Genomic DNA, 58,793 nt, shown 5'->3' on the forward strand with positions numbered 1-58,793 from the left:
GTGTCCTGTGAACACCTACACCCGGAAAACATCATACCCGAGATGCTGGTATGCTACTGAATCTGCTCCGCTTTTGGAGCAGCATCACTTCTTTGCAGTTCCCTCTCCACTGATAACTGCTGTTACATGGCAGTGTAACTTGTTTTTCTGACAGAGAGGGATTTGTTCTTAGAATCTAGCCTGCAGCCTCTTACAACAATAGTAGTGATACTGCTGCTTAGATATGCCATCTCATTCAAGCAGACCTGCAATACCTGTAGAATGGTATAAAAGTAGGTACAGTACATGTAGGGCCTGCATGTTTTAAAGACAGACAATGGACAGTTTAACATTCATGCAGAAAAATGTTTTATTGTAGTGGAGTTACACATGAGAAAAACAAAAGTCTCCCTACTCCTGGTTCAAGGCTATGCTGAGCCATAAAAGGGGAGGTAAGTGCTAACCAAAACAAGTTCCTACATGTAAAACACATTGCACTTCCAGTCATTTTTACAAGGTTATAAGGACACCACCTGATATTTTCTGTCTTTTCCTTTCCTTTTTTTTTTTTTTTTTAAATGAGCTGCAGCTTTAACAATTATTTAAAGCAGGTATCCAGAATGTTTCATTACAGGAGTTTTTGTTGTTTGGGTTTTTTTCCCCTCGTAAAAGCAAACCTGAAGATTTTCTTTCTGCTTAGCCTGTCCAGTTTATTTAGATGAAAAGCACCTCAGGCCACATGAGGTTTATTTGATACATTCCTATAATGACCTTGTAGGGCTTCAGCGGCTCTAAACCCAGCTTGGTATACAACACTAGTGCTGGTTAGTGGTCAGATCATTCTCATCACCAGCAAACAGGAGGAGGGAATGGCAGCAGGTGCAGGGCATTTATGGAAGAGTGCTGGAGTGGCCTCGATGACAGAACAGCTCTTCCCCAATTAGGGCAACTGCCAGCCCACTTTTTAATGCAGAAAAGCAGCAAAGCATTGCACCAGCCTGGTGCAGACACACGTAACAGATGGCATGGAGTCTGTGACCATGCAGAAAAGGAAAGGAAGGTGGGACAGGTTTTGGACCTGCCAACCTTTTAATTGTCCTTTCAGGGATACAAATACAACACTTTGTCAATTACTAACTAGTTTTCCCACAACAGGTTATGTACAGCATATTCACTTACATTTTTTACATAATACACAGGTCTTCCCCACGACCACCTCTTGTGGTGAAAGAATGTGACATATCATGCTGACAGACACTTCAGGAGAGCCTCAAGGAAAGAAAAGTTCATGCAGAACTAGCTTATTCTTGATCTCTTGAAAGTAAAATCTTACAAAGGATGAGCAAGATGTCTATTTTTACAATATTTACTTTGTACAGTGCAAAGAGGAGGGACAGGCTTTTTAAACATAGGATTCCTTAGCATACTGGATCTGGTCTACCTCAAAAACTGGCTGGCTGCACCTCCGAGCTACATACTCAAGTTTCTTCTTTTGACAGGATTCAGACATGGCTCTCAATCGGTAAACTCCTGGGGTCACAGGTAAACTCACACGGGAGTTTATTCCCACACTGACACTGAGGGTTTCAGTTTTCACATCAGAATCCTTTGCTGCAGAAACTCTGCCACTGGGTAGGTCCATTAGAGCTGTATATGCTGCGTCCTGTGCACAGCTGCTGCATGGATGAGGCAGCAAAGCATCTTGGTTTGACATCTTTAATCTCATAGCTTGAACTGTGAGATTGTGGGAGTGAACTTGAGTGGCCAAGCAGTTTTTAGTAGCTTCTTCATAAGAGGGTGGTCTTCCAGGATTCTTCTGGTCTACCTCTCTGAACACTTCATCAGCTGACCTGAGACGGGGCCTTTGCTGATATGCCGCAGGCAATGGTTTGTCATTGTCAGGGCTGTTCTCCTGGACAACTCTGCAGGAGAACTGATCTTCCTTTGTGAAACTGTCTCTCTGAAAACCCATATTTTTTCCAGGCCCCCAACTCTGGGTTTTTATTAGTGTTTTCCTGCGGTTTGCAAAAGAGAATGACAAGGAATGCTTTTTGATCTCTCTGCTTGGCGTACTGCAGTCTTCGGTGGCCTTGGTGGAAAAGGACTGGGGCCTATTTAAAAAGGTTTTTTTGGGACTAGAGGGTGAAACTACTGGGGAGCTGGTGAAGACTGAGCCATCAGAGCTCTCCAGTGAGCAACTGGAAGATGTTTTGGGTAGAGAGTCTGTTGATAACTGTGAAGGTAAGATTGCAAGCCGTTTCTCCAGTGCCTCCAACCCTAGCTGTTTCTGCTGAATTGGAAAATTGTCCTCGCTTTTGTTTAGCTTCTGTTTCCTTATCCTGCCTTCAAGGCAGTTCTGGAAGGACAGGTCTGGCTCTGAGTACCTCCTGTCCATCGTACTGATGTCATTTCTGGTATTAGTCAGTGAAGGGGCAGAGATGCATGTTGGATATCTCCTGCTCACACTAGTGCTCCTCCCTTTGGGCTGCTCCATCTGAGAGGTATGGAGGCTGCCTTCAGCTTCAGGATCTGCACTGTCATAGGCAGAGTCAGTCTGTTGAGCAGCACATAGGTGTTCTGTGGGGAGAAAAGACCTATTAGTTTTCATTGATCTGAGGATGAAAGGAAAGAGAGCACTGCAACAGTGTGTTAAGCCCCTTACAACTCTCTGTGTTTCCACAGATGTATTCCCATATCAGATTAAAGAATTTAGCCCAGCAGCCCCAGTCTGTGACATCCCCAGTCTGTTCTCATACCTGTGGAGCCGTCTGTGTGCTCCAGTGACTCCTCAGCCAAGGCACAGACAGGCAAGGCAATGTCCTCCCCAAATATTTCTGAACAGTTCTTTATGAGGAACTCAACCAACACTGTCACCTGCACACAGAACACAGAAAAGAGTTTATTTCAGTCAAAAGGGCTGAAAACTTATCAAACAATCTTTCCTGCCCCTGCCTGCTGTCTTTGTATGAAGGGCAGCACAGAGCAGGGTGGCTTCTGCCAATATCCTAGCCTAAAGTCAGAGGGTGAGTCAGTCCACTCTGGAGGATGAGGCCTGATGCTGCAGTCAAATTCATCTGCCCTCATATGGACAAAACACCATCAGCCACAGCTTTGGCCTCGCTGTCCAGAGGGCCTGTGGGTGGCAATGCCCACCAGGTGCCCCTTGCCCTCTGCGTGCATGTATTGCGGGGCTGCGCTACGACGTAGGGGGCTGCAGGACAACTGCTACTTTTGCTCAGAGGAGGCGAGACGAGGGGCAGCCTTGTCCATCACACTGCCGGCACCTGAGCTGTGGGGCACCCCCGGTATGGAGGGGTGCTGTTCAGCTTTTGCAATGGCAGTGGGATCCCTATGGATGGCGCTGAGGTGCCCTGAAGCGAGTGGCTGCTTGATGAGTTCAACACACCTTGTCATTCATCTCCTTCTGCACTTCCAGTGGGAGCGTGCTGTCCGTCTCTGGGCTCAGCATATTTGGGCCGACGCAGATGGCCAGGTTGCTGGAGTCCATCCTGTTGGTCTCTGCGTTTTGGCCGATGTGGTGGAGCAGAGAAAGCAAGTGCTTGAGCAGGACAAGGTTCGGTCTAGGCAGTTTGTCAGCCACCCTGAATGAACACAAACAAAATGTGACGTTAACTCATAGTGCATCAGCCCCTGCTTCTTTGTCTGAGCAAGTCTTAATTACACTCAGACAGATGACCCTTCCTTCAGAAAGAGCCATGCGTGTGCTTTTTTCACTGCTTAGCAGAAGTATCATTCAGAGATCCCCAATGGCAGCTGAGCGTGTGGTTAATTATAAGATCGTGAATGATGAGTTCTTGACTGAATGATGAGGTCTTGACTGGAAGGCAAGCATGAAAGCAGTCGATGTCCTTGAGTAGATGGAATGCCATCAGAAGATGTCACTGGAGGCTTCACAAAGGCACATGAAAGCCTGTGGTTGTGCTGCGGAGCTTTCAAAGCACTCCCAGTCAGCATCTGCATCTGCTCTTTCTAAAGAGCAAAACATGGCAGTGGTCCCCACGTGCCCGTCTTCACTGACAGGGTATGTGAAGGTTCCCTGGCAGTGCCTGTCCCACAGCACCGTGACTACATTAGCTGAGACACTGCAGCCTCTCTCCTCTTCATACGCTAGCCATTTCGTAGCTCAATCTCAAATAACTTCAGGAAGAGCTAATGCTAGAGCCCTCTAAACCAAGCCCCATGAAGCAATAGCAAGCTGTTATAAATGACAGGCTTCTAAATGAGACTCAATTTTGAAATACATCATTGGCCTCTACCAGCCACTCTATCTCACTGGGACTAGTTGCAAAACTTCCTTGTTGCAACACTTACTCTTTCAATTCTTCAATTTTTTCCTGCTTGCTTGACTTCTCCAGAGCTTGCATCCACTTTTCATAGAGGTCGGCTGACAGGAGTTTGGAGGGAATATTTCGTAGGAAGTCCTGCAAGGCCAAGAGATTTAAATGAGGCTTTGGACACTACTCCTGAACGCAGAGGGAACATCACTGTGACATGGGCTCACTAGGAGACAGGTTGGCTTGAGCTACCTGACCATCAGCACTGGCAAAGCAGTGCAGTGCAAAAGTACATGCCAAGTACGCTTGCACTGGGGTAACAACAGGACCCAGCTCTCAGCTGCTTTTCATTCACCCATAAATCTCAGTATTCCTCCCTGGGAGGAAGCTGAGGAGAAGGATGAAGTGAGTTTCCTGTGGGCATGCAGGAAATCAGCAGCACAACAAGTGGGACTGAAAATCAGGTGGAAAAGGAAAATGCCAAACTTTTGTAAGCCTGAAACATTTAGTTTGGCTTTGCTCTGGCTTTAGCTTGGAGTTCCACCTAGGTCAGCTCTGAGCACTGAAGTGGGCCTGTGTAGATTAGCGGTATCCTCTCACCACTGCAGGTCAGGGGAGCTCACCTTCAAGACCACTGCCAGCAGGTGCACAGATTTGCTTTTCAAATCAACATTCCTGCCTTTGTTTAGGTCCTCCTTCAACTCCTTTCGTGCTTTCTCATTGGCAGCTTTTCTGAATATCCCTTCGGTAGAAGGTCCTTTCATATACAGTATAGCTAGGAGATCCTGCAGGAAAAAAAAGACAGGAATGGAAGAAGAGTTAATTGGCTGAAGGAAGGTCCTTCATTTATTTAGAAACAGAAGAAAAATTTTCTGGAGGTACACTGTGCTCTAATTAGGTGAGTATCTAGTTCTTGCTCCATGTAGATTACATGGGCAATAACCTGATTTTCCCCCAACCCACCCTCTTTTTGAGTTGCTGAGTTCCACTAACTTCAGTGGAGTCATCCCTGCTTCCTTCCAGAAGGAAACAAGGAATGACTTAAGTCTTAGTTCAAATCCCTTGCCTCCCAAGCCAGGCAAATATTGCTTAGAAGATACAAAAGCCTGTCTATTGGAAAAGCCGGCTCAGTGGGAGAACTGTCACAAGACCATTTTTATCCAGAAGATAGCATTTAGGTATTTGTCAGTGGCAGTCCATAGCTGAACACTTTTTTCAGGGAAATACAGAAATCCTTGGAAGTTTATGCTGCTGAAAGATTCACTTAAATGACTTCTGTAGAAGTTTATACTTATGTTTATACTAAAGAGCCGATCTTCTCATCCTATTCCTGGTTCTGGGTTGTCTCCACTCAAGGTAACTTCCAGCAAACATTGGGTGCACTGGACAAGACCTGCAGACCTGACCCTTTCTACATCTGGGATGGGCCCTGAGCTTATCAGAAGTATGTGTGGAGGGAAAACACCAAAATCACTCATCTCCTGGTTGCTGCAGCACAAGTAACAAGGATCCTGCCTCATGTTGGAAGCCAGAGGTATAACTGTATCGCCAGGCTTGCTTACCTGGACTGGTTGGGGCAGTGTGTCATCTTCCCCACAGATAATTGCCAGAGGCTGGCCAAACAGAGAGATTTTGGCACCGGAGTCTAGCTGCCCTGGGGAATTCCCATTGGTAGAGCTTCGTCTCAGAGTAAATGACTGCGATATCACCTTCTTTCTTTTCTTTGTTCCATCTGCTGCAAGCAAAAAGAAAGCAAAAAATCAATTTTTAAAAAAAAACAGTGCTACGCAGCATTTCATCTGTGTGCAGGGCAGAGATGTATGTTGAAACAACTCTAACCGAAGAAGCTGAAAAACAACTAAGTGGTTACTAAGGAAACAACTGACTAAACTGTAAAACTCTGACCATCCCTCTAAGGACGCCACCTTTCCTGTTTTGGGTTTGGTTTTTTTTTACATTCTAGTCACTGTTTCTTCTTAGAGAGTGGGAACATACAGGGCACAGAAATAACAGCATTTATAGAGATTTCTGATATTGCAGCGGTTTTTGTGATAACTATCTAAGGCAGATATGTCACTTGGGCAGCTGGCAATGACAACAGTTTTCACTACACAGCCTGGTTGTGCCCCAGCCTTAGGGCAAGAGTGGAACTAGGGGCTAGGGGCTCCTGATTTTCAGACTCTTTTACAGACTGAAATGAAAACACACTGCTCCAGCTCTGCCAGTTTTGGAGTCCTGCTAGAACTAGTGCTTGCCCCTGCCAGCCAGCCAGTGGAAGGTGATACTTGCTCCAGAGGATGGGAGCATTACAGTAGGGCCTCATTGGCTTCAGGCTCAGAAATCTCTTAGCACGGGTTTTTCATCTGCATATCTTAAAGAGGAGGGTGTGTTAGAAATTTGGAGATGATGGTTCTATTGTATGAAGTGTGGGGTTTTTTCCCTTTCAGAAATGCTGAGAGAAGGATCCTTTTGCTAAAAGGCTTTATAAAGGAGTTGTTTTCTGCATATTTCCTATAAAGGACTTGCCTTCTACTCCACAATGAAGTTGTCTTACACAGATGAAAAGTTCTCAGGATATATATTTGTGGCTTAGCACAAGTCCTTTGTAGGGAGGGATTAAAAACTATGAGAAAATAACCTAACATTATAGTGTCATATAAAATGTTAGCTTCTGTTACTCCTGAAAAATGGTCTGATATGATGGTCTGCTCCAAATCTGACCCTGACTTGCTAATGGTCTCCCGTGGGTTGTTTACAGGTGCTGAGGTTTTGCATAGCGAGTGAAAACAAGTGCTGTTGCTGCTGCTGAGAGGGTTTATTTGCTCTGGCATGAAACCGCTGGTAGTGGTACTTGGTACTCGCTTGCGGTGCCACACCTCAGTGGTGATGCTCGAGTGAGAAAGAAGCACATTTACTTCCCATTGCTGCCTGGGAACCCAATGAAACGTGGCTCTGAGGACAAGGAAACAGGGATGCAAAACCTCTGGCACTCAGCACTGTCACCTCTGCCACTGAGCATAAGAGAAAGAAGTCATTAGCGCGTGGTCTCCTGGGTGGGGCTGAGGACTATGGATTGTTCTCAGGGAGGTGAAGTGGGCAGTTTTGGGTGGTTTTGCAGAAGTGCCAACTTGCAAGCGTTACATAAGAAGTCAGTTCCACAGTTTGCTTTTAAAACTCACCAGCTGAGTGGCAAAGTCCATCTGCAGTATCTGACGGGGCCAGTGCTGAGCGTTTCTTGGCATCAGCCTGCAAGAAGCGTTACAGAGAAGAAGACTTACAGAGCTGCCACCAGCAGCAAGAGCCACAAGCAGCAAGGGCCACCAGCAGCAAGGGCCACCAGCGAGTCGTTGCAGCTGCTCAGAAATCTGTAGGAGGCTCTGGGGAATAACCAGAACAAGTCCAACACCTGCTGAAGAGGTGCCTTGGTCCAGGAGTGACACTGCCTCACTGCCCAATAGAGGGGTTTGTGGTAAAGCCTGCAGCCATCACCCCAAACCTGCCTGGCAGGTCACAACCCCTTTTAGGCTGCTCTTTTGACCCAGAGAAGCCACAGCTGGACACAGCCTGCTCTTCTGGGCCTTCCCCCAGCACTGGAGATTTCCTCCCAAACTCCTCTGGGGAGCCTTGACGGCTTCGGAGCCTGCCAGATTCCTGAGCAAAGCTGCCCAGGAGCTTGGGAAATGTGCTGTTGCTCACAGCGATGCCCAGCTCCTTCTGCACGGTGCTGCACAGAGTTGCCTTCGAAGGGTTCTGCCCATTCGTGGGTAATGGTAGGCAGCCGGCAGCTCCTACAGGGTCCACCCCCACTTTGCTAAAATATCTCACATCAGTACCCAAGAAGGATGGGGGGAAATGTAGCAGCTGCTTACCTCCGACTGGCACTCAATCAGACTCTCCATGTTCCCAGCATTTAGTGTCTTTGACTAGACAAGAAAACAAAGACACTACGTAAATAATTGAATGCTATGGTTTAGAAATCAGAGCTTTTCAAAATCACTCTGTTGACAGAGCTGAAACAATAAAAATACTCACGGTATTACAGCTGCTTAACACTTTCATTAGGAGTTTGATCGGGAGAGCTCTGGACACTCTGGTTTCCTTTGGTCCTTTTGTTTGCCTGTTTATTGAACAGGGAACAGACAAAGAAAAGAGCTTTGTAAAACTGCGCCCTTCTTGCCTTCCTCCCCTGCAAGCCAGTCTGACATTTAAATACAATTCTGAAAGAGCAAGATATCCCACACAAGTCAATCATAAAGCCCTTCTCTGGAAGGCACTCAGTCCTGCTGCCCTATCTACCTCTTGATTAAAACAGAAAAAAAGCAGCTTTCTATTTTTAATCCATGCGAAAAATGAGCAAGTGGTGACAGCAACGTATGGTTGTTAATCTGCAACAGAAGGCTAAGCAAGTCAGTCAGCTCTGCCCACGAGCTACAATTAGTAGTGGGCGCACCTCTCCCCCATCTGTATTTTTGTGCATCTCTGTACAGCTGCTTCTGGAGCACTCCACCAACTTCAACCACAACGCCATAGATTTTATCCCGGGCAGTACTTACCCAAGGAGTGAGTCCAGCCAGAGGTCCTTCACCTCCCGCGAACTGCAGAGGAAAGGAGAAACAGCATCACTGCCCACTGCTACTAATCCTTTGGACGGAGGCAGGCGACTAAACAGTTCTACCCCACGTGTGCTGCCTTATATATGCAGAAGGGGCAGGTGGAAATTCACAGACAGGAAGAAGCATCATGGGGCAGGACTGAGATGCTACGAAATTTCTGGCTTCCTCTTTCCTTTTAGAGGAGCTATTTTTTTTTCCCTTAAAGAAAAAAAAAAAAAAAAAAAAAAAAAAGCAAGCCCTTGTAGCTGTTACGGATGGAAAAGATGAGACACTTGCCAGGTAAAGGTTCCATCTAACATCACCAGCATGAGGTGGGATGTGCAGAGGGGACTGCAGTGTGGGCAGCTTCTCCTTACCGTTAAAGGGCAGTGGGTACAGTCTGTCCTTTGACTGCTCGGAGACCTTAGATTTTGCAGTTTAAAGATGTACTACCAGATCAAGTTACACTAAGAACAGTTAAAAAGTTGGGGAGTGGAATAGCCAAGATTCAGAAAAATGTTTTTGTATGTTTTTTTAAAAACTAATGACAACAGTTTACTCTCTGCAAGCAGATGTAGACACTTTGCCAGTGCCAACTAGTTCTTGAGAATCTAAGCACCAGACTCCTATAGGAGTGGTGTTATGTAATAATTTAATAATGTATGACTATATAATAAAACATCTTGCTTAAATACATCTTAGTAAGAATTATTTGTCCAAGTAATAAAGTTTAATTCAGCTGAGGAGATAAAAAAAATCCCAGAAAAATCTACCTCTTCTCTCCCTGTACCCCTTCAGGGTCTGTTGCTGACTCCCCCACAACCTGGGCACATCAGAAGCAGAGGGACAACGGTACTCACTCTACCAGGCCATTATGAAAATTCATCAATGTTTGATGTTAAATTCATGATATTAGTTCAACTGATTCAGTAACAGAGGCAAATTACAACCCAATATTCTGGCTACCAGTCTTTTGATCTAGTGAAAAAGAGGAGCAAAGGCTGAGAGTCAAAGGGTTAGGAATATTTCAGCAGTGGATTTAGGTGGAAAGCATACTTGTAAAACTGGTCTCTCTGATGCCTCCCCGAAAGGATGATTGTTTCACATGTGCAGGGGACGAGGCTGTGTCATAGCACAGCTCTTTGCAGATGCATGTTATAGCTACATCCGCTGCTGAATTCACCCTGAATGCCATTCTTTGCTTGACCACATCAGATCTGGCCCATGTAGTATGACCCTGGGTTGTCGTGTGGAACAGACAGGCGGTCTCATCTTGACTGGCAGGAATCCAAAGTGCCAAATTCACTTTTGGTTAGACAGAGATGTGTCCAGAAGGGCAAAAGGAGAGCTGCCCTGCTTTTGTGGGGGGTGATGCTGTAGATAACCATTCAAATCCTCCTGAGGGCCATCATTTCCATGGTTCTGTAGAGACACCAGTCTGTAGACTTGTTCAGGACTGAAACTGACAGGAACCTCAGTCAATTACCCTGCAGCCCTGTGTACTTACCACTGATCTACTCACTGCCATAAATGATTTTTTGTTAATTAGCAGTCCCTTGACATCTGTCATTTCCCTACTAAATTCCATGGGATGATGCACGTTCTTGCAGAAATACTGTCATCCTGCATCATGTTCTCCTGAGAATTCCTTCTGAGGCTCCCTGGCAGCTGATAGTCCCAGCAGGATTCCTGGGAACAAGGGGCATCTATTTTTCAGTACATCTGTTAAAAGTGTATCTAAACATATCTGTCTCTTAAGTATCTCAGAGGCTTAAGGGACCTATGCAGTTCAGTTCTGCCTGTCCCTCACCTCCAGCACTGTACACAGATGTATTTCTGAGCTCAGTCTGTTACATGATTACGACATGGGGTTTGATCTGGAAAATGCACAACTCGTTGAAGAAAATGAGAGTTTAATGGGTGGTGATTAGCCAGGCCAGAAGCTTAGATTACAAATAGGGCACAGCTGTACACATGGCATAATACTTTGAATTTCCCAGGAGGAAAAGATACAGTAATGGGTGGTATATTGATAGCACATCGCCAGACTGTCCACTGGCACATACTGCTGTATCTCTGTCTAATTAGTTCCCATCTATTAACAGCTGTGGGGATATAATGGCCATTGTACATGATAGGTATGTGTATAGGCCTTCCTGCACATAGGGAAAACAATTTGATTTTTTTTTACCCTCCTGATACAGTTCTTTTTTTTTACAGCTCTTTTATGGTGTGTATCACAAACAATTTATGTCAAAATTACTTTAAAGTATCTTATTGAATTACAAACAAACATGCCCCATCTGAGTAGCAGGCCTTCTATAAAGCTATGGCTTGGCGGAGTAATTGTATGGCCACACAGAATAAAGCTTGGCTATATTTGTGAAAAGCAGTAAATGAGCATGGGCTGGCTCATGCTGAGCACTGCAGAGCTGCGGGCAGGGTCCCAAGGTCAGAAGAGCTCCTGTGCCAGGTGGGTGAAGACAGGAGGACCAGCACATCATGAGCTGCCCTCACCTACCAGCCAGAGCAGCTTCACAGCTTCCTCCACCAGTGTGTTAAGGGTAACATAGATGTAGCCCCCAAAGCCAATCTCTGCACTGAATATTAGCAGAAAGGGCCTGTCATATGGGAAGTTTACAAATGAAGGTACCTTACGTGAACAGCTTCTTCTTTCCCCAAAGCGACCCATTTCCTCTGCACCACCCAACTCTGCTCCACAGACTCAGAGCCTTTGCTATGGTCTGCCCCTCAGTTTCATACAGATCTTATAGAGCAATGTGTTTGTTGTACCACAGTGGTTGCCCTAGGATGAGCAGAATAGATGGCAGATGGCTTGGGCAGTGGAGCTGCTTGCAGGTGATGTGTTTCTCCCAGGCCATCCCTGACTAAGTGAATACACTCCTTCAAAGACATAGGGACATTTACAAAGATCAGGGCATGGGAGATGGGCTGGATTTACAAGGGGTTTGTAGGACTAGCCTGTTACGAGTTCTTCCCCTCCTGTACATCAGGTTGTTCCCCTCAGTTCTGTTGAAGTGCTTTACAATCACTGGAGGGAAAGCAGGACCGGGAAGGTCCCACAGAGCAGCTGACCCTAGGTAGATCCAGAACTCTCAGGACTGGGTTTGCTCCTCGAGATGTGAAGAATTTTTCTTATAGAAGCCAGAACATCAGATTGATGCCTCTGCTTCCCCCTGGGCCCAGGTATCCCTTTCCCTTCCCAAGCCATGACTGCTTTTGTGGTCCACTCCCAAGCACTTTGCCCAGCCAGTTTTTGGAGAAAAGGCTTATATAGCCTTTGCTGCCAACACAAACCATATAGTGATTTTCCCCTTTCTGTGAGCTACAGTCAAGCTAGGTGATTTCTCCTATTTTCTCCTTTCTCCTCTTACACTGGGGCTCAGCAAAGGACTTCAGACCATAGCAAGGAAGGGGCAGCATCAGTTGAGAAGAAAGGAATTGGGAGCTGATAGTAAACAAAAGAAAAAATCTGTTGTGGCTGGAAAGCATTTCTTTTCTTCTCTCCATATCAAACCACAAATGGGAAAATCCCAGCCACAGCTCACTTTTGTTTATTTCTACCACTTTCACAACTGTTTGACATGATGGCTCTTAGAAATGAGGGAGTGTGTGAATGAATCCTGAAACCCGCCTTCACCCTGTTGTCATACCAGCAAGGATGCGGCAGGAGCGAAGCTGTGAGAAGGGTACAGCAGGACGTGCCTGGAGCAGTGACTCTTTCAAGCCATATAGAGCAGAAAGAGTGCCTCTCTGTGTTCAAGAGGGATTGTATTCCAGTTTTGTCTTTACTGGCACAACTGCAGTCTCCCTGGAGGACAAAAGGAATGTTTACCAAAATAAGGAAAGCAGTTCTGCCAAAGTCAGAGAGTTGTTAGATTGTGTTGTTGGTTTTTTTTTTTTTTTTTTAAAGGAAAGCTCTGTGCAATCTGTTCATGGACTCAAAGAACAGGGTGGCGTGTGTGTTGCTGGGAACAACAGGTCACATTTCTACACATCCTTCAGAAAGGCAGCTATAATTTCCTACCACTCTCCAGAGTGTGTTGTGGGTTGCATAGCCACAGTTCAGGGTTTCATTGCAGAAAAGAGGGCAGCCTGAGCTTTGTTCAGACCAGTCCCTACCTCTACCTGTAACAGTTCAGAAGATCCATCAACCCAACTGGTACTGAACTCCTGCAGTTTTAGTCAGGTGAGACCTGCTGACCCTGCCTTTGAAAAGTGTCAGTTTTTCCCAGCTCTGTTCAGCTTATTGCAATGTGGGTTAAATTGCACCACCTTTCTACACACTGGGTTAGTACTGCATAGGAAAAAGCTGCAAATCAAAAATAATACCATAAATACAGCCCAAGGAGTATTCTGTGCCCTTCCAATGACACCCTTTTAGTTGCATTTGCTTTGCAGGACAGTTTGTTTCTTCTTTCATGGATGCTCCCTCCAAGAGGGAGTTGCCATTAAGTTGGCAACTCTAAAGTTTTTTACTTGTCATCGAGTGACTAGTTCCAATGAGTGTTTTTTTAGCTGTGGAGGGCAGGCACATATAGGCCATTTTTCCAAAGTGTCTGTGCTGGTGTTCAGCTGTGTCTGAATTTAGCTTGGTGTTGTATCTCGGCAGCGCTTGGGCATCACTCATTCCTTGGGCTCCAAGGTGGCCAGCACAAAGGCATTGGGGAATTGAAGTTGCCCATAATTTCTGACTGAGTGACTGGAACATCTAAATCTTTGCTTGCTTACAATAAAAACCAAGATAATATGGGAATGCAGGTAATTGAGTCTGAATTCTATTCTTTTCAAGATTTCTGGTTGAAGGTACTCAAGAAGTACTGAAAAGTGAGATGCTACTCACTTTTTTTTGTTACTCCAGTAGGTTTCTCACTTATTTTGCTTCTTTATGTTGTCCATTTGCAAATCAGAAACTGAAATGGTGCTTTTCTGCCAAATTAATTTGCTCTTAGGGACAGATTATATTTAGTACTGAATCCAGAGAGGTGTGAATCTTGATTTTGCTTTTCAGGATTAATACAAATGTTTTAGATTTTGATTGAGGTAGACTTATATTTCTGCTTCTTCTGCAGCTTGTGTTTTGTTTTGAATTTCAGCATCAAAATGATCTCAGATCTCAAAATGTGTTATCAGTGGAAAGCAGAGATAACCTGGATTTCACACTGAATTCTAACTTGCATGTGATTTTCAGGCATAAGTCATCTCACTTTCATACAAAACTTGATCTGCAAACTACCAGTGACCTAGGAGCAATCTGGAATAAAACCAAGAAAACTTGGCCCGAGTGTTGTTTCGGGTTTCATTGTGTATGTGTCCCATTGATACAAAAACTAGAAAAGAAAGCCAGGCTCAAGAGTAGTAAGACCTTACAACTCCCCTGGTAGAGCCTGAGCTGCTCCAGGCATAGCAAGCACCCATGGCTGTGAACATGGCTGTCACTGCAGACACCCAGGAGGAACAACCAGGAGTAGCTGAAATTTCCCCATTGTTCACCTTCAGTTGACCTCCTCCAAGCCCCAGTGATATGATGGAAATATCCCTAAACTCTTCATCATAGTGATGACCGTGTGAATTTGTCATTCCTGTGTTGTACTGCCTTCCTAATAAGGACAACTACCAGTAACCAGATCCTCATCACCTCTAAATTAACCATGAATAGGAACATTTATGACCGCACACCTGGGCTCCATCCTCCAGGCAAAAGCAGTGTCAGGCAAAGCAAATCTTTCCAAGTGCAACTGCTGGCTACAGTTAAACTCCCCTGAGTACATCTGACCCCATACTTTGGGAGAATTATTTGCTGTCATGCCCTGTCCTTGGGCATGCACATCCACACACAGCAAAATAAAATGTTCTTCTGTGAAGTTTTGGCCACCCATCAAAATCAAGATGATAAGTTCGAAACAAACATCTCCATATTAGCTGGTGATTGCCATATTGTTGCTATTAGCAACAGCTGCCGTGTTAGTGTTTTATATAAACACTCTGGTTTTGTATTGCTATCTCATTTTAAAGCACCACTACCTTATGAGGATTTGAGAAAGCAAACGCTTCTTATGGCAGGGGCTCTGCCTCCTGCCGCAGGGCACCACGAGGCCTCTGGGCAAACGGGGCTGTTGCTCCTGCTGCGGGGGGGACACACGGGGAGTGGAGGTGCACTGCCCTGCAGCTGCTGTGGGACAGGGCAAGCCAGCACAGCTGGGGGACACCAAGGGCTGCCCCACTGGAACCAGGGCAGCCACGTCCTCGCCTCCACATGTGCAAAAGCAAGGTGACTCTTCCAGGCCGGGAATAAGAGAGGAATTGCCAGCCTCCAGAGCAAGCAGGACCTGGGATTGCCTGCTAGTGAGAGTGGGGTGAGGGGAAGAAAAAAATGCTTTTGAGATTGAGTTCAGCTATATCAGCTCACTGCTGGAGACGGCTCAGCTTGAAGGCCAGGCTGTTCTCTTCAGGCCTGTGTTCCTGCAAAGTTGGCCATGAATTATGGCTGCTGCCATGCAAGCCAGGTGCTGTTACGGCTGCAGTTGCTTATTCCACTCAAGTGTGCCTGATCTGAACCCTGCCTTTGCTTTCAGGTCTGTGGTCACTGAACAGAGATGACAGTAAGGAGTATGTAGAGAAGGTACCTGTGTGTCACCATGTCCATTTCCCTGTTCAGTGGTGGCCGAAGCTTGAACAGAAGATTTTGTTCTCCCTTTCCACTTCCTTTTAAAGGTTTGTTTGTGCTTTGTTTGAGCTTTACCTTTTCTCCCATTTATTAGATGAGTATGTTTCTTTGGGATTTTTGTCTCTGAAAACAGTTGCTGTGTGTGGTCTTACAGTCATAAACTGCCTTATTTAGTACTAGCAAGAAAGCTTGCAAGGGGAGGGTATATCATTAACCAGGCCAACTGATATAGATGCAAAACCATTCCTCGGGTCTGAAAATAAATGCCTGTCTTCAATCTAAGGACAAGTTGAGAAGAAATGCTCTAAATTTTACTAGATACATTAATCAATTACACAGTTACTTATTGAGATAAGTACCCCAGAAGCACCTCAGGAAGGGTCTTTTCAAAGAGAGATTGAATCCTCTTGCCTGTAGGCACCATAAGATATAAAAATGCTAGGCCAAAAGATGTACAGTCCAGCCAACAGCTATAACATTTGTGTAAACCAAAGACCGCATTGCTACAGAGAGTCTTAGTATTGCTTGTGTAACACTGTGAACCAATCCTGTCCTTGGGTAACTTGATTGAACTTAGTATTCAGAGAATAAACTGAACAGTCATTATCCTGTAAATTATGCCAAAACTAAGATGTTGGTACATTTGCAAAGGGATCTTACTTCCATTTAGTAGGTAACAAGGCAAAGTGCAAGTTCTTAGTGTTATACGCAAATCCCCAGCGTGTATCTTTCAAACATAACCCCTATAGCTTTAAGTTAGTTACTTCCAGTGCTATACTCAGTGAAAACGTTTGCTAACCTCAAGCACTGAAATACAACATATCACTGCAATTGAGTCCTGTCTGCTATTTTAGGAGAGCCAGATGTGCTAGAAGAGGCATTTGAAGGTCTGTGTTATGTCCCAGTGGTTGTCCCTCCTCCCTACAACATTTCTGTTTGCTTCCAGAACTAAGCATTCCTGCAGTTGCCTTTGGACAAGAGCATGCTGCAACGTAAACCTGTCATAACTGTGAGACTGACATGAATAAACAATGCAGATAATACTTCTGCTCTGACCTTAAAGGAAAAATCCTAATGAACACCATAAGCATGGGAAAAGCCATTACTTTAACAATTGAACAGGCTTACTCATCAAACCTACAGCACTCATCCCCCTATTAGGGAATTTTTCAGACTAACCAAAAACTGTGGTTGCATCTTTGCATCAGGGTTTGGTGCGTGAACTCCAGGAGGTGCTTTGTTTTGCCCTTTGATTTTCCATGCAACCTCTGAAAGGTAGCTTGCCTTCTTTCTGCCTCAGTTTCTCATTAATAATGTGCCAAAAATAAAAGGTCACTGCACTGCATAAGGTGCTTTGATATCTTTTAGTGAAAAGAGGTACATACAGGAGAACCCTGTAAAGAGTTTGGCAGCTGTTGCTCTTTCTGTCTCCTGTGTTCCACATGGCAAAGAGAAGACCTTAATTTTACCCTTAGTGGACTATCTTGGACAAATGGAGGCATTTTAAATGCATCATCCGTGAGGAAAATACGTTGCTTTCTGCGCATTATTTGTGTCCCTCGAGGTCTTTGCAGTTCTGCTTACCACATTGAAATGTGAGAGTCACCTTCTGGACAGATCAAATACTTATTTTAAGCATGTAGCTTGTTGTCAGGAGGAAATAGGACAATGTCACAATGAAATAACCATTCAATATGGTAACTGAACTAACAATTTTATCTAGAATCTGTAATAAAAATGTTTCTGTGCATGAATTCCCCTCCTTTTCCTGATCCCTGGGAAGGGATCTCACATGGGGACTCCAGCATGGTCACAACAGAGGCTGTGTTTTAAACGTCAGGCAGATGATAGTGGGATATGTTGTCACACAATATCTGCATGATCTTTGAGGAGCTTCTTCCTTCAAAGTAAAGCTTGGGAAGGGCCACATGGCACTGCAGTCCTTGCAACTGTACCTTCAAGCTCCTAAGAAGGCTCTTAGTGTCCTTAGCGAGGAAGTTTGCAAGACCCCTTAGCAAAAAGGGTGTAATTCTTCATGAGGTTCAGGGGCCTCAGTGGCAGTTCCTTATAAACCCCCAGCCCACAGCTAAGACATTTGTGTCTAACTTCTCACACACAATATTCTTTGTCCTCTAATTTTTACTTTCTTATGCCAAATTCTTTATCTTTAGCCATGCAGAACTTTTACCAGATTTAACTGGATTCAGTCCTTTCTACGCTTTTAATCTTGGGCTCCTGGTCTCACAAGCAATGCTTATGTGTGCTTATGTGCACTTTTTTCCCAGGTGCCTTTTACTCCTCTGTTACCCCCAGTATCTTTTAGTCTATACATTAATTCCAGTCACAACAGGCAAGTGAGCAAATTTTCTCCAAGCTGGTGAACTTCCTACAAGCGTTTTGGAAAATAGTGGCTGGCGGGTATTTTTGCTTGAGAAAAAGTCATTAAAGAGTCTTGGGTAGCTAACCATTATGTACATCATGGCCACCCAGTCACTGTGCCTGTAGCTCTGGGCTACCTGTGGTGTGCCTGTTGGAAATGGCATATAGTCATGGTGGAGATCAAGGTCTTTGCAGAGAGGTGGATCAGGGCACAAAGGACACAAGCCTGTAGGAAATGTCACACGTTTGGTTCCACTGCTCTCAGAACAGCATATTCAGATTTTCAGATAAAGCTTCAGTGACTGCATTCAGATTTTGAGCTACAAAGAGGAGGAAACGGAGGGTGGAAGGTGGTTAGATAGCAGCCCATTCTACCTATTAACAAGGTCTATGCCAAGGTATGCCTTTGTCATCAAATACATATCTGGAGGGCTGTCAAAATATACAAGAACTTCTTGTATATTCAACATACAAGAAGTGCTGAAGGTAAGAGGTAGCTTGCAAATTTTCATAAACCTCATGTTTAATCTTCTAAAAAACAGTGGGGTGGTGACTGGAGGGATGTGTGTATGGAGGTAGACTTCTTGCTCTATATCCTAACAACAAGCCAGAGAACATCCCTTTCCACCAGTGTGACAACATCTGTGTGAATACTGAGATTTTCAGTGTATCAAAGCACTTGATTCAGTTCATCACTTTTCAGCAAATAGCATAGACAAGTGCTTAGTTGAACAGGCTGAGCTGGAGTGTAAACTGAATACCTTTGGTACCAAGGCAGAAATCACTGCTTTATCCTTGTAATTAATAGGTCTGTCCTTTTTCTCTACTCTCATCATAAGCAAATCAAAATCAATGGTATTTGAACTTCACTTCAGAGCCTGAAATATCACTTCAGAGCCTGAAATTCCCCTCTTCCACTTTCAGTACACTGGGGTACCTGGTCAAGAGACAAAGGCCCATTTTATACACCAGAGATTACTTATTTTGAACAATGGAGGAAGATTCCAGTAGCAAATGGGAACAATATACTCTTTGGTCAAGCAGTAATTTTTGCTTAGCTTACCTTAGAAAATTTTGGCTGGGGTTTGGCCAGTAGTCTATGTAGACAAAGTAATTTAATGAAACTAAGGAAAAAAAGATGCCTGCATTTTCCAGTTTAGTTTCTAAATACTGAATTATGTTGTACTGATTGAAAAAACCCCAAACTTTCATCAATTTTAAAGTAGTTGTTTAATTTCTTTCACAGAGGTAATGTTCTAAAAGGAAATTATGGTCAGACACCGTGGTTGTTTTTTTCTCTTCCTTCTCTTTTTTTCCTTCTTTATTATCACTTAGCAGATCCTAGTTTTAGTTCTTCAAAATGCAGTTTTTGTTGGTTCTCTTTTTTTCAATGCATAAGATGCCACTAGTTTTGCAGAATGAATTTTCCCGCCAAAAATGCCTTCCCTCACAGTGGTTTGTGCAGCTGTTCCTGTATCCATGCAGGGATAACTTAAAAGCGCCCAATACCTGCAGCCTGGTTCTCCATGCATCCCACATATAAAAATGCCACCACTCTAAGTGGCATTCAAAATTAAACAGAGATAAGTGACAACAACAATGGGGAAAAATCCCATGGTTTTGGTGCGCCTTGGATTGTGCCTTTATGAAAGAACACCTATAAAAGCCTGCTGTCATGAAATAGTCTATCACTTTTTAGTAAAAATTTCTGCCCTCAAAATGGGGAATTTCTATTAGAAACCACAAACTCTTTCAGAATGATATAGATGTATGAAGGCTCCACTTTACACGGTGAAGGTACCACCCTAGTCTCTGTTCCTTAGAAGAGAAGAGGGGATGGAAACAGGATTTGCCCACTTGTGGGATTTTATCTCCTTTGCCGTGACTTCTGGGCCGTCTCGGCAGGAAGAGGCTGGAGCTGGCCTTGGCGGCTGTGGGCAATGTTGTGCTGGGGAGTTACCACTGTGGGCTCTGGTGAGGAAGTGGAGTCAAGGACCAGATCCTCAAAGATACTCAGGGACCTATTGCCTTTTTAATCATCTACCCACCCTGATTTTAAGTAGGAGTTGGGAATATAACTGCCTTGGCAAATTTCAGATGAGCTCAGTGTCAGGCAGAGAGCAGGTAGGCTCTGGCCGTTGGAAATGTAACTCCTTTCAGTTTCCTCTTCTTCATGGCCCCTGTGCACTGAGCATGGATGAGATAAAACTGAGCTGTGCTTGGGTAGTGCTTTTCATTGTGATCCCTTTTATTTTCAGTACCCGTGAAAGGAGGCACAGAGTCTACATGACTCATTCCCCAAATATAATTTCTACAGAAAACAGATGGTAAAAGCATGACCTAGACTGCATCTGATAATTACAGAGGATGGATTTAATATCAGGGTGCTTGCCTGGAATGCCATGTCTGGGGACTTAGAGAGAAAAGGGATGGGCATCAGTATCTAGGATTTGATTTGTGTTGTCACAGAAATATTGCACAGGAATGCTGCAAGGCTGGGATTTGGAGATGAGTTGCTCCAAATGGTGCTTGAATCAAGTTTTAGTCAATGACTCATCTCTAAAAAATTAGTATGATTCAAAGGTCTACTACCAGCCAAAATCTTATGAATGAAGAGATTTCATTGTGTTCCTAGTGGAACTTTGTTCTGAATGAATTCTGCCTTGGACCAGACTTATGGGGCCACAGCAAGATGTTTCCTTTAGTGTAATTTCCTTTACTGTAAGTGAGCACTGGATCACTGAGATCCTTTGGCACATCTCCACCATGGTGCCCTGCTGTATAAACCATTAACAGGACTTTGACATGCTAATAATCTTGTGCACAGGCAGAAGCCATTTCTTTCCACAAACCTGATGCATTAAAAGGGGTATTCGTGACCACAGGAAAATGAGGAAGGTACCATTTTATTTAATAAGGAGTGTTATAAGGCAAAGTGTAAAATACGAATCCTACTAAGGTCTTGTAGGAATTCAGGAGGGGTTTGGATCTGCCCATAAAATATGCAACAGTAACAAAAGTGTAGAGAAAACCACAAACCCATCCTATTGTACTGGCCGATTATGAATAACAGCACTTGCATGTCATAGCTGTTTTGTACCATAGACCCCCCCAGTCATCACTGGGTCTCACCCCATTAACACTGGCTAACCTGATTCCTACTAACCAGCTGTCCCACGGGAGAGTGCATGTACGTTCACACTTCTCTCAACACCTCCAGGAATGGTTACACTTCAACTTAATAGCAGTTAGTAACAAATCTTCCATGTACCAGCTGACTGTAGCACTCTGTAGAAGGGGGCTAAAGATGTCTTAAGGGGGAATTATGATTGATTGATTATTATCCCTTGTGTTGCTGTATATGAATCTTAAAATCTTTCATCTGAGGGACCCCCAAACCTCAGTGTCTTTGATGTTCAGCAGATGGAAAGCTACAGTGATACAAATACTTTTGCATTATTTTCTTAAAGTCCACTTGGCTTTTGGGGAGGTAGAATGTACCGTTGCCAAAGACCTTCCCAAGCTTGCATTGCCTTGGGACCACTTTGTTGGCCTGTCCAAATAACAGTTAAATGCAGGAACACTTAAGGCAATGTTCCCATCAGTACCAATCCAGCAACAACAGCAGCCACCATACTGAGAACATCTGACAGCTGTCAAAACAGCTGCACAAAGCAAGGGAGGAGGGAGAAGGTTTAGTCAGTTGAACAGTTTCCACATGTACTGTGGCACATTTGGCTCCTGGGCCCACAAGATGGGGAGGCAGCCGTTGACAGAGATGCTGAGTTAGGAGCTGGCTGACTCCTCAGATGCAAATATGCATCTTATCTTTGAGAGAGCAGCCCTCACTTGATGCAAGCCACTGTGACTTGTTTTTTAACTCAACCCTTACAATGACAAAAGGTTCAAATCCCTCAGCTGGTTCATAGTGGCAGGGCTTGTGGTAAGGACATTTGGCTGACATCTTCAAGGAGACAAACATACCAAGTAATTATTAACAGAGAGAAAGAATTCTTTAATGCCTATGCAGATATGGTATTATTCTCCTTTTCTCACTCATTTTCTCTTTTCAGACCATGGCCTGATGTTGGGGTGGGGTGGAGTAATAAATGCAGATACTAGTGGAAGTTACATATCATGATATGCAGAAGTTGGGTAGATGAAAGAGAGTGCTCAGTGAGGAGCAAGTAGCTCTGATCACCCCCATGTTACCCAACTAGTGCAGTGCCCATAGTTGAGGACAGTGGTAACGTGCTGCTCAGAGACCCCTGTGAAAGGGAGACAGGAAAAGTGACAAGCAGAAGGAACCTGTCCTCCAGCTGCTCAGCTGTTTACGTCTGTTCTTCTGTTTGCTCTTCCTTTGGGAGACAGCTCCAAAGCCAGTAGAGACTGCCCAGAGAGAAGACAGGCTGGAAAGGGTCTTCAGAGTTTCTGTAGAGACACCTGAAATTAGTGAGAAAAAGGTATGCATCGTGCTTGCCCTGAATGGGGACAGGGAGCAAAAGGGTCTCCTGAACCGTATCCGTAGGCTGTCTTTATTAATTCTCAGTGTTCCTTTTTTTTTTTTTTTTTCCTCCTGTTTGTGAACACTTTTATCCCAAACAGAAGAGGAATGAGAATCCATTACTTTGGTGGGAATGCTGTCCAGTTACAGCCTCATCTTGGCTTAAGCTGCCATTCAGATTTATAAACATAGCTAATTCTCCTGTCCAGGGGCTTGGGAGCCCCAACTTTCAAACTCGGGCTTACAAACAACAAAATCCGAAGTGAAAGGATGCATATGCCTGCACAACAAAGCAATAAAGAAGTCTCTGTTTTCTCTCTATTAAAGATCTGGGAAATTGCACTGAAGAAAGTAAGTGATCTTGATTGATGAAATCAAACTGGGAATTGACTGGGAAGTGTCCACTTTATGACTGCATGGGCAAACCAGAACAACCTTGACTCTCTGTGCTCTCATAATGTCTCTGGTCGTATGACTACATAGATTTGTTTTTCATATGATCCCTGTCTCATTCTCGATTTGAAATGAATGCATAAGGAGTGGGCTTAAGATAAATGTAAATTATATTCTTCACTTATTTCAAAATTTTTGAATACACCTTATCACAACCCATGTGATATTTTCTAGCACATTTTTATTTCTGCATTGATATATGCAGCTACCACATTTTCTGTGATTATGTTCCCTCCACACTGTTCAGTTTCTCTTGTCTTTGGCCCATCCAGCCTGAGGGTTTTTTCCTGGAAATGGATGCCTCACTAGATATATTATTTCCCTCATGATTTCCTGGAATATATTTTGCAAGAGGCACAGAAGGGCAGTTACTTCTGCTGTTTATGGAGTTGTTTTTCTTAGAGGCTCAACATGTCCATAAACTGACATCACAGAGAATGATGTTGCAATTAAAATTCACCCACTGAATTTAACTTTCGTTTTACTAGTTTGCAACAAAAGACAGGAAAGTGGCCCAATTATGGTAGGTCTGTAACTGACATTAAGCATCTGTATAGCCTGATTTTCCCACTGCTATTTATTTCAGTGCAGCTCTTTAATCTTCCCTTCCATTTTTGGGGAAAATACTTTTGGAAACTGAAGTTTTGTGTGATCTGAACAGAATTTTCTTCTGAAAATTTGTAAGATTCAGAAACTTCTCATGGGATGGGTAAAGTGTTTCTCACCCAGCTCATCATGCCGTATCTGAAAAGATCAGGAAGAAGGGCTTGGATTTGGAAGTCAGTCACCAAGGACTACCAAGCCTAAATCCCACCTCCCCTTCAGCTCTGAGCACAGACTGTAGGCTTCTCCTGGAGCACCGTTGGTGCTGCATGTGCCTGCACCAGCCCAGTCCCATCCCAGGATGAATGAGCTCTGTTCCTACATGGGATATCCACATGACCAGCCTTTCCCCTTCTGTCTTCCCATTCTTACTTCTGCTGAATGTAAAGCTGCTCTTCGTCTGCAGTCTCTTCATACCGATATGATGCCTGCTGGGGCTACAGTGTCAGAATTGTCCCTCAGAGTGGTCATGGCAACATCCAAGGGAGGTCACAAGGGCTTTTCCAAATCAGCACACTCCTATCTTAGCTCTGGCAGAGACTGTGCAAGGTTGATAACAGGACCTGACATGGTAGCATCTGGCCCTATCCTGTACTGTGGGAACTTTCTGTCAGTGAAAATAGTTTTGCCATCAAGCCACAGCTAATTTGTTGTCTGGGCGCTGCTCTGACAGCCACACACCATTTCAGAGAGTATCCTCAGCTTGCTGCTGGCTAAAAGGTAGGTGAAAGCCTGAGGTGCCTCTTCCCTCTGATCTCATGATGTTTCAGAGGAGCGAGATGCCTCATCCCCTTTGCTTATTCTGAAGCAAATGTGGAGCAGAGACAGTGGGGGGGTCATCTACCTGACCATACAGGAAGGGAGGTTGGAGGCCAGGGACGGGGCCATGTCCCAGTGGTACCAAAAACACCTGCTCAGAAAAGGAGCTCTCCATTGCTCTTAGGTATTTCTAACAAGAGGCTGCCATTGCCCCCAGAAACACACAGGTTGCAGTGGACAAAGGAGATGAGGTGGAAGACAGGCAGTGTTCCCATCCTCCTTTGGCAGAATAAGAGCAGAGAAACATAAAATGACTAAAGGCTCATCTGACACAAAGGTGCACGCAATGAGAAGAAATCTTTACAGTAGTCCTTTTCAATCCTAGATCTTGTATAGCTGCCGCTTACTGGTGAGCCCTGTCATGAAATAAAGAGAACTCAGTGGTTCTCTAGATTTCATACAGGCTATCCCTATCTTCCAGAGCTGTCACAGCCTGCAATTCAGGATTGCTAAGAGAAAGGGTGCTTGCTGGTGTTTAACTGGGTTTAGACAACTTTTAGGTGAAAGTGAATCTGTGGTCTCCTGTGACCAAGAGTGACCACTTTCCTCTTGGTAGGAGTACACAAAAGATGCACCCCTGCACATCTGTCCTTCTTGTTCCAGCTGGCTACACATGCATACCTCTCAGTGCACTCCCTCCTGCAAACCTGTTTGCTGTTGTGGTCCTGCATGCTTATTGCATGGGCAGTTTACAAAGTGGTGGAAGGTCAATTCAAAATAATGAGGTCACAGTCTAAATACAAAGTGGTGCCTCTACTTTCACTTCCCACATTCTGACACAAGCCTGAGATAGCCCAGACAGAATGGCAGATGAATGTTATGCCATACAATTCAGCACAGCTGTGTGCAATATCACCAAAATTTATCAGAAAGTGGCAACACAGAAGCTGGTGAACCAGACAAGAATAAGAGAACTACTGCATCTGAGGATTAATACTTCCTGCTCTTCTTCACACTCAAATGCTGCCTTCTCTCCGCACGCAACCCACAGCTCACTGAGACCCAGCCTGTGCTTCAGGCAGAAGTTTGTGCCACAGCTGAAGAAGGGAGTAGCAGGGTCTCACTTTTAGGTTGCCTTCTTAGGGTACCTATGGGAACCATCTCTGGTAGAGTCATTTCCCCAAGGCAGAGCCTTGGGAATAGAGGTCCAGAGTCCTGGATGGCAGAAATCAGCAAGTCACTGCTGTGAAGACATGCTGACTGGCACTGCCATAGTTTCTGACCTGTGACATGTGTCTCTATTTTTTCCCCTCCATCCTGCTGGTTACACTAGCTTTGATATCCCAACACTGATATCACAGAAGCATGAGACAAACATACTTCCATTTTTGTGGGATGATGGTTATAGTCAGCTTTGTGTGTGGCAACACTAAGGGTTCACTGAAAGAGCACAGACTGAACCATTATTGCTCAAGGTGGTGTTCAAACACAGCACAAAATAACAGCTTTCACCCAAAAAGGATGCAGTCAAAAGTTGAGACTGTGAGTGGACACAGCCAGTCCAAGGGGCCATCATGAGGAACTGGTGAGACATCCCTGTTGTTGCAAAAGGTAGTGGACATAACACCCACTGCTATTTTCTCTGACTAAACTGACACATCTACATCCAAGTTAGTCATCTAGATTCTCCCTATAGTCAAGAGAGAGAGCAAAGCATGTCTACCTGGGGAGGAATCCTGTCTTACAGTAGGAACCTAAGACAGTTCAGAGGGTTTCTGTGCTGGAACTGCCTTTTTCTCCCCATTGACTATAAAGGCACTTAAACCACAGGTTCAGATGTTCAGTATTTCCCACAACACCATACACGTGTGGTAAACACATAGTATGTACAGAGTAGCATACATGAATGGTTGAACATTTCCTTCAGTTTAAGAGGAAAACTGGAGGGAGCCTGTTTTCCAGATGAAGAAATAAACTGAGACGGAATAAAAACTTCTTGCTCTTCTTTATAGAAAAGTGCTTCTTTCAGTTCCTGATAAAGAAAGACATTCTCCTTGTGCAGCTCTTAGGAAATAACATCACCATTTTTCTTCCACCTATACTGCTCACATAACAACAGTGGCACGTGGCTCTTAAACTGTTCTTCCCAGCAGTAGCTCTCACTCTGCTCTTTTATGGCCTGAGGTGCATCTCATTTACTCATCTACGTTCCCTTCAGCAGCATGGGCCTGTACTACTCTCACACCTCCCTTATAGCAAAAGAAGCCTGGGTTTGTCTGATGTTTCCTGACAGTGTTGTAATAGCTGCTTTAGGTTCCTCTCATGCCATTGGGGATACTCTAAGCTGGGGTCACCCCTGCTTTGCTCAGGGCACGGTGAGTGTAAAATGCTCCCAGGCCCAGACAGCAGTTGAGTTTATGCCTCCTGTTTGATGAAGCAGAAGGCAGAAAGGCAAAAAAGGAATGAGAGCAGGGGCAGATCTGCAGTTGTGTTGGCACATTTTAGCAAGGGACTCCTGCAAAGGCTGCATAATAGTGATGCCAGTGAGAGGACGTTCCAGCCCACTGTGCATTCAGAAAGCAACTGCTGGTGACATTTCTTCACACCCCTCTCCTTCTCTGAGAGAAACTGGCAGGTTCTGAGGTGTTACACTTTTTGTTTGCATGTGGCATGCTGATAAATTAGAAGTGGAGTTTCCTTCCTTGTGTTGAACTAAACAAGCAATCAGGGAAAAGCCAGTCTCTTTAATCTGACCAGGTATAATCATTTTTAGACTTGCAACAATCTATGCTGGAGTATGGAAAAGTAAAATTTTGCCCACTCTCACCTCACAGAGATTGAGGTCCTCTGCCCATCTCTCTCTTTAACTCTGCTAAAGACTCTTGAATACAAGGGTTTAAGAGTACATAATGCTACAAAATGGGGAAGATAGATAACCTTCCGCAAGAGCCATGGCAGCTAATCTGCTGAGTAACTGTCTAAAAGGCACATCAGAGAGATTTTGTCTGCAAAGTTGGTTAATGTGACCGACAGCATCATATGATCTGTGGCAGCTGGCTGGTGTCTTTCCTCGGTGCCTAGTGGCTTGTTGTGCAAGCATGAAAGTTTTCTACAACTCACATATGCTCGGTTTCTTTTAAATGATCTCTTTATTTTGTTGCCAGTCAAGTGACTTAGCTTGGCTTGTGTTATTCTTTGAAAGCAACTACGTGCCTTTTGCTGTTTGAGAAATTTGCTGAATTGCTCACTCCCATGACCAGAATTCACCATTTGCTGGGATGTGTTGGTCATCATTGGCCCCAGTGGGGTCTTCCCCCAGTGCTGAGATGACCATCGCTTGTGTTGTCCTCACAGCAGCTGACTGACTACTTAGCGGTTACAAACCACAATACATTTGAAAAAGCCAGACATGGGATTTCAGATTATCTGGTAACACAGAGAAAAGCCTACAGTTGTCACATTCATGCTTCATCGGCTAGCGTTCAGCCAGCCCAAACTGAGGCAGAATCTCTCCTCTTGGATCCCTGAGAAACTGCTATTTGTCAACACCACCTTTGAGTGACTGACTTCAAGCTATTTTTTTTACATTTTTCACTTGAGGATTTTAACCTTTCACAGACAACTTCAAGCCTTTGCAGACCTTCAGAAACCATAACACACATGATAAAATCTGTATCCATCAGCCCAAATACAAATAATTCTTTCCTGTGATATACCAGTGACACTCTTGCAGGTTGCATTTTAAATATGCTGAACACCATTTGTGTTTATCAGTCTGAACCATTGGGGCACTTTCTCTGTCTTGCCATGTTCCTGAGGTATGCCAGTGTCCCCTTGAATGAGAACCTTAGTTGGCTGCAAGGTTAGCACAGCAGCATCCTCTCCACCTTCAGGACAAAAGAGAGATGGAGAAGATGTGTTTTTGCAAGGTGAGAAAAAGACATGCCCGTGGTAGCCTCATTCTTCTCCAGGTTTCCTCAAATCCTGGATGGTCCCCGGGACCACTGCCAGCCAGCTCACAGACCTCTCCATGCTTCTTGTCTCTGCCGTATGAGGCATCTTAGCATGGGGTCTCATGAGAGAGACACCCTTGGAGGCAGAGTGGAGGACGTCAGCCAAACAAATCTTCTTTCCAGAGTATGAAACTTAACAGGACTAAGTGTCTTTTGCAAATATTTTCTAACCTGAAAGCTGTTGTAGCCAGACCCAGGGGCCAGGAGGAAGGTCAGGGACCTCTAACTGGTCCTCCAGACACCACCTGCCCTCAGCCTGTGCACTCTGTGCTGGGATGGAGCTGAAATCAGAGCAGGCAGTGTTTCCAGCCTTGGGAAGGTCTTCCAGGGCTATCAGGTGACAGTGGATACACAACCACTGTAACAGAAAACCTCCTGTCCACTGCTCTTTGCTGATGGTGATAAAGCAGGGTTCTCCTCTTGGAGTGGGTGGCCATATTTCACTAAACAAGCTATTTTTATTTCATCTAGTTATTCCAAGTTGAACAAGAAAATAAGAATTTTGGGGAGGCTGGCCAGAGGCTCAGAGCTATCTGAGCATTATTATCTTTGCCTTCTTATAAAAATGCATTGTGTAAAGAAAAGACAACAGGATCCAACCCACTAAGTGCATAGTTACATATACAGACATCCATTTATGCAGATAGGCAGCATTTGTGTCCCTACATGATTCTGTCATTTTTACCTGGAAAAAAAACCAAAAAACAACAAAACCAGACATCCATGCAAATTTGCAGACTGCATTTATAATTCATGTCCAAAACAGTTCTGAGCCATATATAGTGCCCATTTAAGGGAACTACCCTGCCCTTTCCCCATACTGATTGTGTTGAGGTATCTACAGACCAAATCTCCAAGCAACATGTTTGAACAGCCTATAAGGTTCTGTGGTGTGGGCTGAGGGTTTGTGGTTCTCTGAACAGCCAAGCCTTGTGCCTTTACATTATATTTAAAATATACTCAAGGATGGGGAAGCCCAAAAATCTGGGTGGCAGAAGCACTCAACAAGAATGGTGTACCTTGTGAATGAGGCTAGCATTTGTATTAGCTCTGGAGCTCTTACCAGCTTTCTTCTACTTCCCAATTGCAGAAATGATTTGGGGAACAACCTTTTTTGTGCTATTCTGGAACTTCTGCTTGTAGTTGCAATTGAAACCAAGATCTGTGAAGACATGTGGTGGTGGGAAGCCCCTTATAGGTGACCACAGCTAACCTCTATATCAAAATACTCAGCAACGCATGGAAGTCTTGAACACAGCTGGATTTTCAGCTTGAACCATCTCATTGGGAAAAAACAGTGTACATAAAACATAGTTATGTAGGTATTAGCAGGTCAGATCAGGCTCATGAGCCACCTAATCCAGGTTTCTATATCTAATGGCAAATTATGTTACCTGCTTCAGAAATAGTTGCAATTCTCATGCCTTTATAAGAAGCTTTTTCTTCCAAGCCCTTAGTTTATCAATCTTATTTATTCTTAACAAAAGAGTATAGGAGAAAGCTGATTTATGTTCTTATTTCATTAGAAACTGTTTGCCTAAAAAAAAGCGGGAACAATAATACACTGGTAACCATTTCAGTTTTACCAGTGCATCAGCTTCTGTCCCCATAGGCAGAAGAGCACATTGTTCAAAGGTAAGATTGCTGGTAAGGACCCAGAGTGTTCTTCTGGGGCATTTTCTACCCTCCCAAATAGAGTCAGTTAACAAATGTTTGTCTAATCCATGCAAGCTGTGACACATATTCTGCCCTTTTACATTAAGTCTTGCCAGCAGGACTCTGAGCTTGCTGTCCTTGAAGTGAGAAGAGCCTAACTCCCTGCCAGAGCCCGTGCTTTTTGCATCGCTCAGTTCTCTCAGTCATATCTAGAGAGACACTTATCTTGGTTGTTCTCTGTAAAGCAGCATACAGTCATGTTAAATAATGACTAACAAAGTGAACTAATGCATTCTGCTATTGCTTTAGTCCTTTCATGCTACATAAGCAAGACAAAAAATGCTTGAATGGGTTTATACTCAAAATTCTGGGTTTAATTACTCTTTTTTTTCCTTGAAGGCTCCTTAAAATTATATTTTTTTAATGCTGTCTGCTAAAAAAGGTAGATGAAAATGTTTTCATTAAAGGTGCAGCCTTTTTTCTCCTTTAAGTGTCAGCTGAGTTCCCATTCACCTCCCTCTGTCACCCAAGAAGAGGCCAAGAAAAAGACAAGATTTACAATTGCCAGTAGCTCTACCAGGAAAAAAACACAAACAAACAAAAAATGAAAAAAAAACCAAAACCAAAACAAGCAAACCAAAAAAACCAAAGCAATAAAACACCCTGAAGAACCAGGTAAGACAATTGCTTTTCCTTGTGCTTCTTTCTCAGCAGAAAAAAAAAAAAAAAAAGCCCAAACACGTATCATCATAACACAAAAGTGACATTGCAGATTGCTTTTAAGAATTCTGCCTATAGGTATCATCTAGGGGAATTTCTGATGGGAAGTGTATGTAATACAATAACTAAAACTTTTTTAATTACTCCAAACAATGGAAATGAAAGACATCTGAACTGACTGTGAGAAGAAATTAGATAGGAATGCATTTAGATCTTTCTGTTCTTTTTCAGTCAGCTCTCTCTGATAAGTCACTTCTCAGCAGAAATGAATAGTATTGATGGGAAACACAAGATGCACTTTGTCCATTAGTAAGGCAAATATTGCGATGGAGGCTGAATCAGAAGGTACAGTGTCTGTTATTTCCCAGACCTCCAGACTGATAAATTAAGTTCTCCCCTGAGTAATTTAAGAAGTATGGGCTTTGTGAAGAAGCATCAACTTGTCTCAACGTAGGAGGAAAGCAAAACATCAATGAAGTGCAGTGGGCTGGATGACCTGTGCGTGGGCTGAATGTTTTGCCTGTGTGAAGAGAAAGGCTGTCCAGTGATGTTTGTGGTTTAAGACTATGGCAGAGACTCTTTCAGAGAAGCTGGTATTTTTTCTACCCCCAAGGTTTTACAGTTTAGGCTGATAATTTTACCCGAGGAGAGGGTCTTTCTAAGAACAAAAGCAAATCCTTTGGGCCCTGGAGCACAGAGTCCCTTCCTTCAGTGCTTCCAGGAAAAGGAAAGTTAGTCTGATCTGTGGTGCATTTCCAAATACGCAGCACAATTACATGGATGGGATGCAGGAGGAGGATGCAATCCTTTTTACTACATGTATGAGCCATATAAAGTTTAGACGCATGTATGCAGAACAGTTGCAGGAAAAAAAAACCCAAACAACCACAAAACCCAACCAGAAAACAAACACCAGATAGCAGGGAGCATAATATAATACTTCATAATCCATTCTCCACCCGCTAGGGTCCAAAAAACCTTTCCTGCTATTGCCACAGAACAGCTGAAGCTGAAGTGAAAGCCTGCGCCTTTCATAAATAAATCAGGAAACATCAGATACCTGATTTGAAAGCCAGTAATGAATACTTAAATGCTAGATAAACAGTCAGTTGACTGTTTTGATAAGGAAAGGTTACTGTGTCAGTATGTTATATATAGAGAGGTTGGGTTTGGGGTCTGAGGGTGGGCATGCTTGATTGACTCTGATGTTGCTGATCTAGCCATTAGCATGATTATTATTAACCATGCTTGTTATAGCACAGTGCCTGGGCACAACCAAATCGGGGCACCACAGGTGAAACAGGGACCAGGTTTCTGCCTAAGCAGGTTATAGCCTGGACACAGCAAGTACCTGAGGGCCATGAGGAGAAGGTTACCAGTTTGAAGGGATCTGGTAATCCTTTTCAAACGAAGAACCTGCTGCTGTTTTCCTGGGAATTTTCATGGGAAATATTTTTATAACCTAAGCATGGAGAGCTCTGCTGTGAGTAGGCTCTCTGGGGTTAGGAGGAGAGCGGATTTCCCTGGGCTGAGGATGGGGCCGCTGAAGTGCCCATTTTCAGGGTTCAGGTTAGTGAATAGGGTGCTGATGGGGCAGCTGTGGCTGCTTGACTGTGCTGCTGCCCCTTGCCAGATCCATGGTGAGACCCCATCAGGGTCAAAGTGGTAAATTTGATGAGGAAAAATAGGTTAGATTTGCCTCTTTGGAAAATGAAGAGAAGACAGAAACTGTTTTGGAAATGACTTTTGCATCATGAAAAGTTTAACTGAATATAAAATGCTTTCACTGAAAAAGCTAAGGTTTCCTCAGCTGAAAACCAACTATTTGAAATGTGAGTCAACTTTCTTGCATTTCTTCCACTTTCAGCAAGAAAGTCCCCAGCAGCCTGCCAAAAATAAGATTTTAAGCAGCTGTTCTTAAGAAATTGAGCTCTTTTCAAATTTCTTCTCCAAGCCAGCACATAAAGACCTGTTTGTTTTGTTTGGTGTAGATCTGTAAAAGCCGAATCGCAGCTTTACCCGCCTCATCTGTGGTTGGCTCAGCAGGGCTCCAAGCTGAGCCCAATTTTCACTTTCGGTTTGGCTCTTAGCTCACTCATGCAGAAGTTAAACTTTGAGAAATCCCCAGTTGCAGCCTAGTCGAAGTACTACAATTAGTCAAGTGCAGGATTTTCCCGTCGTCTGTTTATAACTGACTGGAGAGTTTCTTGGGTTTTTTGGTTATTTTTCAAAAAACACTTAAGGTAGGGGGGTTTCAGGGATTATTTTTAGAGCTATTATATGAAAAAAAGAGAAGTATAAGAAATAAGAAAATCCACTTGATATTTGTGAGACATAATCAGTATATACATTTTCTTGTGTAGAATTAGTTACTGTTGTTAAACAAGAGGAGACGGATGCTTATCACTGGGTTTCTGGGAGGCTGCAATACAGGGCCACTGCAGAGCCAACCTTAAAACTCCAGATAAGAGCAAAGTGTGGCTGGCTTTATTATATATTGCTGCTCTACCAAGAAAGCAAGGACTTGTCTCTAGATGCCTCTGGATGTGTTTGCTCCCTTTTAGATGCTTATTCTTTTCCCATCTTGCAACTGGGCCCTTATTTTTACTATGAAGCAGCGGAAGTGGTACATCAGAGTCATGGTCTGAGCCAGGAGAAGGGCCAAGAGTGAGATTTGGCCTTGGCCTTGCAGGAGTATGTGAACAACACTTTGATGAGGCTGATGAAAACTATGCTTAGGTGAGGAGTGCAGGATGAGGGAACATCAAGCAGAAGAGAGGTATTTTTTCCTTAGGAAAACAGGTAATATGGACACAGAGGTACATCCACAAAGCCAGAAAATAGTCCACAAAATCATCTATTCTGGCCGCATTTCCACATTGGAATTTCAGCTGGTCAGTCTTGGAGCAAGTCCAGTCAGCAATGTGTGTCTGACTAAAATATTTCTCCTTTTAGTCAACACATGTACCCCCACAAAAGGCTCTTCCTTTTGACTTGGCGATCTCAGCAGAGAGACTGCCATTTACCTTGATATTTTTTTCACCATGGTTCAAACTTGCACAATGGCTTATTAACACTGTAGTTTTTCCCCATTTTATTTTTCCCAGCTTGTACACCTACCACTTCTCCTAATGCCTATTTCTTCTTTCAAGAGACCCTTGCGGCAGCTGTTTCCCCTACATGAATGAATCCATGCACACACCCTGAGTCATCTAATCTTCCTTGTAAGTAATCTATCTGGTCTGATATCCTTCAGATTCGTACTGCAGAGCTTTCTCAAACCCTGCAGCAGTTTTCTGCAGTTTCATTAGCTTTCCATATCTTTTAAAAAATACAGATAGCCGTGTGTTGACAGTCCTTCAGTTCCAACGTTTCAAACACTTTTCTAAGGTAAAATTCATCTCCTTACTTCTTCTAATTGTTTTTAATATACCCAAAGGTCACATCAAGTTTGTGTATATAAAAGCTTCCTTATAAGTGGTTGTCTTGCTAATAAACAGCTGAAAGAAGCTTGAAAACAAGTTGCCAGTCCCAGCCTCCATCATCTATCTGAAGTGAGTTATGGACTGCTGACGCACACAGGGTTTTTTAAAGTATTGTGCCATCCCCGAGCAAAGCCGAGGCTGGGTGCCACGGACCATGCAGACACTGGTGGACAGGTCTGTCCATAGAAGCTGGGGACCTCTGAGCAGCCAGAATCTTTGGCTGCAGGAGAGGTGGGGACAGCTGCCCCTTGGCTCTGGGGATGTCAGGTCCCACAGCTGCTTCACATCTGCAGTCTCAAGGAAACTCAGATTCATACCCAGGAGGAATAATGTTGATAATTCTCCTGTATACAGATACACAGTGTGGAGATCAACTCACAGAGGAGACAAGTCATTTTGATCGAAAGCATTTCTAAGAAGGAAAAGGCTCGCATACAGTCAACACACAGTGAGGAGAGGGGTAAGGCATCCTCCTGGATGAGTTTTGTGGGGTCAGGCTGAGTACAAGAGGCTTAGAAAAACAATAGTTGATAGTATTTATATTATTTTTCTGGATTGTATTGTTCAGTAAGAAATAGATGCAAAAAATTTGGCTAAAATCCCTCCTCCTGCCCAGAGGTAGGCAACTCCATGTGACTCCATTTTGACATTAAAGCAGATAGCATTTTGCTTTTACGGCTATAACTGATTTAAAATTAAATAGCCCATCCACTGATGGACAGGTGTTGCAGAAGAAGTACCAGAAAGGTACTTCATCCTCCAGTGGGGGCTCCTCAAGTCCCTTGCTTTTCACTGAATACTTGAAATCTCAGTAACTGCCATTTCTTTCATATGCAAAACCGGCAGCATTGCCTCAGGCTGCAGCTTTATAGGGCTGATTTCCACACCCAAATCGCTTCTCATTAATCCACCAATAGTGTGGAGCAGGGGAACCACTGTGACTGCACCCCAGACCCAGTTCTTTCAATGAGTTTTAGAAGATGTAACCGGAGGCGAGGAGCCTGCCACTTAGCTTCCCGGCAGTGGACAGTGGGACGTGACTGCTGCCTGGGACAGGAGATGAGATGAGGTTGATGTTTGAGGATGTAACAGGTCCAGCAGCCGGGCTGTGTTTCCATAAAAACCCCAAACACGCGGTCCTATCTGCAGTACACCAGGGTCCTCCATTGGCTGGGATGTCCTATAGACACTTGCACTTGCCCATGAAGGACAGTAAGGATTTTTGTTTCTGGCAAACTACAGGTCCATCTGTGGCAGCAGATCCTCCAGTGAACCAGGCTGAGACCGACTCAGGATCCTGCACCTTCCAGTCTGTCCTCTCTCATCGAGGGCTAAGAGGTGCAGATGGATTTTCTATCTCATTTACACCTCACTCCCATGACAGGTAACACTCAAATCCTCTGGGACCATAAAGAGAGCAGAGTCAGAGCAATATGGTGTGAAGAACATCTTAAAGGCATGTGGACATTCTCCTATGTCTGCCAACTGCAGCTTCATCTGGTTGTTCCCCATCTTGCTCATGACTCGCTGCATGCATTTTCCTCTGCAGAGCAGGTGACAGGGTCATGTGTGGAATGAGAAACAAGCGATACTCCAGTAACACACTCCTCTTGTGCAACAAGAGGAGCACACCCACATACACAGTATGAGCTGCTTCCTCCTGAGCCCTCACTTGCTGTGCTGGCTGCGTGGTACCAGGGAGCTCAGGGCGGCTGCAGAATTGCTAATGTTTTGCTGCTTTGGGTGACATTTAACTATTAACCTCTTCTGTGGAGACTGAAGTAAAAGGTGCTGTTTGTGGGAGGTGATGTGTGGAGGGGAGAAAGAGTAGGAGTAGTAGGTGTCATCCAGTAAGAGCTGTCTGTTCATGTTTACCCATTTCAACCTTGGTTTTCTTAAGGACAGAGCCTTTTTGGGTCACTTGCAGCCATGCAAGGCTGCAGGCACCCATGCTTGGCTGAACCTGGGCGCTAAGTACTCCTGCACTGGCTAACAGGAGATTGCCTGGCAGTGGAGGTACTGGGTAACTGTGGGAATGGGCTTAAAAGCCTGACAAATGTGAGAGCACAGGCAGGGAGTGGGTGGAAACACTCTGGCTCCATTCTTGCTGGTGGCTGAAACAGCTCATACAGGCTGACACCATGGCACAGTTTGAAGCTGATCTCCAAAGAAACGTGGAGCCATCTCACCCTGCTGAGATGAGACTTGCCCAGCTCTCATAGTTTCAGTGAGCACCAAAGGCTCTGTCAGGGAACCCGCACTGCTTCAGGCACACCTGAGCAAGAGGAGGATGATCATTACTTGGCTCAGCTCAGCCCTAGGGATTATCATAGCATTGGGAAGGCCCCGCAGCCCATCTTTCCTGCTCCCAAAGGTGCCCATCTCCACTAGGACAAGTGGGCTACACAAGTACGTGCCAAGTGCGCTTGCACTGGGCTAACAACAGGACCCAGCTCTCAGCTGCTTTTCATTCACCCATAAATCTCAGTATTCCTCTCTGGGAGGTCAGAGGAGCTCACCTTCAAGACCACTGCCAGCAGGTGCACAGATTTGCTTTTCCAGTCGGCCCTGGGGCTCACCCGGGGCAAGGGAGGGCCCTGCAGCCCAGGCACCAGCAGGGTCTGCCCTGGACACAACTGAGTGCAAGGGGGGAGGGTGGGAAAAGAGGTTCCCTGGGAGGGTTATGAAGGACTCAGAGATGGGTAGCTAAATCAGGTCTGTGTCAGCCAGTGCTAGATGAACCCAGGGAACGGGAATATGGAGAGAGGCAGGGACATCTTCTCCAAAAAGCCTATGGGCTACCAACACAAAGTCCCAAGTACAAAAGTGATTCAGGTTCTCAAGATGCTTTAGAAAAAGAGACTGATTATTTGAACCATTAGCCCCGGAGCCGAGGAGATGGAGAAATGAAGGTGGGCAGTTGGGTGTGGGTCTGGGCCTCCGAAGGGGCTGCAGCTCCCCAGGGCATGGGGGCTGGCACACGGCTGCCGTCTGCACATGGGTCTGCACAGCCAGGGCTTGGGGTGCAGGCAGCCCCAACTAGTGCACAAGACTGATCAGCCATCCAATCTTTGTTCAGATTCCCCCACCTGGAAGTTCAGAATCACAGAAACATCTAGGTTGGAAAAGACCTTGAAGATCATCTAGTCCAACCATTAACCTAACACTGACAGTTCCCAACTACACCATATCCCTCAGCGCTATGTCAACCTGACTCTTAAACACCTCCAGGGATGGGGACTCCACCACCTCCCTGGGCAGCCCATTCCAACGCCTAACGACCCCTTCTGGAAAGAAATGCTTCATAATATCTAGTCTAAACCTTCCCTGGTGCAACTTGAGGCCATTACTTCTTGTCCTGTCGCTTATTACTTGGTTAAAGAGACTCATCCCCAGCTCTCTACAACCTCCTTTCAGGTAGCTGTAGAGGGCGATGAGGTCTCCCCTCAGCCTCCTCTTCTCCAGACTAAACACCCCCAGTTCCCTCAGCCGCTCCCCGTACGACCTGTGCTCCAGACCCTGCACCAGCTTCGTTGCCCTTCTCTGGACACGCTCGAGTCATTCAATGTCCTTTTTGTAGTGAGGGGCCCAAAACTGAACACAGGAATCGAGGGGCGGCCTCACCAGTGCCGAGTACAGGGGTAAGATCCCTTCCCTGTCCCTGCTGGCCACGCTACTGCTGACACAAGCCAGGATGCCCTTGACCGCCTTGGCCACCTGGGCACACTGCTGGCTCCTGTTCAGCCGCTGTCAGTCAGCACCCCCAGGTCCCTCTCTGACTGGCAGCTCTCCAGCCACTCCTCCCCATGCCTGTAGCGCTGCTGGGGGTTGTTGTGGCCCAAGGGCAGCCCCCAGCATTTGGCCTTATTGAAACTCCTCCAGTTGGCCTCAGCCCATGGCTCCAGCCTGTCCAGGTCTCTCTGCAGAGCCTCCCTACCCTCGAGCAGATCAACACTCCCACCCAACTTGGTGTCATCTGCAAACTGACTGAGGGTGCACTCGATCCCCTCGTCTAGATCATCAATAAAGATGTTAAACAGGAGTGGCCCCAAAACCGAGCCCTGGGGGACCAGTTGTGACCAGCTGCCAACCAGACTTAACTCCATTCACCACAATTCTTTGGGCCCGGCCATCCAGCCAGTTTTTACCCAGTGAAGCAGGTGCCCATCCAAGCCGCAAGCAGCCAGTTTCACCAGGAGAATGCTGTGGGAAACGGTGTCAAAGGCCTTGCTAAAGTCAAGGTAGACAACATCCACAGCCTTTCCCTCATCCAATAAGCAGGTCACCCTGTCGTAGAAGGAGATCAGGTTTATCAGACAGGACTTGCCTTTCATAAACCCATGCTGACTAGGCCTGATCCCCTGGTTGCCCATTATATGACTTTTAATGTCACTCGATATGACCTGCTCCATGACCTTCCCTGGTACCGAGGTCAGACTGACAGGTCTATAGTTTCCTGGATTGTCCTTTCTGCCTCTCTTGTAGATGGGTGTCACATTTGCCACCCTCCAGTCCAATGGGACCTCCCCACCCTCCCCCTCCAATAGGATCTCAGGTAAATCATGGAAAGCAGCTTGGCGAGCACATCTGCCAACTCTTTCAGCACCCATCCGGTCCCACAGACTTGTGTGCATCCAAGTGGTGCAGCAGGTCTCTGACCACCTCCTCTTCAACTGTGCTGATCTCAATCTGCTTCCCCTCCCCATCTCCCAGCTCCTGAGGCTGGGTGTCCAGGGAACAGCCAGTTCCACTGCTAAAGACTGAGGCAAAGTACGCATTGAGCACCTCAGCCTTTTCCTCATCCTTAGTTACCATGTTTCCCTCTGCATCCAGTAAAGGAGGGAGATTTTCCCTAATCCTCCTTTTGCTGTTAACGAATTTAGAGAAACATTTTTTGTTATCCTTAACAGTTGTAGCTAAGTTGCATTTCTCTGCCTGAACTGGGGGGGGCCTCATAGGAAACTCCTTGGGGAGCACCAGGATGGAGATGATGCTTTTTCTCTGCTTCTTGCTGGTGCTTTTTCCAGGTGCAATTTGTAGTTTTAAAATGCTCCTCCTTAGGCTGGACAGGCAGTTTCTGTGCTAGTGTTAGCAATCCCCCTGCTCTCCCAGTCATGGTAACAACCCATCACGAGGGCAGGGCTGGGGATCTCCTGTCAGGCTGAGGAGGAGAAACATCTTCTTGCTTGCTCCCACTCCTTCTGCCTGGTTTCTTTCTCACAGGCCATCTTCTACCCAATGTCCAGTGCTTTCCATGGGCTGGCTGAGGTGATGGGAGCTGCCACTGGGACAGCCAATGTGCCAGCGCAGGGCAGGGCAGGGCAGGGCACCTGGCTGTCATGGAAAGCACCTGCTGCCAGTGCTTTGCACACAGAGAAAACATGCGAAAGTCCTGTGGTGTGTCTTCTGAGAGGAAATGCCTTTACCTTCGTGCTTGGTAAGAAACCTTCCACCCCTACAGGGAGAGCACTGCAGGCAGCCAAGGTGAAAGTCTTCAGCATCCGTGGGGAAGCTGGGGTTGTCCTGTGTGCCCCGAAAGCAGCCGCGTGACAGGACCGCCCAAGGAGCATCCTGTGAAACCTCTCAAGGGCTGAGGTGCTGCACAGGGCAGCCCCAGTTAGAGGAGGTAGATTGTGCTGCTCCTGTGGACATAGCCTCTCAAATGCTCTCATAGCACCAGTGAATCTTGTACCCAGGTCTGATCTATGAAATGGCAGGAAAGTGAGTTTGCTGGGTGAGAAGGGAAGCTCAAGAGATGGGGACTGCACCGCTGGTATGGCTGGGTCCTGCCCATGCCCTGGGCTCAGGGCAGAGGATGGTCCTTACCTGGTGACAGGGGAGACATCAAACACAGGCTGTGGCAATGCTGGCACATTGCATGGGTCTGGCTCTGTGGCAACCTGTCAGAGGATGGTACATGTCTTTGCTGTTCAAGGCTACTGCCCTGCCAAGCAGGAAGACCTCCAAGCCGCCGCCTGGGGATGGCCAGCTCGTGTCAGGTTCAGATGGTGCTGGGGAGCTGCTGGCAAAGGCTGGCTGGCCCAGGCAGAGCCGTGCTGGGAACACCTGAACACTTTCTGAGAGGGATGATCCTGTGCCAGTGATGGAGAAAGTCCCTGAAAGTGCCCCGTTTGCTAGGCGAGCTGGTGTCCTGGTAAGCCCAGAGCTGATGCTTTGCCGGTAAAAGACCCCCGCAGGCTGCCTTGAGCTGCTGAGCATGGGGAGGTCCTGGCTGGGGGCCCTGGAGGCATCACCAGCAGTGGCCGGGGTTGCCAGTGCTCCTGGCAGGGGGAGCCCGGGTCCTTCTGAGCCTTAATGGGCTGTATGTGCCTTTCCACGATTTTCAAGTGCAACAGCAAACACTGCAGAAAACTGCTGAGGCAGGAGCGATGGTGGTTAACTAGGGGGAGGCATCCATGGGGAGTCTTCCCCTAAGTCTAGCCTGTAACCTCCATCAGAGCAATGAGGCTCCCCCTGACCCCCCCGGTCCCAGGCAGGTGTCTGCCTGCCGGCTCTCCGGGCCCGGGGTGCCAGTGTCGGTGTGCCAGCGTGCCGCCGGCTGTGGTCTGCTGCCCACCCTGTGGCGGCAGCACGGGGAAACGCCAGGCATGAATGTCAGCCGTGGGACGCCTACGGCATGTCTCCTTCTCCCCAGCAGGCAGGATGTAAGTTAATCAGGGTGTTAATTAGCCCTCGCGGAGACCTGCAATGTGATGCTCCTGATATTCGTCAGCGCATCTCTCTGTTTGAGGCTATCTCTTCTCAGACCAGTCTTTTGACAGGGCCACAGCACCGAAGCCCCCATCCCTCTAAAGCCTTTTACAAGCTCTCCTTTCTAGGTACAGCATTTTTCAAAAAAACACAGAATCCTGTATTGTAAAAGCATCCTGTAAGTGCTGCAGAGTGGCCGGCCATTTCTGGATAAGTTTGTGCAGATGTCTGCAGTACTGCTGGACTCAGCTAAGTCCTAGATGTGTCCAGTAGCAACACTGCACTTGCCCCCGCACAGTTCTTGTGACACATAGATCGGAATAGCCATGTGCATGCAGAAAGGTCAGGAAAACCTTTTCAGACTTGCTGAGAGTTTCATTTAGAAATAAAACTAAATTATTAGCCGTTTAGAGATAACCTGGTTACAACTGAGGCTTGAACACATAATAAAAGTTTTACTGCTTTAAACAAGGTGTGTTGGTGGAAGCACAGACTGCCCCGTGTGGAATAACTGTACAGTTCAGCATCTGAGAGGGCAGTAGCAGCTGCCCAGCAGCTGGATGCTGCTTGTCACTGGCCACCCAATGAGCGTCCTGCTCCTACTGGTTTGCAGGAAAAATGGAGCAAGCAAGGGCTCCCAGGTTTTCTCCAGTGGGAAATCTCCAGCTTACTTCAAACCCCATCACTCAGCATTGTAATACAGAAGTAGCAGACTTCGTATCAGAGCTGTGAGATCCCACCCACTGGCTTTTGCTGCTGGCTATAACTTCCAGATAAGGAATGGTGACAAGTAGGAACAGGGCAGTAACACCTGAAGTCATAGAATCATAGAAACATAGAATCACAGAATGGTTTAGGTTGGAAGGGACCTTAAAGATCATCTCATTCCAACCCCCTGCCACCAGCAGGGACACCTTCCACTAGATCAGGTTACTCCAGTCCCTCCAGTCATTTTAAAGCTGCCTGTATGACTTAATAGGCTGGTCCACTGTAAGCTGGACATCTTCTGTCATGCCAGCAGTGTGGGCTCTGTAGGCCATCCTGCTGCAGGCTGACCCCTGTATGGGAGAGACTCAGCTCCTGATTCACCCCATCAAATTCATCTGATAATAGCCCCCAGTGACTGGTCTTGGAGCCACACGTATGTGTGTGGTGACATCAGTCAGTGGTAGAGCGATATTGTTTCAAAATGTGCTTAGCTTTCCTGGTGCAAAAACCCCATGGTTTTGGTGTTCATTGAATAAATTTGGATTGCAACCTCTGTGAGACTGTAATTTATCAAAAGCACAAAGGAGAGTCATGTAGGCCAAGCTTCTCATGAAAGTTAAAAACAGGTAGAATGAAAGTTTTAAGGTCTCTACCAACAATGATGACATATTTTTCCCATTGACAAGTTTTTTAGTTTGGGTGATATTTTTAGTGTTGTTTTTTTCAACAAAAGCGTAACATTTCCAAAGAAAGCAGACACCTTCTATAATAATGTCAGCCAACCTCTGAGTTTCTCATCAGAACAGTTTCTATGAACTGCTTTGAACCAACCTGCATGAGGAGCTGAATATGTTACTTCTGTGTTTTTAAATAGGTCTGTTTTCACAAAACTCTTTCTCCAGTAAACTGGTCTCAATTAACACTTGCACTTATTACTTGTATTATAAAAAAAGAGGGATCTCACATGGATCAGAATCCTGTTGTGCTAACAGTTAATGGAGGGATAAGTTTTACCCTGAAAAACCTCATCTTTTGGGTTTGCTCCAGGTCTCTGCAGTTCCTGATTGTCTTATGCCACCTTCCAAATGAATCAACCTCATCACTGTGTTGAGTTGTTAACTACTCCTTTCCTCACAGTATCCCTATGAGGAAAGGCAGCATTATTAACCCCATGTTACAGATGTGCACTTGTGGTGCAGAGAGGTGAAATGTCACGCTGAAGATGATACAAGTCGTCTGTACCAGAGCAGGGGGTGGACACCCACTCTTCCCCTGAAAAGCAGCATTCTACCCACTATGCTTCTGTATGTTTGGTACTATGATAGTATTATTTTTTTACTCATTATTTTCACATAGTCAGCCTATGAAAGAAAACGCACAGTACTGTCATCAGCTGGTTAAACAGGGGAGCTAAAGCATTTAGCTGGTATAAGCACACAAATGATGAAAAATGGAAGAAGAAAGAAAAAGTAAATGAAGAGAAAAAGTGAAGGGCAGGAGCATCATGTCTGTCAAGAAGTAGTAGGAGGGTATAGAAAGGAAATGGCAGCTTCGAGCTGACCCATAAAACTCCACAGTATTACCAGCAACCCCACTGATTTCTCTCTGTTTTGCAACAACCTTCATTTGACTCATCTACACCTGCCCACTTCAGTCCTGTGGCCAGCAAGAAACCCTCCCACCTCCTTTAACCACAGCTTTCCACACAAGGGTCTCTGCCGTCAGCCCCCAGGCTCTGCCTGACTCACCCACTCTGCATCTCTGCAGATTATTTCCCTGAGCTTTCTCAGCTTGGCAAGGCAAGTCTGTCACACCATTGAAAAAAAAAAAAAAAAAGAAAATAAAAAGGTGACTAAATGTGGTTGCATGATGACAAGAATCAGATCTTCAATGTTGGGATGGGATCCAGCATCTCTGTAGGGGAGTTCAGTACATGCTGTGCCTCCCTGCTTGGACCAGGCTGCCTGGGCAGGAGAAGGAGCCAGGGCAACATGGAAAAGACCACACAGAGCCCAAGCTCCCTGACTCCTTGTTCTATCATTGTGAAGATCCCCCAAACAGATCTTTCCCTCTGCAAGGAAACACAGTGTTAGCTTCACTGTCAGGCTGGAAATGAAGACATTATTTTCTCAGTGTCACAATAAAAGCTTCAGATCAGACTTGCCTCACCCTCCTGAAAGCCCAGTTGAGTGTTCTTTGAGTGTTCTTTCATACTTCAGTATGGTGTTCCTCTCATCTTCTGCAATTTCATTTGCAGTCATGACAAGAGTTGCTCTGGATCCACTGGCCTCTCCAACACTACATCAGTGGAAAACCCAGTGGAAAACTTTTGGGGTAGGAATCTTGTCCCCATAAATGTTTGGAGAGGATGCACATTGTTTAATGTCTTCCCTGTCAGGAGTGGGTAATGAAGTTAGCACCTAACGAACAATGTGCAAGCTCAGCCTCAGAGGTACAGAAGACACCTGGTACAAAAATAAACATCAGCTGTCGAGAAATGTCCTCTAGACAACATCCCAAGGAGTAAGCTCCTTCAGGATCTCAGTTTGGCATGGAGGATGTATGCTTTAAAACAAAAGGTTTGCCCTACTTACTTCTTGAAGTTTGTCATTAATAGTTTTCCAAAGGATTTCTGATTGGCATGTTGGCTAATAACCAGAAAATAAGCATGGGAGTATGCTTATGTTACGTTTTCCTAATGCTACCAGTAATTGGTCAGTAGGTCCAGAAACCTGTTTATCTCACAAGCTAACTCTTCAGACAATGTCTGGATCTGCACTAGCTGATCAGAGCATCTCTCCTGCTTGCTGTTGGAACCAGGAATTGGTCTGAGAGCTGGAGGAAACTAGTTTCTAGGCAGCTGAATCTGCAAGATGAATAAACTAATCTATTTTCTGGAAATGACTTGTGGTTCAGTTACTAAAATCACCTGCATTAGCCCAGTCAGGTAGTTTGTGAACGTCTGTAGGGGAAAGGGAAAATCACCACTTAGACTGAGAACAGTCAGGATTGAATGTTTCATGGGTGAACTGAATGGTTCATGGGTTTGGCAACCAGATCACAAAGTCTTTTGCCTCCACTTGAAATCCACCCTCTCATTATTAAGGGTAATGCTCCAGTAAGTGCTCCGTGGTATTTGCATAGCTTACTATCTGCACAGAAAAATTCAGGGGATCTGTGACTGCTCTGAATCCTGAAAGGTGAAAGATTTTTGAAGGTGGGTTCTTTGTGACAATTTCAATTTGTGACAATTTCACTCCTATTAAGTGTAATAGAGACTTTTCTATTTATGCTTCTGTAGATTCAGAGGCTTCAGACCACGTCTGCAGACAGCAAGTCTGTAGTGTTGCCCAAGATAGCAAGGTTTTTTTGGAGTACAAAAGACATTTTTCATTTAAAGGCTAATTAGCTTGTGCTGATAACAGACAAATAAAAACCTTTTCCATAGGGCTTTGTGGGCCTTTTCTATTGCTTCGTGTCATGGTGAAGCCACCAGTGGCTTGGCCACGGGGCTAGGAGGTCTTGGGGAGAGACTGTGGCACTAAGGAAGCTGGGTTTAATCTGACTTTCACATGAGCCTCTTCTGCACCTCAGAGGTTTTGTGCATTCATTGACTCAGATGTATTCAGTAGAAATGATACTTCCTTTTGTGAGATGAGCTGATTCAAGGCCTTTGTGGCCATTAGTGCTGTGAGGTAGTGCTGATGAAGCAGCTGGGGCTCTGCCCAGGCTGTTCGGCAGGATTAGCACCAGCTCGAGGGATACACAAAGCAGTCAGTCACCCAGGGGAGCAAGCTGCCGAGAGTGTGAAAACCATCACAGCTCTCCTGCCCACACTGCCTGGAGAGCCATGGTCCTCGGCCAGCCAGGCAGGCTGCACAGGCAAGGCTTGGGGCACAGGGAGGCAGCAGTTACTGCTGAACCACAGCTTCTGCTCTGCCCTGCCCCAGCTCACTGCCTCAAGCACAGACAAACACGGGTCCCAAGGGCTATTTGTCCCAGTTCTGCTGCTTGCCCTCTTCCTCCCTTTCCCTACTGTGGGGGCAGCCCAGTGCTGGCACCCGAAATTGCTTGTCCTGCTGAGATAGTTTAAACTGGCTTTGTCTGGAGGGGTAGTGAAATGGGAGATACTGCCAGAGCACACCTCCCTCTGTAGACCCAGGCCACAGACAAATTAGCTCTTGGCATCGGCTCCAAATTAGCTGATGGCACCAGCAACAACGTGGATTACACCGGGAGTGCACTGTGCTCTTGGTAAATGCTGCCTCCTGCAGAAATGAGAGGGAGGACCCATATTGTGCATGAGGGGAGGATGAGGCATCAGGACCACTTTCCTGCCCAGCCAGGTCTGTTCTCACGGACAGAGGACTGAAAACCAAAGGCAGAGCCTGGAGGAGGCAAGGATTCAGGCCTGGAGGAGAGGAATGACTGTACCTCCAGCCAGCCAGCCATCACCAGTCAACACAGAGAAGCTTGCTGTCTCCTTACTATAGAGACATCAACAGCCCCTTTTTCCTGCAAGGTCCTGGAGTTTGTAGGGCTTGGGGCGGTGGTGGTGGTGGTAGTGATAGTAATTTTTGCTTGTAACACCTAGTAAATTATGGCATCAAAGAAAACAGAGCAGCAAGTCCTGGGCACTTGTTCAGTATTTGAGTTCCACCTGTCCCCCTGGGCTGTGGGATGATTCTAGGCTCTGAGGTGGAGCCGTATGGCAAGCCAGGAGGTGTCACACAGAGCCACTGTACAGACTTCAATCAGGAATGTTTCCAGTGAAAGGAAAATGTGTTAAACACAGCCTTTCTCACAGTCTGACAGCTCCTGATGTTCATGTCAAGAAACAAATGTAAAAAATGTGCTCACTCTGAAGAAGGATATAACTGAAGAATAATTAACTGCAAGTGCTCATACAGCACAGCTTGCCACATTCTACAAGCGAGGAATGCTCAAGAACTCAGACTTTGCTACCTGAAGACCCAAAATACTGATGGCCTTCCTCTATAAGCTTTTTATTTTTTTAACACATAATAAGACTACTTTAAACACCAGCATGCCCAATTAGCAGAGCCCTTTGACTAACTGAACTGGGTTTATTATTGGAGGATAGAAGGGAAGTCAGGGTGTTGCAGTGAAGTAGCTGCAGTTCAAATGATAGTGTTCCTCTACATATTGGAAATCAGTTTAATGAAGGAAGGAGGCACTGCCACTAACATCAGCAGAAATTTCCCATCTGTTTGGCTAGGCAAGATATGACCTGTAGCAAAATAAGCAAGTAAATACCACCACAGCCAACTCTTCTGCCTGTTTTAAAGGCTTTGCCACCCAAAAGAAAGAAAAACAGTCAGAAAGCAATGAATCTAAATGCTCTGCAGGGGAAACTTAGTGGAGACTTCTCAACAACATAGGCAGAAACTAATATGAATGAGGAGCCAGCGCTGGCAACCCTTGTCCTGTGGTGAGAAAGATGAGAGGAAGAGGTTGAGCTCCTGCTGGGCTTGCACAGACCTGGTGGGAGGGTGAGAATAGCAGCTGGGGGCAGTGCCAGGATGTGCAGGTCCCACCACCTCTCCCCTCCATCCCCGCTATGACAGCAGTCTCCACTCTGCACCCATGACTCTGCCAGCTGAGCTGCCTGGGTCACTGTGTGTGTGCTCCGTTGTCTGCAGCTCACCTGGGGTCCTCTAGTGCAGGATGCTGAGATATATGCATGAGCAAGCCAAGATATATCACCTTGCTCCTGGGTATTAAATATCTGTGCAGGCACATGAAGTACCTACCTGGCTGAAGGCAACCATGGCTTGCTCAAACCTTTGCTGAATAGGAGCGATGGTGCTGAACACCGTCGGGAAGGAGCAGTCTTGAGGGGCTGAAAATGAGAATAAGTTTTTTATCAGTTTCCATCATCCAGCAAAATTCCCACAAAGGTGAAGGATTTGAGCATTTAGAGGAGTCACTGCTACAAAGTGGGTATGGGAAGAGGATAAAGTCTGTTTGTGCTCCTAACTACTGGATGCTGCAAATGTCCCCTCAAGTGCCAGGGCTCCAAGCCCCACAGCAGTTGGCACAACAGCTGCTGCCCCAAAGAGCCAGCTGGGCATGACAGCACTAGCCAGGGCACGGGCACAGCCACAGTGCCATAGGCAAAGCGCTGGGGCCACCAGCTGAGGCATGCCAGTGAGTGTCTGCCCAAATCAGAGCATCCTCAGCACTGGTGCCTGCATGGGTCTGCCCCTGAGATCCTTTTACAGGCAGTGGGGAGACATGGGTGCTTGTAGGGCACTGTTCTTCCTTCCCTGCTTCTGCAGATGGCTTTGGAAGAAGTGGCCAGAACTGCCCACTTCTCTGCGCTGACTATAAAAGGCCCCTGGAGCAGCTGGGTTGGATACAGATCTCCACACTTTGTAATATGTGATGAGAGGAGGCTGCTCTCAGTGAGCCCAGCTGGGCTCCCAGAAGCGAGCCGGGTGCCATGCAGAGGCAACCAAGCTGGCTTTGATTAGAGGTGAGTAAGCTGCCTCCTGCAAATCCACAGGGGAGCTGCCTGCTTCTAAAAGAGCTCAAATCCCTTAAATCTGTACTTCAGGAGAGTGGCCTCTGTGTGGCCACACCATCTGAATGTGAGCATGAGCTCCAGGGAACAAGGCTATTTCAGGAACAAGTGACACAGCAGAGGAGCATCAGAGGCAAGAAATGGCTCCTTGCTGCCAAGCGTTGACATGAGGCCGATAAAGGGCAGGTTACCACCCTTCGGGGGACGTCCGTCTTATTAAAGTCATATTTGCAGGTTTTTTTTTAGATACTTGAAAAGCAGAGTGATATATTTACAGACAACTTTCTGAACATTTGGCCCCATTTACTGAGTGGAAAAAGAATGATTAAAAATGCCATCTGCTTTCTATTGAAACTTTGTCCCAACTTGATCAGAATTGCAGCAGCTTTCACCTCTAACTGTCTATTTTTACTCCTGAAGGTTGTTAGCAGCATACTACTCCATGTAGTATACAAATGGCAAACAAGCCCTACTATCTGTGTCTGCAAATCTTCTCTCCTGGGAGAAGTAGAAAAGTGGTCTCAGTCTTTTGCCGGGGAGTCATGGAGGAGCAGGTGAGTGTGTGTGTGTGTCTGCATGCACATGTGTGCACCAAGCACTGCTGCCAAAGTTGGAGCTGAGACGAGGAAGTGAGTATTTCCCTAGAGGGCAGAACCCAAGATCTCACTGAGTCACTGCAAACCAGCCCAGCGCAAAAGGTGGGCACCTGCGCAGCACAGAGCGGAGCTGAGGGCACCACGCACTCCTGGAGGGTGTCGAGGACCAAGCCCTGTGAAGGGTGATGAGGCGTCAAGTCGGCTGAGACTGCCTCATGGTGTCCGGGCCCATGTAACCCCCCAAAAAATGCAGTTTCACATGAAATGAGCAATGCCCCTGGTTATCAGGAGAGAAAAGTAAAGCACTAGCAGGAGAAGTCACCTCGCTCCCGTTGCAGGGAAAGCTGCTGGCACACACGGCCACGAAACTGCAGCAGCACTGCGGTGAGAGGCTAGAAAACCCCTTTCTGCTAGCAACAGAGAAAGTCAGGAGTGACACTGGTATATTTACTCCTGGTTTATACCTGGTTTATACCAGTTTGACACTGGTATATTTAGTCCTGTGGCCTCTCTGCCTGTGGGAGCTTGTGTGACAGGAGTAAGTGACACTGCTTCATACCTGCAGAGGAACTGGTTTCTGAATGCAATAGTTGTTCTCACGCTTGTACTATCATGGACCTTTTTGCTGCCTACCTTTGACAAAAACCTTAAAATACACAATCAAAAGTCAAAGAAATGAACATTGAAGTTGCTTGTTATCTATATGTGTGACAAAGCCCATGTTGCTCTCTCACTGCAGAGCACATGGAGTTAAATGTGTTTTGGGGAAAGGTTATTCTCCTAAGACACTGTGGGGTGTTGTCTTTATGCTTGAGCCCACTAGGACTCTTGGGGAAGTCCTCTAACTCCAGTTTACAATATCGTATGTGTGGAGGGCACAGCTTGTCCATCACTGTTTCCAAAGATATCAGGATAAATCACTGGTCTGATGATACAGCAATAAAAAGAGCTGCACACTGCAGGGTAAGTGAGGATGAATCCTGACCCAAGCAGAGGTCTGTTTTCTTCCCAGCTTACTCCCTTGTGTCATGAGTTCTGACCATATCAGCTTATGAAACTGTCAGTGTTGTCTGTCATCTCGCTTCCTTTTAAACCCAGGAGGACTGTTCAGTGCAGGCTCCCAAACAAGCTGCACATGGGAGAGCAGACACCACTTTCTTAATCTGGTGCAATGTCTGCCAGCAAGCGACACTGCAAGGAACTATTTCTGAACCCACCTCTGGCCAGCCGGTGGCACATTCTCTGCAGAGTGGACAGGGGATGCTCAGGAAAACACAACTTTGCCGACTGCTGCCTGGGGTGGGGATAGGGCTTATGGCTGGTGACAGCATGATGCTCAAGGTGCCTGCATCAGTGTGACACCAGCAGGGCAAAGACAGAGCATCGCACTGCAGGGAAGAACAAGTTTGTTCCTTTCCCTGAACCAGTGTAAAGCAAATGATTTCTGTTACTGTTGTTCCTGTTATTCTAGAATTGCCACAATTTCATCTACCAAGTGCATATAGCGAAGAACCTAATGAGCAATATGTTTCAAGTTACACATATGTACACATGCACACATTTTGGCACCAGTGAAAATATCAGACCTGATGTTCCACCTCTCACTCCAAATACGAGGGAGAGCAAGACCTGGCTCTGGGCTCTAATGCTGAAGGGTCTCCTGGGAAGCTGAGGCATGAACCCAAATGTCACCACTGTGGGGTGGGGAGCCACAGACGGTCCTGCAGAAGCCACCGTGCTTTGCAGCAGGGTTATGTGGTTTAGCAGACCCAGCTCTGGGTGAGGGACAGAGTCAGCGGCAGTTTGCTACCTCATTGCAGAGGTGGGAAGCATGGCCCCAGGCCCAGCAGCAGGGATGGGGTACAGACGTTCCTTGATTCACCCAGCTCTGGTGCTTGTCATCTGCAAAAGGAGTGCGCTGGCTGCCAGCTGAGACAGTAAGAAGTCCTTCCAAATTGTTCCCTTCCATAGGTCCCTAGGTGATGGTTTCTCCTCTCAGTGGATTGCAAACAAATCCTGCCTGGATGAGGTGAGAGGTTTCCTACCACATTTCAGTAGCAAAGGACTAAATCTAGGAAGTGGGAGTTACCAAGATGTGGAGAATCAACCCAGTGCATGCAACATGTTTCAGATAAAAGCAATATATTACTTTATCAGAGTCCAGGGGCTTGGAACTGGCTATTTCCACATGGAAAGCTCATTCAGTTTTCATGATTTTAAAAAAATTAAACCAATGCCTTGTTAGACAAGTTTTCACAGGAGTTCCCACATGTATATTTTTTCCTTGTGGATTGAATACTTGTCAGTGCAAAAAGAGCTCCATGAGAAGCTCCCACCAGCCCCCCAGGGCTGCTGAGTTGTGTCCCAGCCCTCTTGCTTCTTCATGGCTACTGGGCATCTTTACCAGGGATGTCATCCCCTCCCCTGCCTCCTGTGTGATCCCTAGTAAAACCTCCCTGCCCTCTTTGGAAATCCCTTAGAAAGCCAGAACAGGTGGGCAATGCCAATGCCAGGTTGGTGGTGCAAAACCTGAACCTGGACAGACATGCCTGTCAGATTTTGTGTTTGGTCTTAAATTTACATGGAGAGGATGGTCATTTTAATTTGTTTTATTGAACTGAATAATATTATGTCATAAGGAAAAACTGTATTCCCAAATATTGCTGCTACTTTGCTGGAGAAAAACTACACGTGATTTTTACTGAAAGACTGCAGCAGGTGCAGAGAAGCCAAATTAACTTTGCCCTGCGTCCAAGAGCAGGGAGAATTTGAACCCATGCCAGTACTGACTATCAATTGCATCATACTTTCTCTCTTCAGGGGTTTTCCTCCACTTCACAGAAATCTTTTCTTGCTTCGTGGAGGATACCACAGTATCTGCCACAAGTTAAACTCCATCTCTTCTTACTCTAGCCTATAACCAGCTCTCATTCCAAGACACACCACAGATAAAGCAAGGATGACATCTGCAGATTGCAGAATTTCAGGTGCACTCACTGGAAGCCGTTTGCTTAATGAAATCACCTACATGTGCACTGCACAAGGTCTTCAACCCAGGCATCCACAAGTGCCTGAAGATTCGACTGTAACCAGGAAAACAGGAGGGAAAGCCTAAAAAGTATCCCAGTGCTCTGCACATTATGGTAAGATACAGGATACTGAGAGCACTGAACAACCTGGGAACCAATTCATTTGGTTTTTGAAACTGGCAGAGAAGTCACAAGTCCTTTATTAGCTCAAATCACTCCAAAAAAACCTGAAAATCCAGAGTTTAGTCATTCTTCCTCGGGTGGGCTAACCACGTGCTGCTAGTTTATAGGCACAAATGCATTGCTTGTTTTTACTCATTCAGAAAGCCTTTGAAAGCGTTACTTCCTTCAGAGATATACAGGATTTTGCCATCTGGAGAGACTTTTAGGTGGCCAGATTCTTCAGCAGGCAAGGGCCAGCACTAGCTGGAAACTAAATCTGTTTCTAAGACCTTGGACTTCTGTTTCTTCAGGACTTTCAGAAATGCCCCCACATCTGCAAACCTACTTCTACAATCCTTAAAGATGAACTAAAAGCCTCTTTGCCTCATCACCATGCTAGGCAAGAGTCCTTGTGAAAATGGCAAACCCACAACCTTCCTCCTCCTCCTGAAAGGAGGTAGGAACAGAGAAATTTGACAGGGTTCACATTAAGCAGTTGCTTAAACAAAACCCCAGGAAGCACCAGAAGCAGAAGCAGAGGGGAGCCCGGGGGTTTTCCAGGAGGAGTGTGCTGGCAGGTAAAGCTGTCTTTCCTCAACCAGGTTTTCCCAGGGGATACACCGAAACTCCTGGGGACTTTCCATTCCCTGGCCATGTCATGCATGTGCATGGGCTGGGGAAGGGGCAGCTGTGACTACCCCAGCACACTGGCCCACTAAAAAGAGGATGAAAAGGGGCTCCTGGAGGGGATGAGTCCTTTAAATGAGCTTTTGCCTGGACCTCTTCCCCAGTTTGTCTCTCACCTGAGGCCAGCAGCAAGGAGGGGACAAGAGCCAAGGGGGTAGCCCTGCTTTACCTTGGAAGCAGGACCACCTCTCCCCCCAGCATGGCCAGGCCTCAACCCCTGAGTGGTCACCACAGTTGGGGCATCATCACCCATGTCCCCCTGACCATCTGCTAAGGGGAAGGATCTGGTTGCCTCCCACAGGGAGGCGAGTGGGTGCAGCCAGTGCTGTACAAGCATCGTGGCACAGGAGGCCTTGCCCGGGCAGGCATGGTGGGAACAGGTGAGATGGGGAAGTAATGGGGGTGACTGAGGAGATGGGAGCAAGGGACCAAATCTTGTCACTAACTGTTGTCATTCACAAAGGATAAGGGAAATGAAAGAAGAGGAGGAAAGGGTATAAGCCAGGCAGAAAAGGGGTGAGGTCCCCCAGCTGCGAGGAAGTGAGAAGGGCTCGGAGCAGGCGGTGCAGAGCAGAGCATCGGACACTCACCGAGACAGTGCTGCGCGGCCAAATTAAACTGCCTCAGATGCGGCTGATGCCAGGGCTCAGACTGTGCCTGCAGTAGCCAGCACTGCCCACCCCGAGGCAGAGCTCTGCTCCCCACCAGGAACAGCCCAGGATGCTGCTGCCTCAAGGAGGGCAAGGGCTGAGAGGGTCACTGCTACCTGGCATGGACCAAACAGGTGCCAGGGCTGGCTCTAGCAGTTTATGCATATTATTATAATTTATACTGATTATGGATAATTGTGCTTCAGTGCCACAAAGGACTCTCAAGTGCTACATAATCCTGGACATTTCTGCAGCCAGTCCCACTAGCTGCCGTTTTGGACGGGCAGCCCTCAGCCAGTATCTCCCAGTGGCACATAGATGGGTGGCATCAGTTGGGTCTTTTATCCCCCACAGACCAGGGCACCCCTGGGACCCGTCCTGTGCTTTGCTGCCCCGCCATCCCCAGCAGTACCTGCAAGAGTGGCCCTGCAGGTGGTCCCTTAGGGTGAGGGGTTGGTTTGGCTCAGTCAGGAAGTCTGGGAAGGAACTTACAAATATATGCAAGAGGAAGATTTCTGATCTCAGTTCTATCAGTGATGGCAGAGTGGCTCCTCTGAAATAAACTGCAGCACTCCTGATTTAAGATAACCATCCCAAGGAGTGGCTCCGGGCTTATATGGAACAAACCAGACTGGAATTTGTCTCGAGCTGGTCTATAATAAAACTATTTTCCAAAGCTACTTTGCACTATTAACATTTCTGGAGTCAGCGCAGTTACTCTGAACTTCTGAACTTCTAACAACACATCAATAAACAGATTTTTATCTAAAGAGGTTTAAAACCCAACAGCCTGATTACGGGGACTGGTGGGATTTTCTTTACTGACTGTGTAGTCAGTATGATTTAGAGCCCCCGCAGGGGCCCTGCTTGCAAGCTCTCTAAGAGCCAGCTGTGACAAATCCCCCCACAAGATCCACTGGGCACTGCTGCTGTTCCCAGCACTGGTGGCACCAGGAGGTTTTTCCTCATCATCATCTTCCCACATTTCTGGTCCTGCCTTCCCGGTGTCCTGCCCTCCTGCGGGGCCAGTTACTTGTCTGGCATCACATCCCTGTTTTCCAAGGTAATAAATTACTGTGGGATGCAGCTTTGCACTGGACTTCATTAACCCCAAATACTGTCATCCCTTTTCCTGCCACACCACGCAAGCCAGGCATCCATAACTATCTGCAGTAGATACACATTTCTCAAGGTCCCAGGAGGACCCACTGGTCTGCGGCAGATGGTGCACCAGCCCGATGGATGCATGAGGCTGGGGAGGCGATTCACCCTCCTTGTCTCTTGGGATCACATCCCAGTACAGCCTGGCAGTCCTGTGATGCTCCATTCCTGTGCCATTACAAGGGGTGTACCTACATTGTTAGTATCACAAAAAGCAGGATGTATTATAAGTTGAGGAGCCTTATTCAGTACTGTCTTGTTCCATTTTCAAAGACCATTGGTACTCTGAAAAAGTACCAGGCTTAGGTAAATTAGTGGGGAGCCAGATCCATAAAACTAGAAGTGAAGACTAGACTGAACATCAAAGTGCAGCAAGACAGATCCAGCTCCATGCTATGGGTGCAAGTGCAGGGGCTGTGTTATGTCTAAAGAAAACAGCATTTTTTTCAATGTCTGTTGAAGGATCACTTTTGAAAAAAGTTAATTAAAGTAAAAATTGATCTCGGGGCAGTCACCATCCCAACTTTCTCTGCGAAACAACCACCTACTTCTTTCTTTTTGTTTCTTTCCATCTTTCTCACCAGAAATAGAAAAATAAAGAGAGGTTAAAAAGAAAGAAATGGCAAGAGAGAGAAAAATAAGCTTATCTGAAATTTTGATTTTTTTACTTTTTTTTCTACAGGCAGCTTTGAACAAAACACAACTATTATTTGTTTCTTTTTTTCCCCTCAACTCTTTATTTTTCAGTAAGGTTTTTCTTATTGGGAAACTGTCCATTTCTGCTAGCAGTTCTAGTTTTGGAGAGCAGGAGGAACAATGGAAAACTAGATCAGTTGACATGTAAAATGCACTTCCAGACTTTATATTTGGAAACTCTGAAGCTCCCACTTATGATCCAGGCACCTCTATGTAAGCGATTCATGCAGAGAGCCCCTGCCACTAATCTCAGTTTTTGTGGAAAGGCCTATTCATCAAAGCTGACAATATCATGAAGAAATGCTGTGTTTCGGTGCAGAGATTCAGTCCCTGGCAATTTTCTTTTTGTTTACCAGCCAGCACCTCGCTCCTGTTTGAGGTCAGACTAAATGATGTAACGGTCCCTTCTGGCCTCACAATCGATGGGCTGGTGGCCGGAGCTCCTCTCCCTGCTGACAGGACCGATCGCTGCAGCTGAGACCCACCCTGGGGACCGGGCTTTGGTCCTGGGCTCTCATCAGACGACCAGGTGCCGTGTAACAGAGTTCACAGCATGCACTAATGTGAAACCCCTCTCTTGCAATGATGTTAAACCACTCCGTAACAAACAATAATGACAAGGAAAAAAAAACTCTTTAACTCTTTCCCTCACACAGATACAGCCAAGAAACCCGCCGGTTTTATTTTAACCAATATCCATTTACTCGTGGCTGAGGGTTTTGGTTTGTTCGTTCTGTTTTCCAGGACTCTGCTGCCCTAAAGCGGTGTCTGAGCGGTTTGACCGTGCAGTGATTTCATCAAGCAGATTCTTCAGATCCTGTCTCTGGCAAGAGGTGGGGGACTGCACGTTTGCCTGACCTCTGATAACCTGACCCTGGTACCGCCCGCTCCCCGTGGGTAAGGAGCGCTCTGCCGTCCGGGGCTGGGGCACCAACCCGCTGAGCCCAACCGTCCCCTCGGAAGCGCATTTCTAGACTCAGGCAAGAGAAGTCTCGGGTTTTGCTTTTTCCCAAATTCAAGACCGAGTTCAAAGTCCCAGGCAGCTGCTCAGCAGACTCTATCCTCACGCAACCCGCAGCACCAGCAGCAGCAGCATCACCTCTGTCACCCGGCAAGGTGAGGTGCTGCCCCGCGTCCCCACCCCGGCCCCGGCCCCGGTCCCGGCGCTCCGCACTCACCGCCCCAGGCGCGGGGACCCCAACGCCGCCGCCGCCGCCGCCGCTGCCCCTCCGGGCCGCCCCGCCTGCCCGCGGCCCCGGCATCGCGCCGGGAGGCGGCCGCAGGAGCCGCCGGGGAGCGGGAGGGGGGCGGGAGGGGCGCAGCGCTGCGCGGCCGGTCCGCCTCGGGCGCGGAGCCGGAGCGAGTGAGCGGAGCCCCCGCTGGCGGCTCCCCCCGCCCCGCTCCGCGCTCCCCGCCGAGGGAGGAGTCGCTCCCTCCCCTGGCAGCATCACCCGGGGGGGCCGCTGGCAGAGCTGGGCTTGCCGGAAAAGAGGAGACAAAAATCAATGGGCGCAGGGAGAAATGAAATGAAAAGCGACTCACAAAAATAACAACAACAATTTTTTTAAAAAAAAAAAAAAACAAACAAAAAAAAACAACAAACCTTCATGGCTCCTTATTTATTGGTGGGACAGCCAAGGCCTGTTCGCCAGAATTGCTACGGAGGCAGCGTGGAAGGCACAAATGTAACATCACAGGGTGTCAGAAAGAGCGAGTTGGACTCACCGAATGTGAGTCCATCAGGGATGCAGGAATGAGGGATGGGGCCAAGGGACATTAAGGATAGGGGTCTGTGTCACCACTGACCTGGAGGTAAAGGCTCTATAATGCTCTCATCATCCCCATCATCCCTACAAGTGTCCAGTTTGAAAACTGGAAAACGCATCCCTGGTGTCCTCCCGGGCACAGGTTTGGGGAATCACCCTTTTAATGCTGGTAAGAATTGCGCAGGGTTCTCAGACAATTGGGATTGACTTTCTACTACCCAACACGCTCCTTCTTCTTATCAAAATCTAAATGACCCAAATGCAAGGGAGCTTTATCTGTTCAAAGTGGGTTATTTCCTCTACAGACTTGCCTGTACTTAACCATTGTATTTTACAAGTCACCTGCTCTCAGCTGAGCTGTGTGGCTCAGCAGCTAGAGATGTCGTTGAAGGGATTTGTTTCAAGAAATGATTAATTGCTTCCAGAAGGGTCACTACCTCATGCAGTCCAGATTGTGGTATTTTCACCAGGAAAAAGCACAGGAACTGCTCTTTCCCATGAGAAGGACAAGTGTCCTGTCCAATGTGGGCTGGTTAATAAGAGCTCCAGTTTGTCCTTGAGGAGGAAGAGGGATGAATTATCGTGTCGCTGACTGTCCAACAATGCACCCTCTAGGAAAAAAACCCCATCAAAATATAGCACCTTTCAAAACCACTCAGACCCCCAGAAAGGACAGGTAGATAGAGACTCCTGCAAAAGTTGCATCTAGTGACAGAGGCTCTGCCCTTGCTTATGTACAGCCAACCACTGTAAAATCAGCCGCCCAGCTCTGCCTGTATTACCCTCCTTTTCTTGGCTCTGTGTGATCCAGGGAGTTCTGGGGGCTTTTTGGTTTGTTTGGGTTTTTTCCCTCTTGTATTTTTTCAGCTTTATTGCTGAGCACATCTCTTGTATAAAATATTAATAGAACTTCTTTCCAAGGTGTTGGGTTCCCTCTGTGACACTCTCTGGCAGCCTGCAAAAATCAACAGGGAACTTACATGAGGTTTGGCATCATCAGTGCAACTATTGTGAAGGCTCAGTTAAGCCCTCCAGGACATGAACGCAGGCCAGCTTTTCTGGAAGTTGCAATATGTTCCCAGACAGCATGATCAGGAGTGATTGATTTCTACATTTACAAATTTGTTTATTATGTGATATTAGCTCAAGCTGGACAGACAAAATTATGGCTTGAGACTTTTAGAGAAGCAAGACAGACCATTGCTTTCTGCCTATTGTTGTTTAGATCAGAAATGTTTTCCAGATCACTGCAAAGGGAAGAAATTTTTTCTAAGGTCACACAATGTCTTGGCCAGGACCTATCTGCATGTGAAATATTGGAGAATTTTGGAAGGTGGTAACCGAAGATTACAGTGAAAGGAAGAGAATGAAAATCAAAATTGAAAACATGGTCATCTTATTTCTTACAATTCATATTTCTTTTGGTGCTTATGCTAAAAAAACACCATGTTTTGCTCTGCACAAAGCCTCATATGTGTCAGCAGTGTAAGATTAACTGTGATGCCTAATTAAAACAGGCAGTCACCAATTAAGATAATAAAAAATTGCTATTTGAAATTCATAAGAGACTGAGAAGTTAAAAAGACACTTATCTTATCCAAGAGCTTAGCAGGCTTTCATTTGCAGATATTTAAGAAAAAAAAAAAAAAAGGTGAAGACGCACTCTGGAACATAGCCCAGTAAAATCAGAGAGGAGTCTGCAGGCTTCTGTGATGCTTCATTACTAAAGTGCCTGCTGCCAGGCAGCCCGCTTGCTTTTGCACTCCATCTGCCACGTCTTGTACATACTGAGATGCAGGCTCTGCTACCATCACTTCTGTTGACAGTTACCCCTCAGGTGTCCCTAACAGCACTGCTCGGACCACCTGAACAGTGCAGGACCTGCGCCGGTGCCTGGGTTTTCCTTGGGGCAGGGACAACATTTTGCTGACATTCAGTCAATGTTGCTCGCTCT

General features: G+C 46.1%; 1 protein-coding gene across 3 annotated transcripts; it reads right to left on the reverse strand.

The window, feature by feature from the left end:
- Positions 1–337: 337 nt before the first annotated feature.
- Positions 338–56,326, reverse strand: TAGAP (T cell activation RhoGTPase activating protein). 3 transcript variants are annotated; one of them, XM_074924514.1, is made up of 12 exons: positions 56,252–56,326; positions 47,320–47,408; positions 8,828–8,869; positions 8,307–8,391; positions 8,144–8,197; positions 7,454–7,520; positions 5,837–6,006; positions 4,898–5,059; positions 4,312–4,421; positions 3,386–3,581; positions 2,736–2,853; positions 338–2,556 (listed from the first exon to the last, which is right to left on the reverse strand). In XM_074924514.1, exons 4-12 carry the CDS (start codon positions 8,331–8,333, stop codon positions 1,382–1,384), a joined length of 2,079 nt encoding a protein of 692 aa, XP_074780615.1. In that variant the 5' UTR covers positions 8,334–8,391; positions 8,828–8,869; positions 47,320–47,408; positions 56,252–56,326; the 3' UTR covers positions 338–1,381. The 3 variants fall into 3 exon arrangements, with proteins under 3 accessions (XP_074780615.1, XP_074780622.1, XP_074780631.1); XM_074924521.1 differs by lacking the exons at positions 47,320–47,408; positions 56,252–56,326 and having other exon boundaries at positions 5,837–6,009; positions 8,828–8,866; XM_074924530.1 differs by lacking the exons at positions 338–2,556; positions 2,736–2,853; positions 47,320–47,408; positions 56,252–56,326 and having other exon boundaries at positions 3,377–3,581; positions 5,837–6,009; positions 8,828–8,866.
- Between the last annotated feature and the right edge of the window lie 2,467 nt (positions 56,327–58,793).

Source organism: Athene noctua, chromosome 1 (genome assembly GCF_965140245.1).
Source record: "Athene noctua chromosome 1, bAthNoc1.hap1.1, whole genome shotgun sequence".
In the NCBI taxonomy this organism is placed as follows: Eukaryota; Metazoa; Chordata; class Aves; order Strigiformes; family Strigidae; genus Athene; species Athene noctua.

What these genes read in the sequence shown, in the direction of transcription:
- TAGAP (XM_074924521.1), bottom strand. Translation starts at nt 8,333, where the DNA reads ATGAAAGTGTTAAGCAGCTGTAATACC. An exon ending in TGTTAAGCAGCTGTAATACC is followed by an intron (nt 8,198 to 8,306) that starts GTGAGTATTTTT and finishes TTTCTTGTCTAG; the next exon opens with TCAAAGACACTAAATGCTGG. An exon ending in AGAAGGAGATGAATGACAAG is followed by an intron (nt 2,854 to 3,385) that starts GTGTGTTGAACT and finishes TTCTGTGTGCAG; the next exon opens with GTGACAGTGTTGGTTGAGTT.